The following is a 72,089-nucleotide window of genomic DNA, read 5'->3' as shown; positions in this document are numbered from 1 at the left end:
TGGGATTGCAGACTGGTACAACCACTATGGAAAACAGTATGGAATTTTCTCAGAAAACTAAAAATGGACGTGCCTTTTGACCCAGCAATTCCACTGCTAGGATTGTATCCTAAGAACCCTAAAACACCAATCCCAAAGAACACATGCACCCCAATGTTCATAGCAGCACAATTTACAATAGCCAAGAGTTGGAAGCAACCTAGGTGCCCGTCAGTAAATGAATGGATCAAAAAACTATGGTACGTATACACAATGGAATTTTATGCTGCAGAAAGAAAGAAGGAGCTCCTACCCTTTGCAACATCATGGATGGAACTGGAAAGCATTATGCTGAGTGAAATAAGTCAGGTGTTGAAGGACAAATACCATATGATCTCACCTTTAACAGGAAGCTAAACAACTAAACAAACAAGCAAGCAAAATACAACCAAAGACACTGAAATAGAGAACAAGCTGACAGTGCCCAGAGGGGAGAGGGGAGGGAATTTCAGGGGAAAGAGGGGAGGGATTTAGAGGAACATATATAAAGGATACATGGACAACAACTGAGAAGGGTGGAAATGGGAGGGAGGGAGGGAGCACGGGGGTGGTATGGGATGGGAGTAATAGAAAACTGTGCTTGAAAAATAATTAAATAAAAAAAAAGAATATGCTGTTGGATTTGATACTCTCAAAGGTGCCTTTTTGCTCCAGGATTTTGTGATCCTATGATCTCATGTCACCAGAAATCTACAAGCCTATTAAATTTGTTTCAAAAACTTACCCAATTTGTTTTGAAATATTTATTTCATGTTGAATAAAACATTAGTATGATGGTGATATTTTCTTTTACATTTCATCACCATCCAAATGTTGGCTTGATGAGTCTGGGAATACCATCTCTCTTGTTCATCATGGCACTCCAGAGGCTAGAACAGGATCTGTGACCTCTAATAAATGAATAAATTCATGGGTGGATAGATCACTGGAGAAGAGATATCTGAGTCTCTTCTTAATAAGTTCTCAGACAACTTCTTGATGTACTCTACAGACTTAGAATATATGTTCTTTTTAAACATTAGGGAATTCAGTCAATGGTCAGGCAGACCACACAAAGAGGGTGAGAGTAAGTTGAAGAGGAAGGATTTGAATCTGGGGGCTAAAATTGAGGTATAGCATATTTCTATCATATGTAAAATATTAAAAAATATTAACCAATGTCATTCCAGTAAATTTAATAAAAAAATAATATTACACGAGGGTGAGCAAATGTAGGTTTACAGTTGTGAGTATGCAAAATAGTTTATTCTTGTATTAGTAATTATTATTAATATACTTTTGCCACTGTATAATATTATATATAATATTAATACATATTAAATTATAATATATATAAATATGTAAAATATATGTTATATATTGGAAATATGCTATAACCCAAATATTGTTTACAGAGAGGTAGTTTCCTTCTATTTATAGTTTGATGAGTGTTTGTATTATGAAAGTGTGTTCCACTTTGCCAAATACTCTTTCTGCATCAAATGTGATGCAGAGGATCACATTTGATCCTGTGATCAAAATATGATCATGTGATGATCATATTTTTTCTCTCATTCTGTTAATTCTTCATGTATTCTATCCAGTTTTCTTATTGTTTATAGTGGGAAGGGGGCAAGTCTTATAGCAATCACTCTGTCATGGCCAGAAGCCTCTGGATATAGGATTTTTGCAAATATCTTTTCTCTTTTCTTAAAAAAAGATTTTATTTATTTATTTTTAGAGAGAGGGCAAGGGAGAGAAAGAGGGAGAGAAACATCAATATGTGGTTGTTTCTTGCATACTGGGGACCTGGCCCATATCCCAGGCATGTGCCCTGACTGGGAATCAAACTGGGTCTTTGGTTTGAAGGCTAGTACTCAGTCCACTGAGCCACACCAGTCAGGGCTCTTTTCTCATATCTATTAATTATTAATTAGTAACATCCTTGTTTCAGTTTTTTGGTAATCATTTTTATCTTTGGACATATTTACCTCATGCCCTCTCCATTTTCTATTTGTCTCTTGTTATTTTCTTGCTTCTTTTTCCTTCTTACCTTAATTTTTCTGGTTGATTGGTATTGATTTTTAAAGGTAAATAATATCTTAATCTACTCTACAACAAGTCAAGTTCTCAGAACTTTTATCTTAACCCTCGAGAATCATGTACAGTTGCTGTTTAATAGTTCAGTTCTACCTTTTTATTTTAAAGCACAAATTAATAACATCATTAATATTTTATAGAGACAATATTTGCTTGATTTAAATCCATGGTCATATTTTATTTGCTTACCAATTATTTCTGTACTTCAAACTTTATTTTGTAAATTATTTTCCTTCTTTTCAAACATTTAGCAGTTCTTAGACACAGGCCTCTTTTATTTTTTTAAATTTATTTCCTAAAATATTTTATTTATTTTTATTTTATTTTTTATTTAATTCTTGTTCAAGTACAGTTTTCTGTCTTGTATTCCCAGCCCTGCACCCCCAGTGCTTCCCACCTCCCTCCCATTTCCGCCCCCCACCTTAGTTATTGTCCATGTGTCCTTTATACTTGTTCATGTGAGTCCTTCCCCTTTTCCCCTGTGATTCTCTCCCCTCTCCCCTCTCCCCTCTGGACCCTGTCAGCACGTTCTGTATTTCAGTGTCTTTGGTTACATTTTGCTTGCTTGTTTGTTTTGTTGTTTAGAATCCTGTTAACGGTGATATCATATGGTATTTGTCTTTCACCACCTGGCTTATTTCGCTCAGCATAATGCTTTCCAGTTCCATCCATGATGTTGCAAAGCGTAGGAGCTCCTTCTTCCTTTCTGCAGCATAGAATTCCACTGTGTAAATGTACCATAGTTTTTTGATCCAGTCATTGACCGATGGGCATCTAGGGTGCTTCCAACTCTTGGCTATTGTGAATTGTGCTGCTATGAACATCGGGGTGCATAGGTTCTTTTGGATTGGTGTTTCAGGGTTCTTAGGATATACTCCCAAGAGTGGAATTGCTGGGTCAAAAGGTACGTTCATTTTTAGTTTTCTTAGAAAATTCCATACTGTTTTCCATAGTGGTTGTACCAGTCTGCAATCCCACCAACAGTGAACTAGAGTCCCCTTTTCCCCACAACCTCTCCAGCACTTGTTGTTTGTTTCTTTGTTTATGATAGCCAATCTGACTGGTGTTAAGTGGTATCTCATTGTGGTTTTAATTTGCATCTCTCTGATAGCTAGTGATATCGAGCATCTTTTCATGTGTCTCTGGATTCTCTGTATGTCCTCCTTGGAGAAATGTCTGTTCAAGTCCTCTGCCCATTTTTTGATTGGGTTGCTTGTCTTCTTTGAGTGGAGCCGAATGAGTTCTTTGTATATTTTGGAGATTAAACCCTTATCTGAGGTATCATTGGCAAATATGTTTTCCCAAGCTGTTGCTTCTCTTTGTATCTTGATACTGTTTTCCTTAGCCATGCAGAAGCTTTTAATTTTGATGAGATCCCATTTGTTTATTCTTTCCTTTATGTTCCTTGCTCTAGGGGACGTATCAGTATAAATCTTGCAGTGTGGAATATCTGAGATTTTCCTGCCAATGTTTTCCTCTAGGGATTTAATGGTTTCCCGGCTTATATTTAAGTCTTTTATCCACCTTGAATTTATTTTGGTGTATGGTGTAAGTTGGTGCTCGAGTTTCATTTTTTTGCATGTAGCTGTCCAGTTCTCCCAACACCATTTGTTGAAGAGGCTATCTTTACTCCATTTTATGTTACTGCCCCCTTTGTCGAATATTAATTGACTGTAGAGAGTTGGGTTTATTTCTGGGCTCTCTGTTCTATTCCATTGGTCTATGTGCCTGTTTTTATGCCAGTACCAGGCTGTTTTGATTACAGTGGCCCTGTAATACCGTTTGATATCAGGTATTTTGATCCCTCCTACTTTGTTCTTCTTTCTCAAAATTGTGGCTGCTGCTATTTGGGGTCTTTTATGGTTCCATATAAATTTTTGAAGTGTTTGTTCTATGTCTGTGAAATATGCCACTGGCACTTTAATAGGTATTGCATTGAATCTGTAAATTGCTTTGGGTAGTATGGGCATTTTGATGATGTTAATTCTTCCAATCCATGAACACGGTATATGTTCCCATTTGTTTGTGTCTTCCTTGATTTCTTTCTTCAGTGTTGTGTAGTTTTCTTTATACAGGTCTTTTACCTCCTTGGTTAGGTTTATTCTCAGATATTTTATTTTTGTTCTTGCTGTATCAAATGGGATTTTTTTCTTGATTTCTGCTTCTGCTGTTTCATTGTTGGTACACAAAAATGACTTTGATTTCTGGATATTGACTTTGTATCCCGCTGTTTTGCCAAATTCATTTATTAGTTCGAGCAGTTTTTTGGTAGAGGCTATAGGATTTTCCATATACACTATCATGTCATCTGCAAACAATGACAGTTTTGTTTCCTCCTTTCCAATGTGGGTGCCTTTTATTTCCTTTTCTTGTCTGATCGCTGTGGCTAGAACTTCCAATACTATTTTGAATAGAAGTGGTGAAAGTGGACAACCTTGTCTTGTTCCTGATCTTAGTGGAAAAACTTTTAACTTTTGCCCATTGAGTATGATGTTGGCTGTAGGTCTTTCATATATAGCCTTAATTATATTGAGGAATGCTCCCTCTATTCCCATTTTTCTGAGTACCTTTATCATAAATGGGTGTTGTACCTTATCAAAAGCTTTTTCTGCATCTATTGATATGATCATGTGGTTTTTGAGCTTGCTTTTGTTTATGCGGTGTATTGCATTTACTGATTTACGAATGTTGAACCATCCTTGCATCCCTGGGAGGAATCCCACTTGGTCGTGGTGTATGATCTTTTTGATGTATTGTTGGATGCGATTTGCCAATATTTTATTGAAGAGTTTAGCGTCTATGTTCATCAGCGATATTGGCCTGAAGTTTTCTTTCTTTGTTGTGTCTCTACCTGACTTTGGAATTAGGATGATGCTGGCTTCATAAAAAGAGTTGGGGAATTTTCCCTCCTTTTTGATTTTTTGGAATAGTCTGTGAAGAACAGGGGTTAGTTCTTCCTCAAAATTCGTATTCTTTGTAGAATTCTCCTGTGAAACCATCTGGTCCAGGGCTTTTGTGTGATGGGAGTTTTTTGATTACTTCTTCAATTTCATCTGCTGTTATTGGCCAGACACAGGCCTCTTTATAGTAAGATTCTTAGTTTCTATAGACTCACAACTATTTACTTAACTACCGTTCTTGAAATGTAATTTTGTTGACTGAACAATTCAGGATTGAAAATTATTTTCTCATCACTTTGAAGAATTATTCTGCTACCTTCTTGTATCTACCATGAGTATTGGAGTATCTGTCATTTTTTTAAATCCTTTCTCACTGATTTTTCTTAATCTATTCTTTTGGTCTTTGGTATTCTATAGTTTCACTACCTTGTGTCCAGGCAGGGGTTTCTATCTATCCCATTTGGGATATGTTATACTTCTTGAACTATTGGAATGATGCTTTTTTTATCACCACTGGAAAATTGACAACCTTTACCTTTGAAAAAATTTTTTTCTTCCATTTTCTTTACTTTTACTCACTAATATTCTACTTAGATATATTTTAGACCCAATTATTTTCTCCTCTAACCTCTTAATAGCTCTTTTATATTCTATTTGGGTTTGACCTTAAATTCCTAATAATTTCTTCATATGCATTTTCCATTTCATGAATTCCTTCTACAGCCATAATGATTCTATTTAACCTATCCATTAAGTATTTTATTTAAACAACACATTTTAATGCCAAGAGTTCTATTTATTTTTCTTTCAAAATTATCTGCTAATTCTTGATGCCCTCTCATTTCTTTCTTATCCTTGTAACTGTACTCTTATTTTTTTAAACATTTTTGTCCATAGGTGGTCTTTATTCTATATCTGAAAGTCCCAATGTTTATATCTTTTGAGGGTCTAACCCTCACATTTGTTATTTCTGTGGCTCTCTTTAATAGTGTCTTGCCTTTGAAAGTGCTTATTAATTTTTTTCTTGTGAGCCCTATTGCTTGATCTTAATTAGTGGAATTCCTTCAGACCTAGTTTGTGGACATACTTCTTTAGAAAAGATGTTTTTCTTTCTGTAGCCAAGAGATGCCCCTAATCTGACACCAGTCTCGGATGTCTTGTTTTGGCACGGAAGACTCAGGTTCAACTTACTCTTCCCAGTCCTAATTGCAGTATCATCATGGAGTGCTTTAACTGGAATTGCTTTTGGGGTGAACTTGTACCTCCTCACTCTCTGTCCTTTTGACCTCAACTAAAGGTTTTTGGTGGAGAGTGTGAATTCCTGCCCTTTGAGTCACTTGCGAGACCAGTGAAGTCTTAATTATGTGCCCTATTCAAAATATAGTTGTTCTTAATTTTGAGGCTCCCTCAGGATTTTTAGATAGCCATAATGGCAGAATAAGAAGTCATATGGTTGCTTTTCAAATAATAGTTTTTGTTGTTTGTGTAAAGAAATGTATAAAGTTTATCTTTAACTTAATTGTTGTATCTCTAAATTCTTTTGGAGTTTCTATATATTTCTTGCATCAATCATATTTCTTGCATATAATGACAATATTGTTTCTTTCCAGTTTTTATAGTTTTTATTTATTTTGTTTTCATACTCTACTGACTAGAATCTTCAGTACATGATGAATAGATGAGGTGATAGTGGGTATTCTTATCTTGTTTCTGATCCTCAAAGGGATGCTTTCACTGTTTCACCAGTAAGTATGATCTTTACTGTAATTAATGTACATATGTGTATGAAAATTAATTCTTATCGGAGATTTTGGAAAGAACTTTATAAGATTTAAATTTGATCCTAAAAATGAGTAGGTTGAGCTTTGTTATAGCTATATGGCACATATAACTAGATTTTACCTACCAATGAAAGAAAAGGTTGGAAAGGGTAACTTTTGATCTAGTATTTGCATATTTTTATTCATTTATATATCCAAGCATAGCAAAGCTAATCCCATATATGTATGTTGTTCCCTAGCTTCTTTTATAATTGATATATGCATGGCTTTTCTGAGGGTATAATTTTAATGTCAGGAAAAATTAGTGATATAGTAGAACTAAAACATTCCTGATGTTAAGGTCTTTCAGAGAAGAGTAGTGATGGGATAGTGTTGTTTATTTATTTTTTTTGCAAAGTTTCTTCTTCTTTTTTTTTTTTTACTGATCCTGACAGGAATAGGTACATGACAACCTTTAGCAATAAGGATCTCATTAGCTCTTAAATTCTGTGAGCCTGAGAGATGTTCTGTAGGAAATATGCGTTATTTGCTTATCTTTCAATGACCCACATTCTATGATGTATAATATTTCCCTCCTCCATGAACACCATGTAGTTAGTTCTTCATGCTACCAACATCCTTCCCCTCACCGTTCACAGGATGAGGGTGGCCACTGGCCTAAACATATGTTCTTTTCTGAAAACTAGGAGTTAGAACCCAGAGAAAGCCATAATTTCTCTTTTTAAGTAGGTAAACCTGAAACATATAAATTCAGTACTGTGACACAACTACCCATACCCACTATGGGAGCAATGGATAAGAGAAGATGACTTTGCAGAGAAGGGAGAAGGATTCAGAGAGAAGTTGAGGTGAGTGGTATGAAGAAAGGACTGCCAGGTTTCTGACTGCATTTCTCTTTCTCATTCTAGTTCCTTTCCAGACCTAGCTGTGTTACAGCCCTTGGGTTCATGAGACACCCCTCTATCCTTATAATCTTTTTCTTTTTGTGAAAGCCTTTTGGGGTTACAGACTTAGGCAACTAATACCCTTTGATTTAAATTGTAATTCCAGTGACTCTGAATTACAGAGTCTGAATTAAGCAACTTTTAACTTCCAGTTAAAGCAAGTTGCTTAACCTCCAGGAACCTCAGTTTCTACATCTGTAAAATGGGGATAGTAAGTTCTACTTTGCAAAATTCTTGTAAGAATTTGAGCTAATGGATATAGCAGAATAACTGGCCCAAGCAGGTGCCAGTTATTTTTATTTCTAATAAATAATAGTTATTACTTTTGAAATTATTTTCCTGTACAATATGATATCTGATAGTGTAATATTTGCATATTTATTATTACACATCCTATTCTGCCTGTGTTATTGCTTCCTGGATGTTCTCCCTGTCTTCCCATTAGATTTCAATCTTTCTGACAAAATGAATTCTAACATGTGCTTCTCTGTAACCTATCAGAAACCACTCCAAAGTTTGTGCTCAATAAATAATTATTAGATGGAATAAATACTTTGGGGATTTCTTGTCAGGGAAAAGCAGAAGAGTGAAGACTAGACCACTTGATCTATTATTTATGATTGCTCTCTTTATAAACCTAGCCAAGCACAAACGTGATGTCTTCTATTCCAGAAAGAACTGCCCTTAAGTGAATAGTCTTCTCCTTGGATAAGCTGTTGAAAACCATGTTTTTTTTCTATAAGGAACTCCAACATATAAAGCAGATTTTAGCAGAGGCTTTGTGACTAAGCAGGGGAGAGAAGCCTTGAGTCCTGTATCCCATCCTTAGAGTATACCCCAAGGCACCTTAGGGCACTTTAGATTATTTAGGATAGCCTATGTAACCAATAGTTGCCATGGTTTTTACTGAATTAAAAAAAATATGAAACCAAAGGAGATGCCATAACCCTTCCCAGAGTCATTATGAAAGATTTTATAAAGCTTTGAGGTGGTGAACATACAGTACAATGTACAGATGATGTATTATAGAAATGTACCCCTGAAATCTATATAATTTTTTTAACTAATGTCACCTCAATAAATTCAATAAAAATTAAAAAAGAGAGTTTAGGGGATTGTTGTCAAGCTTTTTTCAATTGATGATGTGGGAACTTTTGGCCACTGTTATAAGCAAGAGTGATTTTAATGAGATAAGATGGAGAATGTTCTGTGCTGGATCTCAAAAGACATGGGCTTGAGCTCTGGTTCCTTTTCTTATTGGCTAATGACTTTAGGCAGCTTTGCAGACTTACCAAGTCTCACCTACAAATTGTGAATTATCATCCCTGTGTACTTCACAGATCTGTGAGCTTAAATGAGAGGTAAAATAACTTTGTAATCTGAAAAGATAGTACTATATAAATGAGGCATTTTTTAGTAATACAATTCATTAACCAGATAGAAAATATAGTTTATATAATTAATAACTTCCTCTGAACTCAACTATTTTCATCTTGTGACATGGTGTACATATATTCTTTTTAATTTTTTCTAAGATAAAAATTTAAATAAATATAGTATCCATAAAGGCCCTCTTATTGGTCTGGAGGTTTCTCCTTTCTCCAAACATTTACATTTTTGAAATATCTTTTATATTAACCAGACATTGAAAACACATTGTGAACTTCTGCTTCTGAAAAGATGAAGTAAACGTATTTTATGCATTTCCCCCATGAATTAAGTACTGCTAAAAACCCTGGACATTACATGTGAAACAAACATGAGGCCCTGAAAAGTAGAGTGAAGAAGGCAGACTGGCAAGGGACCTTGGATCCAAGGAAGGGTATGGTGGTGAGTTTCCTGTTTTTTTTTTTTTCTTTTCTTTTTTTTTGCCTCATTTATTCCAGACTGGGTACTGGAAAAGCTGGCAGCCTGGAAATGCAAATGTGCACAGGAAAAGAGAAAGACCCAAGAAGACTGCTTTCTCTAGCCAAAGGAACAGGAAAGAGATAGCCTTTCAAGATAGAAAACTTTCAGAGAGTATGTCAATTTGCTAGGGCTGGGCTGGATAGTTTAAAAAGCAGAAGTGTATTGTCTCACAGTTCTGAAGGCTAGAAGTCTAAAATTAAGGTGTTGGCAGGATTGGTTTCATCTGACAGTTGTGAGGGAGGAATCCATTCCAGTCCTCTATGCTTGGCTTGTAGGTGGCCATCTTCTCTCTGTCTTGCCACATTGTCTTCCCTTTATGCATGCTTCAGTGTCCAAACTTCCCCTTCTGATAAGGAAACCAGTCGTATTGGTTTAGGGTCCACCTTAATGACCTCATTTTAACTTGATCACTTCTATGAAGATCTTTATCTCTAAATAAGATGACATTCTGAGGTAGTGGGGGTTAGGACTTCAACATATAAATTGTTGGATGGCACAATTTATCTCATAACAGCAAGTGTTGTACTCTATCCACACATCACAGAAAACTGTCTGGCCTTATCCATCTCCCACCAACAAAGGCCAAGTGGAGAGCTTATACATCCACCCTTGCCAGGCTGTAACAAGGTACCCTATTCACTCCCAACTTCCATCAGTAAAGATCACGCAAGGAGCCTGGATTTATGCAGTGGTATTAGGACACCCCTCTATCCTCCCCACTGTGGTGGTGTCAGACACTTGGTGAGAAGTCTTAACCCCTACTCAAAGCCAACAACAACAAGAAACTCTCTTGGTGTCAATGGAGGCTGAGTGGAGAACTTGGACTTCTGTTCCTACTTGACACCAATGGGATGATGTTTTCCCTTCTCTGTCAGAGTGGTATCAAGGGAGCCCTACTAAAACAGAAGAGTTAAATAATACCCAGGGTCTTATTATATCCAGCATGTCCAGTTATCAATAAAAAAAAATCCCTCCTCCTACCTAGGACCAGGTGTGTCTCAGTTTAAATGAGAAAAGTCAGTCAATAGACACTGCCCCTGAGATAACAGGTATTAGCTTTACCTGATGGAGGTTTTAAAGCAGCCATCCTAAAACACTTTTGTGAACAATTAGAAATGTGTTTCAAACAAATGAAAGTATTGAAAGTCTCAGCAAAGAAATAGTCTCAGTACAGAAATAAAAAATATAAAGAAGAACCAAATAAAATTTTAGAACTAAAAAAATACAATAATGAAAATAAAAAACTTAATGGATGGGCTCAAAAGCAGAATGGAGAGGAGAAAGGAAAAAAAATCAGCAACTTTGAAACCAGACCTATAGAAATTACCCAATCCAAACAATGCAGAGGAAAGAGACTGAACAAAATGAAGCTTCAGCGATATATGGGACTAGAAAACAAATCTAACGTTTATGTCATTGAGGTCTCAGAAGGAGAGGGGATTGAGGGCAGGGCTTATAAAGTATGATTCAAAGAAATGATGTTTGAAAATCCTCCAAATTTGGCAAAAGACATGGACCTACACATCCAAGAAGCTGAGTAACTGTGAACTGTGAACAGGATAAACCCAAGTTAATCCACATTAAAACGTTATAGTTGAACTTTTAAAAACTAAAGACAAAGAAAGTAACTTGAAAGCAGCCAGAGAGGAATGATGCACTAGCTATAGAAAAGATAATTTCAATGACAGACTATTTCTCTTAGGAAACAATGGGGTCTAGAGTGAAGTGGCATGAGATTTTTCAAGTTTTGAAAGGAAAGAACAGTGGACTCAAACTTTTCAGGAATGAAGAGGAAATCAAACAATTCTCAGATAAATAAAAACTAAGGGGTGTTGTTGCCAGAAGACATATCTTAAAAGGATGGTTGAAGGATGTATTCTGAACAGGAAATTTTGAAAAAGGAGAGATCTTGGAACAGCAGGAAGAAAAAAAGAACACTAGATATAGCGGAAACATGAGTATAAATACAATAGGCTTTGGAGTTTTCTAAATTATATTTCATGTTTGAAGAAAAACGATAAAACAATGTCCAATTTGTTTCTCAATGTCTGTAAAGATAATATTTAAGACAACTATTTTAGGGGGGGCAGGGCAGGGAATATAAAACAGAAAACTGTACTTGAATAAGAATTAAATAAAAAAAGAAAAAAGACAACTATTTTTAAAATAGGGATGCTAAAGGAATGTGCAGGAACACAAGGTTTTTAAACCACTTGGCTGGTAAAATGTCAGTAGACTGTGATAAATTGTGTATGTAGAATTTAATACCTAGAGCATACACTAAAAAAGCTACACAGAGAGATACACTCCACAACAAAAACCAAAAACTAAAGGTAAGTCAAAGTAGATGAAAAAAACCTGTTTAAGTAACTCAAAGGAAGGCATGTGGAGGGAAACTGAGAAACACAGAAAAGTAATTTAGAGGGATCAAACAGAAAATAAAAAAAGAAAATGGTAGACAAATTCTAGTATGTCAATAATTATATTAAATGTAAATAATCTATGTACATCAATTAAAAAAGAGATTGGAAGAGTTTATTTTAAAATTACCCAACTATATGCTATCTGAAAGAAACATTCAAATATGATAAAAGTAGTTTAAACTAAGAGGATAGAAAAAAGATATACTATGTAAACATTAATGAAAAGGAAACCAGAAGTGGCTAAATTAATATCAGGTAAAGTAAACTTTAGGGCAAATACAATTGTTGGAGTTAGAGAGCCACTTTACATAATGAACAGATCAATCCACCAAGAAGAAATAGCAATCCTAAATGTGTAGGTACAAAGTAATACAGCTGTAAAATGTGTGAAGCAAAAACTGATTGAGTCAAAAGGAGGAAAAGACAAATCTCTAATTGTAATTGAAGACTTCCATACCCTTTTTACAGTACAGGTCAAGAACAACCCAACTGAACAGAAAATCAGCAAGAGTATGAAAGAATGCTACATCATCAACCAACAGGATACAGTTGACATTTATAGAGCACTCCACCCAACATAGCAGAATACACATTTTTTTCCTGAGACAGAACATGTTCTGCACCATCAAGCAAACCTCAACAAATTTACAAGAATTTAAATTATATATTTTGTTCTCTACGGTGGAATCAAAACAGAAGTCGATAGCAGGAAGATAAGAAAATCTCCAAATATGTAGAAACTAAACAAAACATTTCTACCTAATCCATGCATCAAAGAGGAATATCAAGGACAGTAAAAAAAATAGCAAGGAACTGAATGAAAATATAAGTACAACATGTCAGTCTTATGGGACATAGCTAAGGCAATGCTGAGAGGAAAAGGTATAGCACTGAAGGCTTATATTAAACAAGAGGAAAAAAGATCAAAATCAATGATCTAGGCCCTCACCTCAATGAAAAGGAAAATCAAAATAAATCCAAAGCAAGCAAAAGGAAGGAAATAATAAATACCCAAGCAGAAATCAATGCAATAAAAAGCAGTAAAACAGTAGAGAAAATCAATAAAACAAAAAGCCAGTTCTTTGAAGTGATCAATAAAATTGACAAACCTTACCAAGACTGACAAGGGAAAAAAGAGAGAAGACACAAATTACTAATATCAGGAATAAAACAGAGATGTCACTAGACCCCACAGACATCAAACGGATAATAGGAAAATAGTATGGACAACTCAGAAATTTGATAATAAATTAATAACACACATACTATGAAATAGATAATTTTAATAGTTCTTTACTCTTACAGAAATTGAGTTTGTGATCTAAAATGTCCTGAAAAAGAAATATCCAGGCCCTGATGGTTTCACTAGTCAATTTTACCAAATGTTTAAAGAAGAATTAATTCTAATTCTATATAGTCTCTTAAAGAAAATAGAAGGAAATATTTTCCAACTCATTCTGTGTTGCCCTGATATCAGACTTAGAAAAAGAGAATACCAAAAAAAAAAAAAAAAGACCCTGGCTGGTGTAGCTCAGTGGACTGAGCGCAGGCTTGTGAACCAAAGCATTGCTGGTTTGATTCCCAGTCAGTGCATATACCTGAGTTGCAGGCCAGGTCCCCATTGTGGGGCACACAAGAGGCAACCACACATTGATGTGTCTCTCCCTCTCTTTCTCCTTCCTCTCTCTCTAAAAATAAATCTTAAAAAAGAGGAAAGAATAAAAGAATTATAGACCAACAGCCCTCATGAATATAGATATAAAAATTTCTTACAAAAATACTAGGAAATAGAATTCAGGAATGTACTAAAATAATTATGTACCACAACAAAGTAGAGTTTGTTTCAAGGATGCAAGACTGATGTAATATTTTAAAATCAATGAATCCAATTCACCATATTGATGGGGTAAAGAATGCATAGATTAATTAATGCAGGAAAAGCATTTGACCAAATTTAACACCCATTCATGGTGAAAAAAAATCTCATGAAACTGAAAATAGATAACTCCTTTAATTTGATAAAGAATATCTACTAGAAAACTATAGCTAACATCATACTTAATGGTGAATGACTGAATACTTATCAGGAACAGAGCAACAATGCTCACTCTTACTATTGCTACTCAAGAATAGTACTGAAAGTTATAGTCAGGGCAGTAAGCCAAGAAAAAAAAGGGGGGTGGTTTAACAAGAACAGAATAAATAAAATTCTATTTCCAGGTGACAAGATTGTCTATGTGGAATATTTCAAGAATCAGTTTAAAAAGAAATCTCAGAGTACTAGTAAATTAATTCAGATCTCTTGATATAATATCAAAATGAAAAATAAATTATATTTTTATAGTTTAGCAATGAACATGTGGAAACTGAAATTTAAAATATCATTGAGAGAATGAAAAGGCAAGCCACAGATTGGGAAAAATATTGGCAAAACACATTCTAATAATGATCTGATATGCAAAATATACAAAGAACTCTTAAAATTGAACAACAAGGAAATAAACCACCTGAGTAAATAATGGGCAAACGATCTGAACAGACACCTCACCAAAAAAAGATGTATACAAGGCAAAAAAAGAAAGAAACGATGCTCATCATAATTAGAAAAAGTCATTAGGGAACTGCAAATTAAAACAACAAGGAGATGCCACTATACACCTAGTAGAATGACTAAAATCCAAAACACTAATAACATCAAGTGCTGGTGAGGATGTGAAGTAACATCAACTCTTATTTGTTTCTGGTAGGAATGCAAAATGGTACAGCCACTTTGAAAGACAATTTGGCAATTTCTTATAAAACTAAACATATTTTATCATGTGATCCAGCGGTCATGCTCCTTTGTATTTACCCAAATGAGTTGAAAACTTATATCCACTTAAAAACCTGCACACAAATATTTATAGCAGCTTTATTCAGAAATTGTCAACACTTGGAAGCAACCAAGATGTCCAAGTAAATGAATACATAAATTGTGGAATATTCATATGATGGAATATTATTCAGTGATAAAGAGCTATGAAGCCAAGAAAGGTCATGGAAAAACTTAAATTCATATTGCTAAGTGGAAGCAGTCAATCTTACAAGTTTACTATTGTATGATTTCAACTATACAACATAAAAGAGAAGGCAAAACTATGGAAACAGTAAAAAGATCAGCAATTGCCAAGGGTTGGAGGGAAGGTAGGAAGGATGACAAATGAAGCACATGGGATTTTTTTAGGGGAATGAAAGTATTCTGTATGATACTGTAATGGTGGATACATGTCATTACACATTTGTCAAAAGTCATAAGATATACAATACAAACAGTGAACTCTAATGTAAACTATAGCCTTTTGTTTATAATATGTTAATGTTGGCTTATCAACCATAACAACTCTAGTACTATGATAATGCAAGATATCTATATAGGGGAACTGTCAGGGCAGCCTGAGGGGGTATATGGGAACTCCCTGTATTTTCTGTTCAGTTGTTATATAAACCTAAAGCTGCTCAAAAATAGTCTTAACTTAAATACCACCACAGTTTACAAAATATGGAATATTTAGATTTATACCAACAAAACATGTACAGAACTTGTATGCTAAGAACTTTAAAAAATAAATCAAAGATCTAAATATGTGCAGATAAATAGTGTGTTCATAGCATTGAAGACTCAACATAGTAAAGATGTCAGTTCTTCCCAGTTTGGTGTATAGGATTAATACAGTTCCTATCAAAGTCCCAACAAGATTTTTGTTGATAATGATGAATATTCTAACATGTACATGAAAAGGCATAGGAACTAGATGGCTAAACCACATTTGAAATAAAAAATAAGTGGAAAGAACCAGTCTACCCAATTTGCAGACACATGGTAAAAAAATAACATAGAAATATACTATGTACATATTGCACTGATGCCTAATTCCTGCCTTTGATATTCAACGTGCATATCAGGGTGATTTGCTATGCGTAGACTTTGTGAGAGGATTAACCCCGTCAAGTTAACTAATACATCTATCACCTCACATATGTATCTGTATGTGTCTTGTGAACATTTAAGTTCTACTGTCTTAGGAAATTTCAAGTATTAAAAGTTAAAAGAAAAACCAGCAGACACATTGCAGTTGTCAGTGATTTGCTGGTTAACTCTCCCCACTTTTCTCACCCTTCTGCGTTCTGATGTTGCGTGTAACAGGGATGTCAGGGCTTTGCAAGTGACTTCTTCCAAGTGCCCCTGTCAATTGGCTTCTGTTAGGTCTTACCAACTAGTAGTCATGGCAGGGACTGGGAGACAATCTAGGGAGAAGCTAGTTACTTTTCACTTTCAGCTTCGATTGACATTTCTTCAGCAACTGTGGGCAGCTATAGAATATTGAATTTTTTGGCAGATCATGCACATGCCATCTGGGATTTTTTCCTTAGTCCCATCACCAACATTCAGCAACCCCTCAGCAGTTCCAGATTTAGTGATGAGATGTTCCTTCTTAGTCCTGGCATTGAGTTCAGTCCTCTTCACTACTTCTAGGCTTTGGAAATACAACCACCTCCATTGACCAGACTTAGAAGTAATAGTTGCCTTCTCTAGTTAGTCACTGGTCTTTGGATTACCACCTTTTTAATTCCCTCTGTCCTTTTAATACCTTTCCAGAAAAAACCTCCCTGTATTAAATTTCTGTGTTAGAGATTGTACAGTGAGTGATTCCATTTTCTGATTTGAGTTTGATTACTGATGCGTCAGCATTGGGTAAAACAGAGCTAGTCTCTTTGTTAAGGAATTGTTCCCCAGAGAGAAGGCAATATTCTTTCCATCTCTTTATCTCAGGGATGAGCTACCATTCTTAGAAGCTTTTGTGTAGAACTTTCTGAAGATGAGAAAAAACATAGGGTATCTTAAACCTGAACTATGGCTAAAACTTAGTCCTAACATCCCTGAAATCTTTGTGGAAATGGTGGAGACTGAAAAAAAAAGCCACTTCAAATTGGAACATAGTTTTCTAATTTTCAAGAGAAGGATACTTGGATGCTGTTCCCTTTTTTTTCTAGGAAATATGCCTGAATAAGCCAAATAAAAACAGAGAGATATTTGTCCAGAGGTTCCAACAAATTAAATTAAATCACTGTGCATTGATGTTTCCTAGACTTTTGATTTTATGTTCCTGGAAAAATATGAGGATCCAACTTTTTAGTTTTACCAAGGGAGCATGTTAAAAATGGAAAAAAAATAGTTATCACAATAATTTTATTAAACAAAGAGCAGCTTAGTAAGAACAAATAGACATGAGATCAGAAAAATGGATAGTGTTTTAAATTTAACAAAGTGTTCCTTACATAATTTTACCATTTGTTCTTATTTGTTTATTTAAAAAACTATACCCATGGTCCATTAAAATTTTCCACTTGTCTGCTGTTTAGAAAGTCCTGCCGGAAAATTTAATGTTGATTTTATGGAATAGGTAGAGTGCCTCTTAGAGACAGTATTTCTATTGTGGAAATTTTTTTATAAGTGGACTGAGATAGCACTATCCTAAAAAATGGTTGTTGGTTCATTTGAAGATGTGTGCCTCTTGTTTTACAGTTGCTAACAAAAGTTGAAAGTGATGTTTCCAGGAGAGCTTGAGATTCTGTGTGTTCGGTAACCTATGCTTATTAGTGCTTAGGAGAAAAAAGTAGAGCACAGAGTTTGGGAGAGGGAAATTTTCCCTACTTTTTTCTGGAACCCATTGCTGTGCTTTGAATACTAAGAAACTGTCAACTCTGGGAGCACCTGGAGGAAGTCTCCTTGATTCAGGTATTAGCTTTCTCATGATAGACTCCAAAGACACTGAGAACAGTGATACTCACCCAAGTGGCTTTACAAGCATGCAAGCCAGAACACAATATGTCAGATGCTATATAGTGTCTGTAGAAAAAATAATTTGCAAGCACACACAAAACTCTCCCTTTGGATATTCTTAGATGTTCCTGGGAGTGATCGATTTTCAAAGGAAAGCATAAGATGCTTTGTTAGTATCTTATGGCTGTGGAGTAAGAATAGAATCTTGATTCCTTTGTATCCACTAAATGGAGAATTGTGGCAGCACTTGGTTGTATATGGTTTGTATTAGTTAGCTTTTGGTGTGTAACCAACCACTCCATGACTTAGTCACTTAAAAATACCAAATATTTATAATTTTAAAAATTAAAAAAATTGTGCATTACCTGGGCAATTCATGTGGCTTGTTCTGGCTTGATTGGGCCTGCATGGTCCAGGATGACTTTACATATTGGTGGCCTCTGGTGAAATAGCTAGAATTGCTGAGACTAATGAGGCCTCTTTCCACGTGGTCTTTCATTTACCAGTAGGCTAATCCATGTTTTTGGTGGTAATGGTGCTCAGCAGCAAGAGGGGAAATGCACTTTTTGAGCCTCTGAACGCATCATGTTTGCTAATATTCCATTGACTAAACCACCTATTGACATAGCTGATGTTCAAGGCCAGATTAAGAAAAGGAGAAGTAGACTTTACCCTGGATAAGAGAACCTGCAAAGGCATTTTTTATAAAGGAGCTTGGATATGGGAAAGGGTGTATTTTGTGGCCAATTTGCAATCTACCACATGGAGTAATGATTAGAATTTTAGCTTTGAGTTACATGACACATAGGATTTCTCATCTTACCCCAGATGCTCAGCATGGCTTTAAGCTTCTAAGTAATGGAGGTGGCCTCTATCATTGGTAAGAAAATTTTTGTCTTCTCTGGCATGCATCACCTGCTGTCATGTGCCATTTTAATAATGTTCCAAACCCAACTTTATATTGCTTTGTGATTCTGGGGGCAGGAACCCTGCAAATTCTATTTTTGCCTTGCCGATGGGTTCTCTGTTAAGCTCTGACAATAGTGACCACTAGCATTGTACTGAAAGGCTGAAGAGGAAGAAATGGCATGCTCTTTTTGTCTGGCTCTTTTGGACTTTCTGCCAGCTTTTCCCTGTATCACTCCAGCATCATTTTTTCACTCTGTCCACAGGAGTTTCTTACTATAGGAACTTCCATGCAACTTTCCTAACATCTTCATAACTGTTTTTTTTAAAATATTTTATTTATTTATCTTTAGAGGGGAAGGGAAGGAGAGAGGAAGGAAACATCAATGTATGGTTGCCTCTCGTGCATCCCCTGCAGGGAACTGGCCCCTGCCGGAAACTGGCCTGCAACCCAAGCATGTGCCCTGACTGGGAATCGAACCGTGATAGTCTGGTTCGCAGGCTCGCGCTCAATCCACTGAGCTACACCTGCCAGGGCTCATAACTGGTTTTATCATGCCTCACTCAGATACACCACCACAAGCCACCCAGCATCCCTGCCTCAGAGACCTGCGTTTGGCCCTTTCTTCAAACCCCTTAGTTTTAATAATTCCAACCCTTTCTCTTTATCCTCCCAGTCTTAGGGCTGGTTGGTATTTATTTGATACTGTGGGGTTCTTTTTGTCTTTTCAGTTAACTGGTTAAAAGCTCTTTATAACCAGTTAAAATTCTTTACATTACATTTTCTCTGTTACATTAATCTGTGTAGTTTCTGTGTTCTGTCTGAACCTTGACTGATCAGGTAGGAAGAGGAAGACAAGAAAGAGAACATGGCTTAACATGTTCAAGGCACCACTAGTTTTCTGCCATTAGTTGTATGACTATAATTACGAAATCTAAATTATGAGGCTAGCATAAACTTGGTGGCAAAACTGAACAAGAATAGTAAGAGAATAAAAAATCAGAGCTTATCTATTTAAGAAACAGTGATGTAAAGTCAAGGAAAAAATATTAGCAAACCAAATCCTGCGCCTTGTATAAAGAATACTATTTTATGTATGGGGCTTGTTTCTGAAATGTGGTGTTGGGTTAACATTAGAAAATTAGTTACTATATGAGTATTATATGTTATGTGATATATACATAATTACTTAACAGAGAAAAACAATAAAATCATCTTAGTAGGTATAGAAAAATAATTTAAAAAATTTGTTATATCTTATGTGAGAATTTTTAGGAAACTAGGAATAGAAACACTCCTTATTTGATAACTAATATCTAAAAAGTTTGCGACAAGCATTGTTCTTAATGATAAGCAATAAAAAACTTTCCTTTTGAGGTCTGGAAAAAGATAAATCTATCTATTATTACTTCCATTCAACCTGGCATTAGACACTGTAGCCACTGCAGTAAGGTAGGAAAAAGAAATTAAAGGAATTTAAAAAGAAATTTAATTTAATTTTAAATTAAATTAAAATCTAATTAAATTACAAATAGAATTGTAAAGAGAAAATAAAACTATATTTCTTCATAGAAGATGTGGCTATGAATGTAAAAAATACAAAAGAGTCCATTGAAAAATATTAAAATTAATAATAACAAGGTTTTTGGATACAAAATCAAAATGGAAAAATGAATCACATTTTTATATAAAAACAACAAATAGAAAATAAACTTTAAAAACATAGCATTTTTAAGGGTATCAAGAATATGGATAAATATAACTAAAGGATAAATATAGGATAAATATAACTAAAGATTTATAATATTTCTAATCTTAAAATTAAAAACCTATTGAACAACATTGCAAAAGACCTAAATAAATGGAGAAATGTAGCAAGTTCATAAAAGATAGCAATTCCTCACAAGTGATCTAAAAATTTAGTGAAATGCAGTCTCAATTAAAATATCAACTTACATGAAAGAAATGTATATAGAAAGGCAAGGGCTGAAGAATTTCCAAGAGCCTTTTAAAGGGAAACATAGATGGTACTTCCTTATTGATGTCAAGTTTTGTTATTAGGCCACATGGAGACAATGTAGTAACAGTAAAGGTATAAATAGGCCAATGGAACAGAATAGAAAGCCAAGAAGTGAAACAATCCATATGTATATATTAGATAGATAACATAAATAGTTTTATAAATCAGTGGGAAAAGAAGAGACTTTTCAGTAAATGGTGTTGCGACAATTGATTATTTATATTAAAAAAGGAATGAAATTGGAACTCTAACTCACAGTATACAAAATATTCAATTCCACAGGAAATAAAGACCTAAACATGTAATAGGCAAAGGAATAAAGCTTTTAGAAAATAAGAGAATACTTTCATGACCTCAGGATAGGGAAAATTTCTTTGAAAAGAAAGATATTTGAAGCATATATAACTGCCAAAAGAGTACTATCAAGAACATATAAAAAATTCTGGCAAATGAATTAGAAAAAGACTAATCCAGTAAAAATAATAGATGCGAAATCTGGATCCTTCATAAAAGAGCAAAACCAATTGTCCAGTAAATACATAAAAAAAAAGCTTCACCCCACTGGTAACCAGATCACTACAAATTAAAATCAGAAAAAGATATTAATACATACCCAACACCTTAGTTAGCAGCATTTTTAAAAGTTGGTGAAAAGGAAGACCATTGGGAACTTTGCTGGCAGGAATCTTAATTGAGATGACCATATTGAAAAACAGTTTGGTTTACTTGATAAAGTTGAGCTCACTCATATACTAAGATTCTGCATCCTCACTCCTGGCTTGCTCAGGAACCAGGAAATGTGAACAAGAATGTTCACATTAGTGTTGTTTATCTTAGCCCCAAATTAGAAATAATCAAAATGTCTGTCAGCAGAATCGGATCGGTAAAGACTGATATATTCGTAAAATGGGATGCTGCACATGAATGAGAAGGAGTGGGCCATGGCTGCACATGACAAAATCAGTAAATCTTATGTTCAGCAAATGAGATAATCTGAAGAATGATGATTGTATTAGTGTATAACTGTCAAAACTAAAATCTTGTTGGGATTAACATACAGGTAGAAAAGATTGTACGGTAAAAACACAGGGAATGACTATCTTAAAAGTTAGGAGAGTGGAGACATTTTGTGGGGTCGAGCTCAAGATAGGGAGAAAGGGGGGAGGAGGGTTGGTTTCTAAGATATTGGCAAAGTTTTGCTTTTTAACCTGGTTTGAGGTTATGTGGGTGTTTCTTTTATGATTTTTCTTTCAACTATATGTATATATTTATACACTTCTGTAATAGTTTCACGGTTGAAAGTCCTTTTTTATTTTTCTTATAGTACCTAATGTAGAAACTGCTGAAAAGAGAATGTAAACCTCTTTTACACAAGGTTACTTCTATTAAAAGTTGCTCCTTTTAAAAAAAAAGTAGTTTTTTCTTCCTTTACACATATACAAATGTTGATATTAATTATCATTATTGATGAAAGTTAAGTCAGTTCATTATACATTTGACACTGTGTTATATTGACAATTAATGAGGTATCAGTCCTAAAACAGCTATTTTTGTGTTCTAGAAAGTTTAGTGTCATTGGCTGACATGGAAAACACTGACTGTAAGTCTTGGAAATGACTTGTACACTGGTGGGTTTGGAATGCCCCATAACACATTGCTAGGAGCACCCCTACATTTATAACCCTGAGTGAAACTCCATTTTGCCATTTAAACATTAATGCCTTCCTTTGGGGAGCAAAATTTCTACACAAGAAAAGCGCAACAAAACAGCAATTATGTAAATTGAATGGAAGAAAACCAGTAGTGTCCTGTTTGAGGCAATTTTCCCCATAATGAGTGTTGGGGGAAGGAGGAGAATGGGAAGGACTGGAGGTTAAAAATGGGAAATTGTGTATGTGTATGTAATAAACTTGCACACAAAGCAGATGCACGGTGTAGAAGTCATGTATAGAGGCAATAATCTGTGACAGAAAGATTTACATAATATTCTTTGAGGGCAAGTTCCCCATTTTAAAAAGATGGTGAAATGCAGGCAGCATGCCTGACTGTAATGAATCTAAATCAGGTAAATAATTTGCACTCTCAGATTATGCCCCACCCCCAGTCCACTTGCTTAATGGATCTATTATGGCTTAGAGGGTAAAGAGAACTGAAGTCACCCTGATGTGTGGCTGTGACATAAGTGAAAATACTATATTTTGGAAGGTACTGATAGACCTTCACAATTTTGATCTTGCAGATCATAGTGAATAATTAGTACATTTACAAGTAGAAGAAAAACTGCCCTAAATCATGAAAGGAAGGTTGTTTTAAACATACAGCTAAAAACTGGCTTAGAGGATTCTAGGTTACACGGAATGTTGGTTTTCCCTGCAGTGGATCAGTGCCATAAGATGAACATTATGGAAACCATATAACTGTGCCCCTTCCTCTCCCTTCTCTTTAGCAATACATTTCCATTAGGTGCTGTGATGCCTTTTGGCAGAAGAAGGAAAACCAAGAGCACAAGATTCTGTTCAACTCATGTGATGTCACTCAAAATGGGGTAGGGATGAGGTCTGTCTTCCTTTACATGTGATGACGACTATTACATTTTAAGCATTCTCTGCTTTTATTTCTAAGGATGTCTCTTGTTTGTTATGCTCTCCATTAGATTCATATAATTTTGAGTGACTTTAACTTCTGCTTGTAAATTGAACCTGGAGGTTTTTTTGTGGGGGTGTATCCAGTGCCGAGAGGCTTAATAGGCTTGATTTCAGCTGCCCCGGAGACCAGATTTATAGTTTTAACTTTTTACCATGTAGTAGCCATAAGCTGTTGCAGAGTCCTGGCTTGGATACTTAATACCCTGTTTCTAATGGACTGGTTTCAATTAACCTGCAAACCTCTTGGTTAGTGTAATGCTTAACTAGAGCTAAAGTAATTAACTGCCTATAATTATTACACAAAGCAATACAAAGCATTGTTTCATGTGTGTGGAAATTAAAAAGAGAACCTTTAAGAATTGGTTTCTTCCTTTGAATGTTGTACATGAATTATACTGCCCACTGTATTTGCATGGTATTTCTTTTTCAAGGTAAACACAAAATACTGAAAGGGAAGTAAATCAGAGAATGTACCCCAAACACCAGAGTTGTTGTTTTCAATCTTGTCAGGTTATCAGTATGGGCACTAAAATGAGATGGGCAAAGGGGAGAATTTTAATTAGGTTTAAAAAGGGGGGGAATATAGTTTATTTGGCAAGTGTGTCTAATTTGCTATGGCATATCTTTGTTTAGATGCTGATAACCGTCAATTATTACTACTCATTTATCATCATAAAATGCTTATTTTGACTTATTTTTAAAAAGGAAAAATATATACATGTGCGCACATACACAAAGGGCAAAGCAAGGAGCTATCTCTCAAGGGTAGGCTATTACTTGCCTGAGCTTGGAAGAAAAGGCTTCTCAATGGGATTATGTCCTCTCTCATAACCTATCAGTTGTCTGATCAGAAATTCATAACGCAGCCCATCTATCGCTCAGCTCATCCAGGGCTGCAGGACTGAATTTAAATAGGCAAATGCCAGACTTGGGCATTGACATTCTCTCTGTCTCTCTCAATCTTTCTTTTTCTCCCATTCTCCTTCCAATCATATTGTTCCTCTTTTCTTTTATCTATCTTTAAAAAAAAATTCTTCCACACACCACCATTTTATATTCTGTATGTACTAACGTGATGAGAAGTTATCAGGAAATGGAGGAAGGATGGTGAGTGAAGAAGCAGATACAGTGAGAGGCAGAGGGAGGGAGGATGACAGAATGAGATGAAAGGAAATTGTAAATTATTGCCGTCATACCCTTGCTGGGACAGCAAAACCTGGTTTCTTTTCTTTTTTGCATCTAAGTGGAAATAATTCAGGATAAATTACTTAGTGCATATCCCTACTCAACCAGCCATATGTCTGTGTATATATAGTGTATATGTGTCCATTATTATACCCTGTCTTTTTGTGTGGCTGATATGTAGAAAATGCATTTTAATCTGTACATTGTTGATCTTAGCTTCCTGTGGTTGTGTGGCTACAGGGTGTCAATTCTACAGAGTTGTAACCTGATGACATTTACCTTTTGCTTTGATAGAGTGGTAATTTAGATTCTCTCTTCCCATTCTACCTCCCCCTCTTCTCCAACCCCGATAAAAATAAATCAGACTTATCTCTAAGTCCAAAATCACAGTGGAAGGAAAAAATGTTTAATTGATAACACATTAAAACTCTCTGTAGAACTTAAATGTTGAAAGTTGAGAGCTTTTGTGTTCAGACAGATGGGTGAATGTTAATCACACCAGTTGGGCTTTGCTGTAAATGATTAAAAAATGAAAATTGCTATGAGAAAACTGCCTATTGTCCTGCCTCTTTTCCCTAAAGAAAGTGGTACAGTTCATTCAACTTTATGTCAGATCACTAGCTTTTAAAAGTCATGCTCTTTTCTCTCTCCCTCCCCAATATGTTAACATTGGACTAGAAAGTGAATCCTAAATTAGGAGTTTCATTGTGTTTGTACTAAAATTTCTCTCCTGGTGGCTATAAGCTGGAGAATTATATTTCTTGATTTTAATGTTTTCATCAGTAATGCTTAATTTAAAAAACATTTATAAGTATTTAGTTTTAAAAAATCACCATCAATTTGTTGGTATTTAAATTTATTTCATAGGACAAACTACAAATAAATTTTGTCCACATGGGAAAACATATGGTATAGGGGTATTGCACAACTTGTAACAAATACCCCACCCAGCCTCAATACAAATAATATTCTGTACTATTATGTATACATTTCTGCCTAAGGAAGGATAATATTTTATACCAGAAAATGTTGCTAAATATTTTCATTTTTCAAATTATCTTTATCTGAACACTACAACCTCCTTTCTATCTTAGAATATTGAAAACTCATGGACTTTAACTGATGAGAGATTTGATAACCAGAAGCAAAAGAATCAGAGGAGCTGGTGCCAGTGGTGCAGTTAACCACGCACTGACCCACTGGGGCTTGCAGAATTTCCCTTGTTACCATGTTCATTTTCAGATGTCGCCACTCACTTGTTGGCACATGACCCATGGAGAATTCAATTAATGTAGTATTTGGTCCAGTTGCTGCAGAGGAAAATAAATTAAAACCAAAGTCATCAAAGATCCAAATAAGTCTCTTTCTTCTGAGGTTAGTACTGATAATAAGGGAACTCTTATATTTACTGTCCTTGGCATTTTCTCCATTGTTTTAGTATGATGAGCTCCCTCCAGGTGTTGTTATTATTCAGGAAGGGCTACATTGTACATTTCTGGTGGGTAAGGGTTTTATAACTGTCCTTTTAAAGCAGCTTTATTGAGATGTAATTCACATCCATTTAAAGTACATAATTCAAAGGCATATTCACATAATTCTGGTATATTCACAGAGTTTTTCAACCATGACTTTAATCAATTTTAGAACAGTTTCATTATCCCAAAAAGAAATCTCATACTCATTAGCTCCCAACTCTCCATTTCCTCCCAACTGCCTTCCCTACTCACCTCCTTTCTATCTCTATGGATTTGCCCGTTCAGGACATTTTCTATCAAGGGAATCATAGGTGGTGCTTTGTGACTGGCAGGTATAGTTCTCAATGGCTGCTGGGAACACAGACCTCTTTGGGAGTTCAGAAAGATGCACATGCACACAAGTATTGAGAATAGTGTTGGGGACAATTGTCCCTCCCAAAGTTCATGGACTCCATTTAAAGAGCACCATTCACTTGGGAGAGTCATTGTCTATATAAACAGGCAGATTCAAGGGCCACTGTGTCTTCACTGTCCTGGCAACTTTCCAATGGCATTTATTTTTTCCCCCAATGCAATTTGGTAAGGGAGAAGCCTAGTCGAATCTACCTATTGCTTTTCAAAAACAACAGTCATTCAGTAATTGCTGGGATTCACATTTAAATCACATATTTGTTACTGTAAAATACACAGCCTAAAATAAACTAGGATGGGTCTAAAAGAAGTAAACATTGTGAATATGGTTTTATATTTCAACTCTTTTGCCATTTAATTCACTCTGCATCAAGGTAAAGGGGGAGAAGACTGAGTTTTGGCAGTCCCTTAGGGTGCTTTTTAAGTGGGTAGGTAGGTAGGTAGATAAGTAAATAAATAAGTAAAAGGCATAGGCAGAGCTCCAAAGATGCTGTTTTAGGAACCTAGGGCTTGCCTTTTTGCCAAACAGCCACTAGTCACCTTTTCTCTCTGCCTATTTACACACAATTTTTTTCTGTTAGCTTCCTGTAAGCTGGCTATATAAGTACAAGCCATTTGTCTTACTCTGTTCAAGCTTGCTGTGTATCCAAGCCTGTCCCTGAAACCCTAAATGTTCCACTTTTAGAACAGAATCTTCTAGCAGCCACCAAACAGTCTGGTGTGTTTTGCAGACCTTCTGTGCCATGCAGGACCTGTGCAGTTGCAGCCAGCCCATTGGGTCATTCGCNTGGGTAGGTAGGTAGGTAGATAAGTAAATAAATAAGTAAAAGGCATAGGCAGAGCTCCAAAGATGCTGTTTTAGGAACCTAGGGCTTGCCTTTTTGCCAAACAGCCACTAGTCACCTTTTCTCTCTGCCTATTTACACACAATTTTTTTCTGTTAGCTTCCTGTAAGCTGGCTATATAAGTACAAGACATTTGTCTTACTCTGTTCAAGCTTGCTGTGTATCCAAGCCTGTCCCTGAAACCCTAAATGTTCCACTTTTAGAACAGAATCTTCTAGCAGCCACCAGTCTGGTGTGTTTTGCAGACCTTCTGTGCCATGCAGGACCTGTGCAGTTGCAGCCAGCCCATTGGGTCATTCGCAAGATTGCGTCTCACACATACCTTCCCATTTCCTACTTCAGACTGTCTGCTATTCTAAGCTTCCAAGAAAGCTGCCTGGAGAGAAGCCCAAGTGGACCAATGTCTTTCCTCTGTGGTTTGTTCCAGAGAGGAGTCACAGTACAGTTCAAACCCACCAAATCTCAGTTTGTGGAGAAAGATATCTTGCTAGATTACACATGTTGTTTTTCAATGGATCTTTACTGTTTGTTTTCTTTTCTCTATTACTTCCTCCTGGCTTTGGTTGTTTTCTTTTGCACATTCATTTTTTTTTTACCCTAGGAATCTTATTTTTATTTTAAGAGCAACAGGATTTGTTGGAAAACCAATTTTACACACACAATGAATCTTTATCTCCATATTATTATAAGCAAGAAATACTAGGGGATACATGGGACAGAAAGCACAATACATTTATTTCTTATTTTCAGCTGTAAGCCGAAAATAAGTCTAATTCTGTCTTGAGATTGATTAAAATGAAATATTTGGTTTTGCAGCACTCACGTGTGGTGAGCACAAAGCTGTCCCTTAGACATCACTGTTGCTCCCATCACTGCCTCAGTTTTGTAACTTGGGGGCTGCCAGAAAAATGGGCAGGACTTGGGGGTCAACCTGAGCTTCCTTTGGTAGGTTAAAAGCCAACATTGTGGTAACTGGGATTTCTCAGTTCAAGGACAAAAAATAAAAACTGTAAAAATCTGAAAAAAAGAAGAATTCATATATGTAGCAGAAGACAAGTACATACTTCAAAACTGACCTCTTGAAATAAGGTCAAGTGGAGTTCCTTTGCTTTAGTGAAGAAGTTGTTGATTCACAGGAGCTTTGAGAGGAGTTTAATCACACAAGAACTGTAAGGATTACCCAGATGTCAGCTGACATTACTTTGTCTTTTGAGATTTAAATTGGTGGTTTTACAACAAGTTCTGTTGGAGACTCAAAGCTTTCACTAAAAATGCAGTTAATATCTGGGGCTTGGGTTTGTTTTTCATTTGTTTGTTTTGGGTATTTTTTTTTGTTTTGTTTTTTTGCCTGTCCTAGCTCTGGGGGCTTTCTTCCAGTGACTTCTCAGTCTCCACATTATCCATACTCTATCAGGCTATTAGGCTTCCTTTTTTTTCTGGAAATCTCTGCATGCCACAGCAACGTAGATATGGAAGTAAGCTCTTGCCTGCCCTCTCTGCCCTGTCCCCTCCCTCTACTCCTGCCCCTATTACTTGCATAAGACATGTTTGAGGAACTTTGTTGAAGGCTTGGAAGCAAAGGAAGTTTACTTTGCAGTGACCCAAGCAACTTAATAATGAATATTGTGTGAATATATTTGAGGAAGTTTTCTGATCTCTTAACACCAGAAATTTATGACTACAATACTTTTCTCTGAAGTTACTTCTTATTCTATTCTACACCCGCTCTCATTTCTTCTCTTGTTCTCCCTAACTGTATGTTCGTTTATGAAGAGCAGTTTAGCAGTTTTTTGGGCTGTTTTTATCTTCCAGTTGGACTCATCTTCCACATGCTAGGTGGTATATGAAAGGGTTTTCTGGTAGATTTTTTAGTCCTTAGCATGAATGCTACAGCCTGCTATAAAAAAAATCACTCTGCTGCATAGCTCCCTAAGGACTGAGGATGATGAAGGCAGAGAAAAACCAAGCCACTCCCTTAATCCCATAACTTTGGAGGAATCCTGCTGTATTTTCTTGGATAGTTCCACTTGTGATACTAGAGATGACATTTAGAGTTTAATTGAATCAGTGAGCTGATTTTAAATCACTGAAATAGTTCTATTTGAATTCTTAAAGTTAAGATTTTTTCCCTTCAAGAGTAGGAAGCAATTGAAGCTGCAGAGAAAAGAAAAAGGAAAGAGCTGTTTGAAGTTTTCAGAAGTAAATACAAAAAGGTGTTTTGGGATCATGCTAATAAAAATGGTGTCTGCTGAAGTCAATATTTAGATTTTCTCAGGCTGGCTATGATGCTTTATAAATAAATACACAAACAAATTTTGTGGATGCCAAAAATAAAAAATCTAAATCCATTAGAAATATAATTTGTAACCATATTTTCAAAAAAGTTTTTCAGCCAATAGTTACTATATAAGGTAGAGAAATGCAGTGTTTGAAAATCCACAAACTTTTTACTTTTTAAAAGAATTTATTCATTTTTAGAGAGAGGGAGGAAAGGAGGGAGAAAGAGAAGGGGAGAAACATAAATGTGTGGCTGTCTCTTGCATGCCCTCTACCAGGGACCTGGCCTGCAACTCAGGCTTGTGCCCGGACTTGGAATCAAACCAGCAACCCTTGGTTTGCAGGCTGGCATTCAATGCACTGAGCCACACCAGTCTGGGCCTCAAACTTTTGAGAAAGGTACTATCTGTTAGCTGTTACTAGATTATCTCCACAGAGTTATAACATGACAAGAAATAATAAGTAAAAGTATAAAGATAAAAATAACATTTTATTATTAGAATTAAATGAAAGCAGATCCCAGGCAAAATGTTTGCTCTGATGAAAATGAATTGTGAGACTCAGCTCTGCCTTTGTGATTTGGTTCTAGTCAACCTATATCTAAAATTTATCTTAGTGGAATTTCTGGTTAGGTTAAAACAAATGTGAAAAATCAAAATGGAATGTTTTTTTGAAAGCTTAAAGAATGATATTTGCATATGTGATTCAGATTAATTTTTCTCGCCAGAAGCCTACTGGTTTTCATCTGTGTTTCTACATTGGTGAAGCTTCAATCATCTTGGTTTGTGAATCTTGGCAAGAATTAAGTTAGGGATAGCGAGAGTTTTTATGTTATCAGATATTTTCTGATGATAACTCCTGGACCTCCCAGACCCACCCTATCTCCACGTGAATATTTCAGATTGGTGAGAGTGTGAAATACAAGGCTTGATCTCTTGTTCAAACATTTTGAAAGGCCTAGACATTAAATATGTGCACCTTCTTTGGAGAGGGCTCCAGTGGTGTTGAAAACTAGTTTAGTGTGGCATGCAGAACAGCTGATGGATCTGTACCTTTGACATACACATTTCCTACTGTGCAGTGAGGTTTCTTTGGGAAGGTATGCTGTAAGATAATATAAAGTGAGAGCCTGAACAGAGCTTCAGTGCTTTTAATAGAATAAATCAAGAAAATGGGATCACTCGAGGGTTAACTATTAAACTGAAAACTATAGCAAAGTTGATTTGGAAGAAATGTACCATTTCTACATCTGGTTTTCCAAACCTTTGAATATGTTTCCTTTCTCCAGGTGTGTAGATATTTGTGCACATGTACATGAGTATGTGTATCTAAGTGTTAATTGTTGGTGACAAATATTTGTTTAACTGACAGATTCAGTGCACACAGTTTTAATTATGGTCAGGGAAGATACAGAAACAATAGCAGCTACCATACAAATTAACCAGTATTGTATCTGCCATGACTGGTGTAATATAAATACTTCCAGAGAGAGGTGATGGAGTGTGAGTCACAAGAAATTTCCAACCTTAGTATGAGTGGTATATATACTCATGCTCATTCCCCTGTCTTTAGTTAGCTGATAGTAATGGAAGCATTTGAATTATTCTGCAGCATTCTAAAAGAACTCATGTCCAAAGTTTTCAGTTCTTATTATGTTCATTAAGTATAGTATTCATTCTTTTTTCTGGGCTAACACCCTTCCTTTGTATTGGAAGTGTCAGGTAGCTTTTCCTTGACTGAAAGACGCCCTGCCTTAACTTTGTAGAGTACATCATTCATCAATGCCCCTGAATGTATGCTTGTATGTTGTGTTCAGTGTAGGGAATTGAGGGAAAGTATTCATCTTAGTGAACATGACCATAAGTGCTCCTCTCCCCGTTGGTAAACTAATTCAAATAACTCCTTTGACACATAAGAAAAGCTGCAAGAGGAATGACTTGTGGAAGTCACTGTGATATTCTTTCATGAATGCTAGAGAAAAATGGATGTACAGTGCATTTAGCTTCTAGGACAGTGGTTCTTAACTTATTTGGGGTTATGGATTCCTTTGAGAACCCCCCCCCCACACACACACACATACTTACACACCCCTACCTCAACTTTTGCAAAGTATTTTTGAAGGATACTTGCCCTTCCTGAGACTCATCAATGATTGTATTAAGGCTTAAGCATCCAGGTTAAGACCCCATTATTTAGAGAACCCATATACTGAACATTCTGAAAACTAAGATAAAAATCCATTTTTGATTATTATAAAATTGAATGGCCATGATAACTTATACCACTGTACCTTGTTACTCTTGGGATTTTACCTCTCAACCTCTCTTCTGATCCTGCTTCTGTGTCTTTTTCCATTCTTTCTCTGATTTTTTATCCTTCTCTTACTCAAAGTTCTGTTCCAATCAGGTTGCTTGATTCTGATTTCTACCCAGGTTTCCTTCTTATTCCAGTTCTTTTCATTTGAAATTTCTTTTCCATTCCTACTCAGCTATGCTTTTCTCCATCTGTTTCCCACATGCCTTAGTTCCTTTAGGGGACTTGACGAATTAGGTCATGGTGCTTAGAGGAACGGGTTTTAGAGTGGTTACATAATTTTGGTAGCAGTCACTCTGCAGTGTGCCAAAAATGTAACGATCACAGTTTTATTTTGTCAATATCAAAATGCAAAGAAAGAGAGCAGGGGAAGATGTGATGGTGACATTTTACAGGCACATAAGTTTTGATGTAAAACAAAGAATATTGATGTTTTATCCAAAATGTTTAATATTTAATACACCACTGTGCTACATGAATGATGATCTAGGAAAATCAAGCACTGACTTTATTTTCCAGGGTGTTTAATGGAAGCTTTTAGTTTTAGAAGTGAAAGTCTGAGTACCCATAGTTAGTCTTTAAGCTATTTAATTCTGTGCCACATTTTAAGTAGACTCTGTTGCAGCCGATTAAAATGAAAACCAATGAAGTGCCCATTTCAAGATACACCTTAGAATCAAGCAAGTTAAATCAATGGAAATCAATAGAATGTTAGGAGAACCAAGAAAACTACCTGGCAGGAGAGCAGTGAAGTAGTGAATTAACTTTTCATGCCAGAATCAGTATATTTCCACTGTAGTCCTGGGGCTTCAGGTGCTCACTCGGGTGAGTAATCTACATGTGATTTCTTTACTTTAACAGTTTAAGCCAAAGCTCTTATAAAACTTTTGTGTGATACTGTCTACTACAAGGCTGGAATAGGGACAGAAGTTGCGTTTTTGAATATAGGCTCTATCAGGCCTGACATCCAGGTATGTGTGAAACTTCCCCAACTATAAAGACTCTAGCTCTTTCTTGCCCATTCCTGAGAAATGCTTGGTAGAGTTTCTCTGTTGAGGTTTTAGTTAATGATTACAATAGGTGATTCTGATTCAATATATGAAATTTTGGACATTGTTTTGATAGTATTTGTACTATCCATTATCTAAACAGTTATTCAGATATTAGGTTAATGAAATGCTACATGCACCAAACAGCTTTTCATCAGGTATATCTCTTTAGAAGACTAAGGGTCTTGCCCACTCTCCATTTAATTCTAGTTCATGTCCACTAAAAAAAAAATAAATGACAGGAAAATAACATTAAGAATTTAGGCTACATATAAAGGGTAATTTGATAATTGTTAAAATCATACCAACATATTAATGGTTAATATGAACTCCTTTTTTCCAGAAGTCTTGAAACTATAACCATATTTTTTCACTTGTCTTGGAAGGTTTAATGTGGCCTTGAAGGTTTAATGTGGCCTTGCCACAATTCTGGAGGATTTTCTAGTAAACTGTTTTGAGAATAATCTGTTAAGTTGAAAATTGATCAGAGCACTGAAATGTTCTGAGGTTTAGATGTTTATTTTTAGCTTGCCTATGTATGTTTTTAGAAGTATATTTTATATTATTTATTTTATGCTTATATGAGTTCTTTGTGAGAAATTTTGTGTTGACAAAAGATACCTTATATTAGACACAGAGATAAGAGAAGGGAAAGTACATGAAAGTACAGTGTTATTTATGCCTTTTACTGTCTTTGTAAATTATTTTATTGTATTTTTCCACCATTAAAAAATTTCACATGTACAGAGTTGGTGCAGAGTACAAAACCAAAGACTTAATCAGACCAAAGGAGGAGCTATGGCATAAAAAACAAGAAAACTTCCTTGACTGTATTAAGAAAAATAAAGATATTCAGATTATTGCAGACTTCCTAATTAATTAAGCTATAAAGTATCTTCATCCTCTATGTCAGAACTCTGTGTAGAAGAAGATGACTCTCTATTAAGTATCCACCAATAATAGTCAATAGATGAACTAGTTACCTGGAAATGGGCTAATTGAGGCCTGGTTGATATATGCAGTAAGATAATATTTAGACTATACTTCCATATTAAAATTTTTCACTGTGTATTAACTACTACACTTATTAATAATTGTTGATATGCAGTTATTTTTTACCTAAAATGTGGCAGCTTTGTCTTTCCACCTAATGGTACAATCTTAGATGTGTTTTGCAAGCTATAAATGCTAATCCATTTCTTACTGTAGGTCCTCCATTTTAAAATGGAGATAACAATTATACTTGTCTCATAAAGTTGTTGTGAGAATTAAATGGGATAATAGATGCAACTTGCTTAGGACCATATCTAGTACAGTAAGTACTCGTGAACTTTTGCTATTTGTCCCTATTGCTGCTAAGATTTAAAAAAAAATCACAAATAGTCTATTGTATTTATATGGACAATATTACTACCAGATTAAAAAAATAACCTTTCCCCACTTTGCTGGCCTGAAATAGAATAATATCCACTGGGTAGTGAATGAAATGTGCCCTTAGTAAAACTGCCTCTGCTTTTTGGTGTCAAGACCCCTATCCAATTCAGCTCTCGATATCTATTTTTTGTAAATGTCTTTTACCTGGTAAATGCTGGTGTGTACTGAATTGTGTTGAACTGAGTTTCTCTTAAAATTCAGAGCAATTTCTAATTTCACCTTATATTTTTTAGAAACCTCATTATAGCATATATAAATAAATTAGGAGACATAGTGTGTTTCAAGATACTTTCAAAAGATGGTCATGGTAAGAAAAGCTCATAAAATAGTAACTATGTTGTCATTAGGTATGCTGAAATGCATTAAATAGGCAAATGGAATCCTTGCGGGCAGAGGGACACAAGTGGAAGAGTTTGGTGACTGGTCAGACCTACTCCAGGACTCCTCAAGAATCATGCTGATGATGGCTTTTGATTAATCAGCTTCCATGAGCTCTGACAGGTTCAGCCCTCATTGGAGAGGAAAAGCCTGCCTGATAGGAAGGGGCTGTGCATGCCAAACTTTTCTCTTAAAGAACTAAATTTGGTTGTTGGACTCCTGTTATTGATGGAAATAATTTTCAGCCATTTTACATAGTATACTATTTAAATTTGGACAAACATTAAATTAGGAAATAATTTGCTATGTGTATAGCTTTTATATAGCTATAAAACTAACCTAAACTTACAGATTACTATATAAATTTACTATAAAAACGATTAAAGCTTAACTTAACATTAATTTAATGTGCTATGTGATGTTTTGCTGAAACTAAAGTGTTGATGGTGAATTTAATCATTGGAAAAATGTATTTTCGTATTTGGAATTTTACTTATTATGTTGCTTCTTTGGATTGTAGTCTGATAGGATTATCATTTTAATAATTTTTATTGTCATGGTTATTCTTCTCTTTATACACTGAATTCATTTTGAACCAGTGATCCATCATTTTCATGAGGCAATCAATTTGATAGTGCTACTTGAAGTACAATATTGAAAAAAAATTTTAATGCACTTTAATGAAAAAATTTTCACTACTTTTTATATTTCTTGACATGAATTGTTACAAGTTCTTATGTTAAATATGAGAGTCTCATATTAATTTTAGGTGGAAATATTACAGTCAAATGTTATGGTAAAGCTGTGGGATTTGGCTTCTCTTTGTTAGTGTGTGCTGTGTGATGATTCAGTTTTCCCACTGTTTTCCTCCATTACTCTGTCCATGAAACTCTGGTTTCTTCGGTGTCTTATAAAGTTACTGGGCAAGGATATCCTTTGAGGACTTCCGCCAAGATGGAGGCATAGGTGGAAACACTGTGCCGTCTCGCACAACCAAGTTTGAATACAACAAAGGTTTGGAGAAATAGGACACACCCAAAGACCAGAAAACGGAATTATACGGAAGTCTGACAACTATGAACCGTTCAACGGGGACGGTAAGAGAGGCGGAGCCAGCAGCGGAGCTGGGTCGGGCAGGACAGATCCTCCGACCTAGGCACGCAGGAAGCCCGGAACCAGTCGGGGTGTGGGGCAGACTGACCGTGGTCGCACATTTGCGCACAGTGAGACGGACCATGCAGGCCCCAGGGGGCGAACCCAGTGGTGGAGGGCTGATGGCGGTGCCACACTCGCGCGCAGTGGAACAAAATGCGTGGGCCTGGTGACAGTGGTGGCTGCGGTGCTGGTGGGGGCCACGGTGGCTGGCGGCAGAGGGAAGCCATTGTCCCTCTTTGACCCCACCCCCACATACAACGTCACAACCCAGCGACTGAGTTGCCCTGCTCTAGTGAACACTTTAGGGCTCTGATCCTGCTACGGAACAGGCACGAACAGCCCAAAAGATGGCGCAAGAAGAACTCAAAGTCCCAGAGCCAACAACTCTAAGCAACCGAGAAATTGCCAGCCTCTCAGAAGCACAATTCAAGACACTATTTATCAGGATGCTCACAGAATTGGTAGAGTACAGTCACAAATTAGAGGAACATATGAAGGCTAAACTAATTGGAATGAAGGGAGATGTCCAGGAAACCAATAGCAATGGAAAGGAAACTGGGACTCAAATCAATGGAATGGACCAGAAGGAAGAACAAAACATCCCACCAGAAAGGAATGAAGAAATGAGAATTCAAAAAAAATGAGAGGCTTAGGAACCTCCAGGACATCTTTAAACGTTCCAACATCCGGATTATAGGGGTACCAGAAGGGGGAAAGAAACAGCCACAAGTGGAAAACTTATTTGAACAAATAATAAAGGAGAACTTCCCCAGTCTGGCAAAGGAAATAGACTTCCAGGAAATCCAGGAAGCTCAGAGAGTCCCAAAGAAGTTGGACCCGAGAAGGAACACACCAAGGCACATCATAATTACATTAGCCAAGACTAAAATGAAGGAGAGAATCCTAGAAGTAGCAAGGGATAAGGGGACAGTCACCTACAAAGGAGTGCTCATCAGACTGTCAGTGGATTTCTCAAAAGAGACCTTCCAGGCAAGAAGGGGCTGGAAAGAAGTATTCCAAGTCATGAAATCCAAAGACTTACAGCCAAGATTGCTTTATCCAGCAAAACTTTCATTTAGAATGGAAGGACAGATAAAGTGCTTCTCAGATAAGGTCAAGTTCAAGGAGTTCATCATCACCAAGCCCTTATTATATGAAATGCTAAAGGGACTTATATAAGAAAAAGAAGATGAAAAATATTAATAGTGAAAGGATAGCAAACTCACAGTTATTAACAACCACACCTAAAACAAAAGCAAACCTAGAGGACAGCTAGATCAGGAGTGGAACCATAGAAATGAAGAACACATGGAGGGTAAGAAACAGGGGAGTGGGAGGAGGAGAAGGGGGGAGAAGGCACAGAAAATAGCATAGATGGTAGGCAGAAAATGGATAGGGGAGAGGGCAAGAATAGTGGGGGAAATATAGAATCTAAAGAACTTGAGACACGTGGTTATAAACTAATGGGGGGGAGAATGGTGGGGGAGGGAGTGTGCGGGTGGAGGGGAATGAAGGGGGGGAATAGAACAACTGTAATGGTATAATCAATAAAATATATTTAAAAAATAAATTAAAAAAAATAAAGTTACTGGGCAAGAACCTTTCATTATATATTAAGTTGGAGGGGTTTACAAATTTTTTTTAAAGATTTTATTTATTTATCTTTAGAGGGGAAGGAAGGAGAGAAATATCAATGTATGGTTGCCTCTCATGAGTCCCCTGCTGGGAACTGTCCTGCAACCCAGGCATGTGCCCTGACTGGGAATCGAACTGCGATTGTGTGGTTCGCAGGCCCACGCTCAATCCACTGAGCTACACCAGTCAGGGCAAGTTGGAATTTTTTTTTTTAATTATTAGATGCTGATGGTTAAAGGAACACATTAATCTACCACGCTGTCATTTTCATGAAAACAAAACAAAAGCTCAATTTATTAAATAACTGAAGAATCTATGTTATGTGAAAATGGGTGATTATCACTGCAAAAGAGAAATTTTGTCTTTATAGTTTGTAGAATTCCACATAAACATCATGATAGCTATAGCATGATAATTTTGTGTTTGGATTTTTCAATTTTGTCAAACTTCTGTGCAGCACATGAGTATGCTGTTTGAATGAATGCTTTGAGGGACAGGGTATAAAGGAATTGAAAATGAAGAAAATTTCACTGTAAATTGGTGTATCTGCTACCCTGACTACATGTAGAGTTGATTTTTCAAAAGAAAATCATGAAAGTATTTGTTTTAAAAGACAGTGGTTTCCAAAGTATTTTATTATAATTGAGGTAACATTGCAAATTATTTAGTTTAGCACAAGAAACTTCAATGACTGAACTCTACTAAATTTGTCACTTGATACTTTTTTGCTATTTTTATATTTTAGTTGTTTCCTAAGGTTCTCATAAATACCCTAATTCTTGTAGTAAACTTTTTACTCTGTGACATTGATTTGTCTTGAAAACAAACTCTCTGTGTGTGTATGTGTTTTAAACAGTAATTTCATTTGAAAGAACAGTCTGGAGTATCAGAAAACCCAAAGACCAGTACTAGCTCTACCACTTACTAGCTCATAAATCTTTGAAAAGCCAGGATCTCTCAGCCTCAATTTCCTTACCTATAAAGTGGGACTAATACTACTTGAACTGCCTAACCAAGGGTTTAGTTGTGAGGAAACAGTGTAAGTTGATAGCACTTGAAAAGGGTAAACCATATGTGTATACATACATACATATTGTTACACTAAATAGAGATTTTAAATGCTAATCAAGTGGGTTTAAAATCTTATGTATTTGTAGCCTTTAGGATTCTCCAATTCTTTAACTTTTGTTAGATACCTCCACCCACATTCCATCCTTCAGTTGTGTCATTTAAGAAGTTATTATGCATCAGATCTTGGTAAACTACAGGCTGAGTGTTGCCTGCCACCTGTTTTTGTCAATAAAATTTTATTGAAACACAGCCATGCTGTGCCTATGGCTGCCTTTTCACTATGGTGGCAGTTGAATAATTCTGACAGAGACTGTATGGTGTGTAAAACCTAAAATGTTTCCTCTCTGGTTCTTTATGGAAAAACGATGGTACCCCTGTTACATATTACTAAAGTCCAGGACCAATTATAACCCAGTCCTCTCTGGGACCTAAATCCTTGGTAGAGAGTGTAAGTTTCTTTAAGATCCATACTCTCCTCTGAGGAGCCGAGTGGCCCTGAGTGTCCTCCTCGCTAGGTAGCATCCTCACTCATCTTCTGATCTATGAGTTGAATGATGTGGGCGTCTTGAGACCCTGTTTTGTTTTTTCCTGAGAATTTCATTTGGAAATCTAGGCACATTTTTAATCCAGTGTATTACAAGGGTATAACAGGGTATGCAGGCTAATGTTTCACAAATTTTAAACCTCAGTGGGCACATTGAATAAAGTAAATTACTAACACAGCAAATAGATAATGAAGAAAGATAAAAAATACAAAGAATATGTTCATTTTAAATGTACTTACTTGTTTTTCTCATTTCCAGATTTTCCTATGTTTAAGATTTTAGACTTCATATACTATAGTCATGTAAATTTGGAAGTATCTGATGGGAGAGATGAGGGTTTTGGTAGTCTCTGCAAGTTTACTTCTCACTAATTTAGAAAAGTCAGAGGTGTCTCATTTAAAACATAGAATTTTAAAGCTGAAATAGACTGCAGAGATCAGCATTTCCCAACCTCTTCTGACCCATAGACCTCTTTCATAGTAATTTATAGTCTTGTCAACTCTCTTAGGAATTTTCAAAATCAGGTCATTGTTTTTTTGTGACATATTATGAAAAGGTAATTTTTAAGTGCAACTATTTTATCTTAGAGTAGTACATTATTAAGGACTATAGTAGAAATTTTAACTCACTCATTAATAGTGGTATATGTAAACAATTTTTGCCTTTTTTCATTTAATGAGTGGTAAATACTTGAAAGTCACAAAAGGAAACAATGATTTATCAAAAAAATGACACTTTCATATGTAGACTGCACTTGAAATGTACATTAACAAGAAGAGAGGCAAAACTGCTTTCATGATCTCATATTTGAAATTCTTAGATTTTATGCTATAAAATTAATTTAATTTATTTTTATAATTTTTGTGCCTTAATGATATTAGGGAGGTTGCAATTTCCCTTTTCCAAAGAAATATTGACTGAAAAGATCCAGTGAAAAGCCAAGTTGGATATAACTGTGTGCATATATTTCATTTTAATATTTTTCAATTGCTAGACATATATTGATATGCTATACAAGAATTTTGATCAGATAAACATTCAATGAACCCATTGAGATAATTTTTGCAATTACTAGCTTTAATTTCCTCCGGAAGCTTCATTCAGTTTCTTTCCCACTTTTTTTGTTTTTGGTATTACCCAAAGATGTGTGATAATTATACATTAATCTTCACATGACCATGAACAAGATAGTTTAAGATTGTGGTCTTAACTGATGGTCAAGGACCCATAGCAGCTGCCTGTGGGCCTGGGTCCAGAGCATATTCATCACCACTGACTTTATGCTCATTCCACATATACTTGGAGGCTCTCAAACCATCCAATTTAAAAAGAAAGGGAATTGCAATTATTTAATTTAGTTATTTTACAAAGGAATGGAAATAGATGTTATCAACAAGAGCCCCATGGTTTGCTCATTTTACATATGAGGAAACTTGAACTAAGAAAAGTAAAATGGCATTTCCAAGTTCATACAGTAGCCCAGGGGGTGAGCCAGGGCTAGAACACAGGGTTCCCAGCTCTCAGTGTACCATTCATATGTTTTTGTTTTTTTTATTTAACTTTTGTTCAAGTACAGTTTTCTTTCTTGTATTCCCAGCCCTGCACCCCCCCAGTACTCCCCACCCCCCTCCCATCTCCGCCCCCCATCTTAGTTATTGTCCATGTGTCCTTCATACTTATTCATGTGAGTCCATCCCCTTTTACTCTGTGCTTTTCCATTCATATGTTTTGACTGAAACATCTAGCATCTTGCCATCTGAATGCATATAATTAAATAATGGTACTATGCCCTGCACAAGCAAGTGCAGTTGACCTGGTTCTGGTTTTTGATTGGTGACTCACCAATTAATTCATCCCAAAATATGTACACATATTGTGTTCTAAGGCTATTATTTAGCCTAAGTAAGCCTATCCAGTTATTTCTCAGAAATCTCTTTGGAAGATGATTCTTAATGTTCCTTCTTTTATGATATACCAATATTTGTATAGTGATTATTTATGTGTAAGTTCAATTATAGTAAATATCTATTCCAGGGATATCATTTTGTAGCAGAAGGTATTGAACCTGAACTAACAAACTATGTATTGGAAATAAGCCATTGGCCAAACAAAATGACAAAATGACAAAAAATTCAGAGAGTACCCTAGTGCAGTAGATTTTCAGCATAAATAAAAATTTCCCCAAGCAGTATTGAATAATTCATTTTGGTTATTGGTACAAATTTAGGCGGAAGATTAAGTGGAGTATATTCTAACATAAGATCTTTACTGGTCATTCCAGTAGAATTCCATTCAAAGATATGTGTCCATTTGTAAAGTTGCTTTTGTCATGATTGTTTTTCCTATAGATTGTAATGAAAGGATCCTTGGCTATCTTCAATTGATTAATTGTCAGCTGTTCATTTATTCAGTATATATTTATTGATTTGTAGTCCTTCTCCTCTATTGTTAAATTTATCAGATTACATTATTACCCAAGGCTATGCTATCATCTTGTTGGAGATTATTTTAAATCAATCTATTACTACCAATAGGAGTGGAAGGTTTTATGTTTGCAGGGTAATACATTTACTGGCTAACTTATGGTGAAGAAGAAGAGATAGCATATGAAAGATTGTAAAAGATTAGAAAGCATTTTGGAATTTACTCTGGTCTAGATATGCATCTTCATGAAATGGGAATATAACTTGGATTTCCCATGAAATGGGAATATAACTTGGAAATGGGAATATAATTTAGATTTTTCAAGCAACATTTTAGGATTATAAGGAAAATAAAGTCTTAACTAACGTATCAGCTATTACTCTATTGTCCAGTTCTTTGTTCTCACTAGTGGTGGCTGCAATCACTCATCCTTGGTGGAACCATGTTGCACCTGGGCACATTCTCAAAGAGGTGCCTCTCAAGTAGATTTGGAGAAATATTCTGACCAATTTTAAACTTTTATCCAATGAAAACTGTATTTATCAGCACCACCACTCAAAACATCCTAGGCTGCAGTTAATAAAATAGCCCCTGTGTCCATTTGCCCATTGTTTAATTCTCTATAATCAATTGTTGTGATGATTGTTATTTGGAAAAATACGTTTTCTGATGTTGGCATAGTAATATCTTGGAAGAAAGCCATTTGTTTTCAGACTTTTGCTCAAAATTGTAACTTAAGTCTCTGCTCTGGAGTTTATGCCAGGAGCCAAGCACCTCTGTACTCCATGTGGGGGTAGCTGGACTAGATGGAGGCGGTATCTTTTGACTTCCACAACCCTTTAAGACTTGATAATGGCAAGCTCTTTAAGCAAACTAAATTATTATAGACCATTAAAGTATATTCTTAAATATATTGTGTAAAACCCCTAAAAGTTTATCACTTTTTCCATGATTAAGAGCCATGAAGAACCATGTGGGAAATTTTGGTTATAGAATCTTACTTATGAAAACTTCATAGGTGAGTCCCCACCATGAATCATGATGCTATGCTGAACTTACTATCCCCAATTAGTCATCTTCAAATAATATTCCCTGTTCTTTGGTCCCCAAATGGAGTGGGGGAGGGAAGGGAATACACAACATAAAATCAGGCTTCTCTCCTTGCCCCTTCACTATCTCAGTGGGTGTCCCCAGTGGCAGATGATTCACATGGCTATGGTGTAAAGTCGTAGATTTTTAATACTGGATTACTGAGTATAGATAGAACATTTAAATAAAAACGATGTGGTTATTTATCTTCACCAAATCTTCTCTGTCCTGTAGAGGACCTGAGCTGTCTCTTTAATAATGCAAAGGAGGAGTAAATTTCAAGCTGAGGATGGGCAATAACAAGGAGAGTGATCTCCGCACTGCCCTAATGTCAGTGGAGTGCTTTAGGAGAACACCTTATTAGTTCTAACAGGCTGGTTAGTGCGGGGTCACCTCTCCGCCTCCGTCTTCCCCAGCAGGGTCACTCATCTCTGCGCTATATTTGGGAGGAAAGATGCGAGGGGGAGGGGGAGGAATATATTTAGAGCTTCTCTCATCTCCCCAGCATTGAGAACTGTTTATTTTTATTTGTTGTCCAGTTGTGTTATTGCCCTCTTTCTTGCTCCTTGTCTGTTCCCATTCTCTCTCTCCCTAGCTGCCCAGTCTTCTCCTCTAGTAGTACGTCTGCATATATTGTCTGTTGAGTTAAAACAGAAACCTATCAGTGTTTTTTCCTCATTATTGCTTTATTTTTAGTAATCATTGGAAGTAAGTGTAGTTTATAAATCTGTGTTTAAATGAGTGTTTGCAGTGCTGAAAATATTAACTGGAAAAGGGACCCAGCATAAGTAAGTTTTTAATTAACATAACTAGCTGGAAAAAAATAAGAGAGAATATAGACATACCATTTAAGCATCTGTAATTATCTTTAAAAATGAGAGCAACATATTTTACAAATCAATCACATTTCAGAATTGCACCTGATACGTTTTCACAAAAGGAAAAGATGGACTACCCTCTTTTTAAAAATATATTTTTGTGCTGTCTTTTATTTTGTTTTCATCATAGCCACCAACATCAACCTTTTCTCTTCCCCAGCCCCCACTCCCCATCCTCCATCCAAAAATGAATGCAAAGAAATACTATTAGGCTGTCTGGTTATGTATTTTTTATGAGGCCATACAAGACGCTGCCTGACCCCTTGCAGCTCATGTTATAAGCACACTGAAGATGCTTTTCATTTGGGTTTTGCTTTTCAGCCTGGGTGACCTCTATTAAATAAAAAAAGGGGGCAGGGGTGGGGACAGGCCTAATATGTGACCCCAGGGACTAGTCGCTTCAAGGATTACATTTAATTCATATGATAATATTGAAATATAATGTTCCTGAGTCTAATGTTTTGGTTATTTTCTCTTTCTCTTTATTTCAGGGATTCATTGATGAGTCTTGTCATAGATGTTTTTCATCAATTTTGGGTAGAGAGCTGTAACTTGTATGTTGAGGTCAGATTCTTAAAATTACCTTTTCTTTCTCCTTTTTGAATTCAGGCAATGAATGTAAAACATATCATTTTTGTGAGAGAGACACAGAAAAATTAATTTTTCTGATGTGTGTCTGCCAAGAGTTCTGTTTCAAATAAAGAAACAATTTTATTTAGCATTTCCTTAACCATACTCAACAACTGATCCCTAAGTTAACTGTTAGTGTGAATGCTAACATCTTTTAAACTCCTTTCCTCCTTCCCTCCCCCCCTTCCTTCCTTCCTCTGAAGTCAGTTGTAGTCATTTAATTTTATTCTCTCATATATGATATGTGTCATGGTCTAGGTAATGACCCACATTTGGAACCTGGTGCGTGGTAGATATCTGTGCTGTAATACACATCTTTATATTGCTTTCATCATTACCCTGCTTTTAATAATGCCCCAATTAGTTATTGAATGCTTACTTTCATAAATTTTAGGTACTTTAAACTTCACCATATTTTTTTTGTTTTGCTGTGAAACATTGTTCATACTATTTAAATTTAGGATTAATATTCAAAACCAACTTGCAAAAACATCCCTCTGGCCAGCTTTTAGAATTATATTTTTATTAAAGTTTCTCACAACATTGGATGCCTTTTTGTCTTTGCTAGTTGAAATGAACAGGTTGAAAATGGAATTGAACTATACACTATTCGTTGTATTTTGAAGATGTTTTTATTCCTTTCACTTAACAGACTAGCACTTAATTTCTTTGAATCAGCTGCTGTTCATCAGTGCTTCAGTGGTTCACTTGTCTTTGGAAGGCAGGTTCCTTGGAGGGATAGTAACATTTCATGGGAGCTACTAAAGTCAATTAGGATAATATTATACAGTAGGCCACTAGGAAATCAGGTGCATTTTGCATGAATCATTCTATATTTTTAATTCATACCTACTTTATACTTCATAAGGTATATTTAAAGACAGCTATTATTGGTTACATCAGCTTGCATATATATTATTTAACTGCATTTTTCTTTTCCCCTCCTTTTTTTGTTGCAAGAAAAAGAAAGCAAGAAAATTTGTGGACATGTTCACATATATTCCTTACCACAAAAGTACTGATGAAAACTGACCAAAGCTGGGAAATTCATTGCAGAAGCTGAAACCCCATCTCAAGCGAGTCCCTTATTACCCAGGTATTGCCACAAATGTGATTCAGCAAATAGAGCTCCTAGCTGCCTGGCCCCCTCCGCAATCAGAGTGCAGCAAAGTGGATCCGCAGTGGGGTTTTCACAATGACTCATAATTTTTCTACATTTGTTTGCATCACAGTCTTAACATTTTTGACATCTGGGTTACTGGTGAAAATGTACATATGCCTCCGTGTATACATATAGTACATATGTTTTTGTCTTGGTTAGTCGTTGTATGTGCAAGGGATGTTTTAAAAACAGAGACTTCAGGTTCTCCTTTGTAAAGCATTAAGCTGTGACCCTCCCCTCCTCTCTTCCCTCCCCCTGTAGCCCTGGACTTCATGATGCCTTCTTGACTGCTAGCTGAACATGGAGATGTCTTTTTATTTTTTTTATAAACCCAGTCACAACACAGAAAGAGGAGGAGGAGGAAGAGAGAGAGAGAGAGAGAGAGAGAGAGAGAGAGAGAGAGAGAGAGAGAGAGAGAGAGAGAGAAAGGAGAGAGAGAAGTAAAAACCCTGAAGGATGGTTCTCAAAAATTCTAAAGGAACCACAGGGAATTCCTTTTAAGAGCAACAGAAAGCAAGCTAGCTGAGGTAAGGCAGATGTGGACAGCCTTTCTTCTCTTCTCTTTTCTTTCCTTCCCTCTTTCTGTGCATTGTCTCTTTCACCTCTCCTTCCCTCCTCATGTTCTCTCTCTTGTCCTTTACGTTCAGATGTTCTCTCTCTCTCCCTCTCCCTTTCTCCCTTTCCCTTTCTGCCTCCCTCCTTCCCTCCTCCCTCCTCCCTCTTTCTCTCTCTCCCTCTCCTCTTCCTCTTCTCTAAAGCTGTTTCTTTATGGTTCTGGGAGGGTAGGTGGGTGGGGGAGCTATCTAACTTCTTCCCTGCTTAAGCAATCTGAGAATGGAACTCATGTGAATATGCAAATAGGACTGCCTGGGCCGCGTTGCTGACACGTGTATGTGTTGTATCCTTCTCCCCACCTCCCTGTCTTAGCGTCTGATCTTCAACAGATTGCTGTTGTTTCTTGTGATCACCAGCACAGCGTGCTGGAAAGAGAGATGGGGGGAGTGATGGGGATTGGAGGGAGTGTGTGGGGCTGGAAGGCAGGAAATCAGACATGATTGCTGTGACTTTTTTATATTAATGTGAGGCTTTTTTTTCCTAGCTCATTTGCATGTCAAAGTGGCGGAGGTGTGAGGGCAGAGATTAGTATGGAGATGACATAATGATGCAATGAATTAAATGTGATCACTTCTCTAGCGGGGGTGAAAGTGGGTGGGTGGGTGGGGGGAAGGCAGTGAGGTGGGGAGGGGGGAACCAGCAAGACAGGGAGTGAGAGCAAGAGAGGAGCGCAGCTTCTGATCTTCACCACACAGTTGATTGATGTCACCAGCGAACAGAATGCATCTTTTTATTGTGATGATGGTGACGGTGGTGGTGATGCTGATTGCCATGATTACACTTATCGTTAGTGTGAAATTTGAATTTTAAGTGGTCAGTGCTGGAGCTCCAGTGCACGTGATTGTTTGGTCCATCAGTGCAAACACTTTACTGTGAAAATTTAACACCATTCCACGTTTGCTTTTATTTAAAAAGGAGGATGCAACACACAGTAAAGAGATGACTAATTTGTGATGTTACACAGTGGGCTGGGATACCAAGGTTTTCATGTAGCCTCGGTTGTATTTTGCGTATGCAAAAAAAAGAGGAGGTGAGATTAAAAACATTTCTACTATTACAAAAAGAAAAATCTTTCACCGAATCGGTGGTGTGGCAAGGGTTTCAACCCTCGACAATAAAGAAAACGCAATTTCATCTCTGGCATTCAGTGTTATCTCCCTTTAATAACAAAACCAAACCAGACTGATGACTGAACAAAGCAAATTCTCAGGCGGCTAGCAGGTCTGAATGCTGGAGTAAAAAACTGAACATTTCCCTCCCTTCCTCCTTTTGGTTGTTTTGTATGCAACACCTGCAAATGTGCTTGGAGTAGCTTTAAAAGATTTGTAGGGGAGGCAAGGGGAGGTTTTTTAAAAAAAACTCTCCCATAATTAAAAGAAGAAAAAGAATATAAACACACAAAGTACAAAGATTTAGACTTCATTGATTTATTTGTTTTAGAAACCAAATTCATTCTGTCTCCCAGTAAGTTTTCCTCTGATTAGTCTGGTCTACTGCTTCTTCAGGAGGACAGACTTCCTACAATATAGACAAATCAGTATAGAAATTTCGGACTAATTGTTATGTGTGCAATAACCCTGATGATATAAATGAGCACTTAAGAATCCACAGAACATCACTAACATTAATTTATTGAAAAAGAAAATCTAAAGCAACTCCATTAGTTTTTCCCTGTTATTGTTAAGGACTTTAAATGGATTTCCTAATTGGATAATTTTATTCACAAGAATAATACACAAATGGAAAGCAAGCCCTAACTCTGGGGGTGGAGAGCGTTGGTCTGCAGGAGAGCAAAGTGCAGTCAACTTCTGGAAAACCTGCTTAGTGCACTAAAGAGAAAGGCAGAAGGTTCGGATAATAACACCCATATGTGAGAACTAGCTGACCAACTGCAGCGGGGGCAGAAGGGTGCTTTCAGCATGTGGGAGCAATACAGTGTATTAATTCACTTGCCTCCTTTTTATGATATTTAAAACAATGTCCATTATTGTTGTCCCTCTTTGATCATAGTCACTCAAATTCGTTCTGTCCTAACTTCCTACGATGGAGCATCACATCTTCACCTTCTTTCACTTGCTCTCATCTACACCTTTGGCATTTTCTGTTCACCAGGTTCATCTTCTTGGAGTGGTACTTGGCCTTGCATCATTTCTCTTCTTTCCCAAATGAAGGTAGCCACCATGTTTACCATAAGCTAGGTCTCAGTGAATGTTGTGCATGACCACTATTAATAGAAAAGCGTCTTTTGTGCTGTTCTTACACCCTTTGCCTGCCAAATACACAGAATGAATCAAGACAGTCAGAGAAAAGTTCTTGAATGCTGGTCTGGAGTGGCTTCCCTTCCGCACATCAACACCTGTATTCTTATTCTCCATCTGTCCCCAGGTAGCACTGCGGCCTCCTCCACCTCCTGCTTTCTCCTTGCCTAGTCTTCTAGGCCAATAAAGAAGAAAGGCAGGGATGAGGATTGTTCCTATTGATCTGCCCAAGGGGATCATTAGGCATCCGTATCAATCTACAAATCAGTGGCCTGTGTTACTAGCTTGGGCAGTCATTGCCAATTTGTTCCTATTAGATGGCAGAGCCTGGAGGTGTTTGATGAACAGATTGGGCCTTTATCTCAGCACTAGAGAGTATGCAGGCTTTGTACCAGACACCAGAGGTTTGCAGGATTTTTTTTTTTTTTTGTAGGGGGACAGGGATCCTTATGGGTATTGTTTTTCTACCTGAAATCTGCCTGCACTGCAACGAGACCTCCAAGGAGGAACCCACCCACCCTTGCCGAATTGTCTCCAGTTACAATTAGCCCCCACTTGCCTCCTCCAGTCCTGGTATCTCCTCAGAAAACTGCCCACAGAAATATCTCGGAGTGTTCTTTTGTAATCCTTTTCAGGACAGCATCTGAACAATTGAAATGTAAACACCTTTTCTTTCCTTCCTCCAGCTTCTGTGCTAGGAGGAGGAGGAGGAACAGTGTATTTACTGTTGAGCAGGTGACATTTTTAGCTGGTATTTTCTCTCTAGTTCAATTAGATAAAATAAAAGTTAAAGCTCCAGGTAATTTTGCTTGAGGAATCCTATTTACCTTTTTTCTTTGAATTGAAACCGCAAAAGATATGTGTTCTCTTTGCCATCTTTTTATTTTTTTCAAAAAAATCTTCGAAATTCATCCTTGTCTCTAGTCTTAGGTTTGAAAGAGCAGCAACTGTGACAAAACCCGTGTTCTCTTCTATGTATGTAGATTTGAAAAATAAAAATTATGTTTCTATGGGGAAAGGGGAGGAGAAAAGGATAGTGAATGAATAAGCACAATTTATGCTGTTACCGCTGCTAGCATGACATTTCCTCTTCATTATTTTGGAAAAACCTCAATTTTAAACCTGGTTTTACTCATTCCTGACGTGAGCATTATTCAGTATAAATATCTGTCCATTGCAGACCATGGTAATGCTCTCAGTGACATTTTTGCTTTGTAGCTTTCAGTGGGGGGAGGAAGTGAGGTGAGGGAAGGTGGGCTGACAGCAGATGGGGAAGGAGGAGACGGGACAATGTCCACTGCCTTAGAGCTCTGTTTCTGTCCCTGCCCTTGAGTTTGTTACTTGTGAATAATACACTGTTATTCTGAGCTGGGGCTGGGGGAAGTGAGTCAAGTGGCCCAACCTGAACTGTGTTCTTAGCACTTGTGTCTTCTTTAGAAATTTGTTCATCATTCCAAAGGGACAATAAGTTTTTTTTTAATATAATGTTTTGTATTTGAGTGTTGAAAGTAAGATGGAACTCTGTTTACACTGTACACCAATTTCCAAGTGGTTTTGGTCTGTTGGTAGTTATTTAACCCAGTTCAGGCAACTATGAAGAAAAACCTTCATTTTGCTTTAGAAAACTTTAAATTTAGTATTATTAGTATTTCTTAGTTCATATCTACATTTTCTCACCTTCTTAAAATTCTTTCTCAGCCCTGTTTCACTCTAAGAAGCACCCACTTCATTTCATTTCATTTGACAAGAGCCTGCTTTATTTGGTTGTTGAGTAGATCACAGAACTTCACAGAAATACATCTGCATGGGGTATATGATTGCTAGGAGTTAGACCATCTTAATTTATCATAAACCAGACATCCAGGCAGCTTTCATCTTTACAGTGCATGTATAGAAATTGATTTGGAGTGGACTCAGAGGAATGTTTTAAGAGTTTGGTTTGCAAATATTTATAAACCTTTTTCTCTGGAGCAGAGTCTATTTTAGAGTGGTCATCGTACTATTAAGAACAGAGCTTATTTTGAGGAAGATGCTGCCAAACTCTGTTGTTTGTTTTGTCATGAGGGTTGGGAGTTCACATTTGTTTTGCCACTGACATACTGTCTAAGCTAGAGGTATCTGTGAATAAGCTGGTTATTTTATTCATCCTCAGGATCTCCTTCCTCCATTTATTGAACCCTTTGAGAAGTTAAAATGAGTGAAACAAACGACCCAGGTGCTCACTTTGATTTTCTGCCTGAAGGACAGAAAGTGGACCTTTTTGCATTTCTCTTTAGTAGAAAAAAGAAACCAATCATTTTCTTATCGCATACAGGCGGGCATATTACTTGAGGATATTGACAGAATGTTGCAACTTTATAGAAACTTTTAATCAGTGAGAGTCTGGCTCTCCAGCCAGGACACTTACAGTTTCCAACTCACCTATAACATGCATTAGGGACATTACTTTGATTTCTCTCTTAGTGATAGAAAACATTTTCATTCCTTAACACACTGTTTGTTTATCTATCCATATACTATTTCCCTGGTTTTTCTTGTTTTATTTAGTGTGGCTTCATATCTGCCATTTCTCTATGAAACAATTGATACATTCTCAGCACGCTGTTGTGAGCAGAAAAAACTCCTAGATTAATGGTCAGTGTCTCACACACGTACATTTGTGTTGTGATACTACGGAGGAGCTGCGAATTACTGACAAGATCTAGAATAATTCCTAATGCTGTCGGAGGCTTCAGTTTCTCCTCAGCATGATGGATGAGGCATAAGAAGTGCTTTCTGAGATCATTATGGGCATCGTTCTGTTAAGTGTTATTAAAGTCCGTCTGTCTTAGGCAGCAGAAACAGTATCTTCACCCAGATTTTGCCTGTGTTTTTAAAAACAGTGACTGTACATCCCTTTCTTCCTAATGTGAGCTTTTTTTTTTGAGACAACCTATTAATTTGTGCAATACAAATGATTAAGAATTGTGTTTTTCTTTCTACTTAAAATTTGATATTAATCTATAAGTGAATTCTGCTTTATTTCTAAATTATTAATTCACAATAAATATTTTAGATGTGCAGTTTATTAAAAATATAGATGTGGAAACCAGTACTTGGAGCATGGGTTTTAGTCTATAATTTCAGAGAGATTTAATATAAGAGTCTCTTATTTTCTGGGCTCAGATTACTTTAAATATCGTTGTTATTTGTGATTGCGTAAGAAAACAGGTTGAATTTGAATTTTGACAAACGTTGCACAGAATTCCTCCCTCACTGGCAGGTATATTTGTAGCTGACAGTGCAGAGATATGTAAGTGGGAATGAGACTTTCCTCTTCCACTTGGCCAGGGAGAGTTTGTTTTTGATAAACAGTGAATTTAGAGGGCAAATTTCTCTCAGTAAATGGGGGCACTTGCTGTGTTTGGATGGTGGTGGAGGATGAGGGTCTTGGAGTGAAACTAGCATACCCTTTTTAACAGGGCAGTCCAGGTAAATTATGGATGGCTCTTAATGTATCTCAAGCAATTTCACCCAAACCAAAGAATTTACTTTAAAGATTTGTAAACTTCCTTTAAGTCACGGTTTTTTCTGTAATAATAACATGCAATGTACTTTACACAGCATTTTCTTTATTACCCAGTAGCCTTCTCCATCACCTTTTTGTTGTTGTTATTGTTTTTGAACAGTCTGGTAGAATATCTTTAGACCCCTGGCAGGCTTATCAAAAGAAAATGAAATAAACAAGAAGAAGATCATCACACTTTCCTTTAAAACACTACTTCCCTTTTTAGAGATTCAGTGAGATCTAGAAAGGCTCACTTTTATAGTTTTAATAGAATTATGTAAGTTTGATGCACAGCTGGGATAAACTCAGCCATCCACAGCACAGTGAGTTTTTGAACATTTAATTTTATATTTGAATAATTCTCCAGATCAGGCTATAATCATGAATGTCATATAAAAAGAATTTTTTATAAATTACATTATTTCACAGATGTGCAAATACTTCTGAGAAAAAAATTACATTGATCAGTTTTTAATACCCCCCTGTCTCACCATTCAGTCAAAGGGAAAAATAGCTTTTTTCCCATCTTTGTCTTCAGAAAGGTGCTAGATTGTAAACATCTGAAGGAAATGAAAGGGGGTTGGCCAGTCCACCCCAAACTCTTTCCAGATTTTCAATCCTTTCAGCAGCAGCCTTCAGGTTTCAGAAAAGAGGGAGGGTCTAGGGGGAAAAAAGGAAAGGAGATGTCTCTGTTTATTATTAAAATTTAAAGTGAAAAGCATTGGTATAACTGGCTAATTTTGAATCTACTAATTTAGAGGGTTTGAGCAACAAGAAGCAAAATTTAGACAATGCGTGTACTGTGGGGATTGGGAAAAGATAAGGCATTTGCAGATAAGATCTAATTCTTTGAAAAGGACAATAAGCAACAGATGGCTATTTCTTTTATAATTTTAAAAACACTGGCATGTGGATATTTAATTCTACAACTTATTTAGACAAACAGTTATTTTTACTTAGGTAGAAAGATGATTATTCTTTGTATAGATTTCTGAAGCATAGTCTGTTTATTTCTGTTTAAATATAGGCATTTCAGAATTTCTGTGTTTTGCAGTTTGGGAATATTTCTGGAAGCAACAATTGAAGTTGTGAATCATGGTCATTTTGGGCACAGTCACCTGTGGTTGGGAATACACTGTTACTCAGAGCTAAACAAACAAGTGTTTTTGAATCTGAAACAAACAAAATAATTGAGAGTTCTGACTGTTGATTTTTTCATGTTTCTTTTGCTAACATCTCTGATGTAGTTGTATGACATAGCCTCCATACCCATATAATATTTGGATATTTGATACGTCATCATAAAGACATTCGGAAAGTGGAAAAAATTGCATTAGCATTTGGCCAATGGATAGATTTGGTTAGGCTGCAGTATTTTTTAGGATTTCTTTACTGACCCCATGTAAGTTTTTTTTTTTCCTTTTGATCCAAAACACAGAAAAATATACAAAAAGAAAACAAAGTGTTGTATTCAGATCAGTAGGTATGAAATCACAATGGCCTCTTTGTCTTTTAGAAACCATACATGCCAGATGCATTATGAGAAAAATAATCTAAAATCTTGGGTTTATTTTCAATATGCAAGTAGTATAAAAATATGCAAGCTCTAATCACAGTGTGCTGGAAACCACTCCACAAAAATGTGTAACGAAAGCTGTTACTATAAGTGTGGCTCATGTATTGGAACAGCTGTGACAGCCCGATACAGCTTAACACTTGTTCAATTATAAGAAAAAGAAATTCAGAAGGGAACTTGATTTCGATAAGAATTTTAAATAATCTTTGAAAATTTCAAAGGAACTTCTACTCCCAGTCAAAATCATGCCTCTTCCATAGTTCATCCTCTTGCCTTTACCTCTATTTAGGGTCCAACACCCTTATAGAGATCCTGGAAGTAACAGCTGCCCTTGACTTGACCACCTTCTCCTTCTAAGCTCTGCTCATATTTTATGTTTTTTAGGGTTTGGGTTACAGTGATTTGCAAATTATTTCTGGTGTCTGCTCTTTTATGACTTAGGAAATTGCAAAGAAATCACCTAGTAGCTGGACACACTTTTCATTACACCTATTCCTTTTTTCGTTTTCAAGTAATTTTACTGTGCTTTTATGACAGATATATTTTAGTGCATATAGGAAAGGCTGACACTGATATTGATACTAAACCTTTAGTTCTGGGAATGTGAATACATCACTACTTTTTTTGTTGTTTGTTAAGCAAATGCTTGATTGATGCGGGTGCAATGTGTGATTGATGTATATATCACACACATGTTTTATATATGCCAATATGTGTAATATTTACACATATATACAGATATAAAGGTCTAATGTATTATAGTCTTTTTGCTCCATCTAAACTCAATCCTGGAGTAAATGAATATGTAAAGAACATATGTTCCCATGCGTAACATTTTGTTTTGTTTGTTTAGCTTAACTTTTTAGTTTCTAAGCTGAGTTGTTCTTATGGTTTATGTGCATAAGGTTTAATGTGGTAATACTGCATAGTTTGAGAGCATACAGGGGGGCAAAAGTAGGTTTACAGTTGTTCATGTGAAAAATAATGCAGTGATTAATAAATAATAATATAAGAATAAATTCTGTGTTTTGCATCCTCACAACTGTAAACCTAGTTTTGCTCCACCTGTATTAATAGTGTTTGCTTGATGTCTTCAATAATCAACATCTTAATATTTTGCAATTACAGTCCAAAAAAGAAAAACCCACAAAACAAAACAGCCTTTAAGCTAACAGAAATTATTTAGTATTTTTAATCTGGAAGACTATTCCTATCTTTACTAAAAACAATAATCTCAGCCATTTTCACACAAAAAGCCCCGAATGCCCAGTGTTTATATCCAAGGCTGTCTGGTAGACAACAGCAAGAAGTATGTATTTGTACCAAGGGGACAAATGGCCCTCAAACCTCCACTTATGGAGATGCCTGTTTCAGTTTCATAATTCCCATCAGCTCTACATTATTCAAGTCTTTGGAAGTGGACAGGAGAAATAAAATGCTGAACTTTTTCAAGTGATTTTTTTGGATACTTAGCATCCAAAAAGCTTATAAAACAGTCTGTGCATTAATAGTGGGGCTGGAAAGGAGAGAAATGGTGAAAGCTATCTTTTTTTTTTATTCTGTAGTGGTTGGCATGGACAATTTAAAGAGGGATCTCGAAATTTCCAGACCCCGACTCTATCTTCTAAGTCATTTCTGTACCTGGAATAAAATGTTGCTGTAGAAATTATTGACATAATAGCCCCCATGAGGACTCATAGCCATCAAAGTGAAATCTCACAATAAATTGAGAGGCCACCTGGAGAACCACTGTTAAAGAGCTTTTTAGAGGAGGAAAAAAAAAACTTTAAAAGCTTAATTCTTCTTAAATATAAGTTCACTGATCATGTTTCTGTACCACTTTCCTAGAGTTTAGTTCTTTACTTTTAGCTTTGTTAAATAATCCTTTAAAGCCTTTTTGACAGCAAAAATGCTGTGTTTTGTATAGATGACATCACTAGCCCAACTCCAGCCACGTTGAAAGCCAAGGGGTTACTAAGCAATAAACCTCGGTCAGGATTTCTGCATGTCTCCAGGCATAAAAGCCTTAAAACGTGAGGTGGGTCTTAGTGATCTGTAGGACAAACATTCCTACTATAATACCAGAAGCATTATTGATCAGTTTGGGGGGAACATTTTTTTAAAAGCTAATTAGTCTTCGCAGAGTTGAATAACTAATGTTGTTTTACACTTAGCACTTAGGCAGTGCTTTTCATCTTCAAAGTGCTTTGAAAACATTAACTAATTAATCATTAGCTAATTTAGCAACTGACGATAAAAGTTAAGAGACTAAAAGAGGCTGGATTCCACTAGCGTTTTGTGCAGAGTAACCCCTCTACAAGAGTCCAAAGGAGTGTCTCTGTCTGGAGTGGAACAGCGGGCAGGCTGCCAGGTGGGAGTGCCCTTCAGGGGACACTACTCAGGTAATATTTATAGAGAACTTAAAGAAAATCCTTCAGATACACATTCCTGGACAGTCTTAACAGGTCATAGTCAGATTTTGATTTTATTTTTTTAAAAAACAAAAGGCCACTTTAGTAGCAGGAGCCCTAACAAATACTGAGAGTATATAGAGGTGCTGAAATTTACAAGTGTGGTAATCACAGGCAGAGTGGGGAACTGCATGCATGAATGATCTTGACCAATAAACCTTCCTGGGTCCAGTGCCATGTAATCCACGAATACTGCTCTGGAAATCTAGCTTAGTTTAGGAAACTAAATGCAGAAATGTAAGAGAGTTTTCTTGCATATTGTGACAAACAGAATGCTTTCCTGGGGGCTTGTATGCTCTGCATTGTAGCTCTATCCATTATGTGAATGAGATGTGAAAACAGTTCCTTGTTTCTGAGCTATCAGCAGACCGCACAAGCTGCGTTTCTTTAAAAACACAGAAGACAGTTCATCTATAGACTTACTCTGAATGAGTGTGTATGTGTGGTCCAGCCCATTTAAAGAAAGAAGCATTCCACAGAAGCCACTGGTAATATAGAGCGTGGTACCAATGACTGCAGTTTTGAGAGTGACTATGTTTGCTTTGCCTCCAGTTTCTTCTCAGTCCCACATTTTTCCTGCAATGAGGAAAAGCCAGATTTCAGAGTATTAAAAATGTCAAATGTTAAAAATGTGTTATTTTCTCTTTCTTATTATCACCAAAGTACTGGTAAAAAAACACACAAGGGGAGCAGAGATAGGAGTTGTTTACATTTTTTCAGTGTGAGGACTATGGAGAGATTACTACCTGATTGAAGCTTCCCACCAGCCAATCTTGGCTATCCCTGGTAAAAGGCAAGAGAAAGAGACAATGTACACCTAGTATAGTCCATTAGTTACTGCAGAATAACTCAGTATTCTGTTGAAGAAGTTTAAATGGAAACTTTGCACACATGTCCTCGGATACTACTTAAAAGATTCTACTCATAGTTATTACCGTTTCAAGTTCATAAGGATCTACACTGTTCTAATCCTAAACTTGGCTACAATTTTAACTTCACTAGTACTCTTGAATGTATTTCTATATCTCCCACATTCCAGTGTCTCCTCTGACCTTTATTTCTAGCTTATCTTTTCTCACCGAGGGGACAGTTTTTTAAAAAATTCCACAGTGAAGTTTCAAATTCTGTTCCCAATTTTAAAATTAAAAATTTACACCTCCTCTGTTAAAATTGTCTATTTAAGAGGGGGGCTAGGAAAGACTTCAGATATAAAGATGACCTATTTGTCAGTTTCCCTTTTGCCTTTGGATAGTAAAACCCTTTAATTTAATCAATTTGTGTAAACTCCCCATTCTTCTCCCCATCCTCCATCTAAACCACTTGACAGCTACCATCCATGAGACAACTCTCCCCTTTAGCTCCCTCTCTAGAATTTTCTAGGGAGCTTTTTGGAAAGGTCAGGAGCCCTGATTAGCTCTGAGGTTAAATAAATTGCTGAATAGAGATTACTCCTCTTCCCTTTGTACCTATTCCACCACATTCTTGTACCTTTTAAAAAATATTATGTCATGTATCAACATGAACCAGCCAGACAGAGAAACATGTGAGAACTAATTTATATAAAATTGAATTTTGTATCCCACAACAGTTGTTATCAATTGGGGGTAGAGGGAGGATGATTTTGTTCCCAGGGGACATCTGGCATTGATTATCACAGCTGTGTGTGGAGGTGTCAGTGACATCTATGGAGTAGAGACTGGGATGCTGGTCACCAGCCTGCAATGCACCGGACAGCCCCCTATGAGAAAGAATTATCTTCCCCCAAATGTGAGTATTGTGGAAGTTGAGAATGTCTGTGTTTACTCATGCCTATACCTATCTTGAAACATGTGGACAGCAGCTCTTAGGTAGGAACTCATTTTCTTTTTGATAGTGCTTGTAAAATAAATTCTTATTTAATTGAGGTGATAGTCCTTTCTTCTAAATATTGCTTTCCTCAACTTGAACAATTTTGTATAGAGAGTAGGAAATGGTAATCCTGAATCCATTCCATTTCTCACTTTTAAAAACCATACAAGCCAGCCAGAATTTTAAAAAAGTGTACAAATGAGCAAAGGATGCATTGGTAGAAAATGTGAGACTGGCTTGCAAAAACTTGACAGATTTTTTTTTTAAAGATGCCTTAGCTTCTGCATCCCATATAGCACAAGGAGACAGAAAAAGAGACTTTATTCTCATGATATCAGGCTCTCTCTGTGTCTTCACCCTTGTGTATCCCCTTTTGACCAGGACCCTTGTCTTTTCCATTGTGATTTTAGGGACTATAAAATCTTTTGCAGAGAGTATTCTAACACAAACTGCCTGTAAAAATCACAAGCTAGAGATTGCAGGAAAGGACCCCAAGGTCGCTCACTGCTGGTGATTATTTTTCTGGGTGTTGTTAACTTGTTACTCAAGAGTAGTTGGAAGGAGCTGAAAAAGAGAGGCTTTAGCTAGAAATTAAGAAGCAAAATGCTGGGAGGAGATGTCAGAGGAAGAACATAATGATCTGTAATACGAACTGATGTTTCAATGGCGATATCTATATTTTTCTTTTCTTTTTTGAACAGTGAAGGGTGTAGGACTGGATGTCTCTCCAGTTATATCTATCTGCCTTTTAAACTAGCCTTTGCTGCTTAAAGTGAAGTTGAACTTCATGTTCCCAGTAGATGGCATTGTAGTCTGTTTAGTGGGAAAGAGCTTCACCTAACCAACGGGACTTTAATTTTTTTCCTGAGCTTCTTCCTTGATAATGTACCCCCTCCCCCTTGCATTAAATACTAGCTTGAGGTTATAAGTAAGAATCTTGTTTTCACTAGTTACCTATAACTCTCAAAAGATTTGATTTAAAAAGAGATACACTAGATTATTTAATATCCCTATATCAAATGAAAAAAACACCAGACTAGATCTGGGGAGTGTGGCATATGGAAAAAATATGCAAGTATGGAATAATTTCAGACTACACTGTTTCAAAATGACAGCTGACTCAGGTTTGCCTAAGTATACTTTTTGGTATTTATCCCTTATACTTACAGCACTTTAGTGTTCATGTGAAAGAAAGCTTTCAAAAGTTGTTCTGTGTCAAAGATTTTCAGTCATGGTATATTCTCGATTGCACCCCTAGCTATCTTTGATTCCTCTTTATTAAGTATTTAGTTTAAAACTCTTCTTTTTTAAAACTGTCTTATCTGGGTTTCATGTGCACTACATGTGGGACAAACAGTTGTATTTTTGGTTAATTATAAATATTGTTTTCATGATATTCTGTTTCCTTCTTTTAAATCAATAGACCCCAAAGTAGCAGCAGTTAACTGATTGAGCCAGTGTGCATTGTCATCGCTTAGTGTTAGAGAAAGGTGCTTATATGTGTATTATTATTTTGTTTATTATGAAGATCCCTGAATCATAGGCAGTATATTAAACTAGATTTCAACCAAAGAGAGAAATGATGATATGAAGAATAGACATGTTATTTTCTTTAAAAATTCATAATGAGGATTTACCTATGTAAATACCTTATAAATTAGGGGTTTAATGTATTGACAGTTACCATCGAAATAGATTTTTCTTTTTATTTAAATTTGAATGTGAAACTACCATGTCTGTGTGTCTCTGTGTTTTAACAGAATCTGGGTTGTTTCTTAAGAGTAATTTTTTTCCTGTAAAGCTGCTATGTTTTCTTTTAAAAAAATATTTTGCTAGACTGTAAACTATCTTCCCCCCACCTCAATAAAATCCTCTTTCCACTGAATATAATCTATATTTCTCTGACAGTCATTTGGTAATAATATTTGACTTCCATTTATCAATACCATTTCTTTCCATTATTTTTAATCACAAGATTATGAGCTGTGTATTTAGTTATTATTTAAGCTAAATGGTGTCTTTGGCTGTTAGCTTGAAAAGATAATGTCCCAATATCAGGATTAAGTTTTCATCTGTATCAACTGGCTTAAAAATACCCAACTTGATTCCTTTTGAATTAACTGAGTCTTATTTTTTTTCAATATCACCTATCACCATAGTAACCACTAGCTGTCAGTTCAGCTTCTGACATTTTTCTCATTTGGTAAGATTTCAGAATTGCCATCCTCCCTGCCAACATGTCATGAACAAGAAAAAAAATTGCATGAAAAATCTAATGGGTGTCTGGTCTGATTGTCCTCATTCGTGGCAGGAAAGACAAAAACTGATGAATTGTGAAATGTATTCAGAGGGATTCAAGGAAGCAAGTGCCTGGGACCTCCCCCCCCCACCTCGTTTTCATTTTGTTATGCTTGACGCACTGTACATGCTTACCCTGACACTGGGTTTGTAGAAATTTAAGATGAACAATTTTTACATTCACCCTGCTGATCTCTCTCCCTATCTTGTTTTTTTTTCTCAAAAAGTCATCATTAAAAATAAAGTTACCAGGGCTCATATTTAGTATGATTTCTCACTCAGATCATAGATTTTTAGTAAGTCCAATTGGCTTCCAGTGTTTAAGATGTTGCGCTTGCAGACGTACAGCTTCGTTTTGGAGCCACACATGGACTATGGCTGCACACTGTGGGTTTCGTGTGTGTATGTGGGTGATTAGAAATGATATTAGGTCCATTTGAAAATAGGAAGAAAGCTGCTTCTGGACCTTTTCTAAGGGTTTGTTTTTCATGGCAAAGAAAAGTAAGAGAAACACTGTGTTTTGTAATTCTTTCCGGCATTCTGGTTTAACAAATGAATGGGGAAAAACATGCTAATGAATTTCTATCCCAAATACCAGTCTGAGCAGTTGATGAAAGGAATTATCTATACTCATTTTTTTCCTTTTGATTGCCAGACTTGTAGCAAGAAGCAAAAAAGGGAAGTGATAATGTACTTTAGCTGATGTAAGCATGCAAATTACTCAATAAATGTTACTGATATGATACAAACATATACCCTGGATGTGCATATCTCTGACACTGAGACAAGACATGTAATATGTATGTGGTCTAAATATAAGTAAACATATGAAATAGATTGGCATGTGTTTGTATGCACACAGATGTTCATATTGTTAGTATATCCTAAAGCTATCTAGGTGTACATGGGTTTGATAAAACTTACGTGTCTTTTCTAGAGGTTTTATTTTGAGCCGGATCAATCTTACAGGATATTTTTTTCATGCCTGTCTACAAATTCAGACTCAGCAGCAGGAACTCATTCCAGAAACATAAAGCTGATTTGATCAGCAGCTGCAGAATCCGGTGCCTTTTTGCTAACGGGTGGACAACCCTAGGATCATGCATGTAGATGGTGGGATGTTTCCATGTCACATTTCATAGGCTGTGGCTTCAGCTCCTTTTAAAAAAATCACACACTGGACAGTTTGGGGGGGTGCCGTAAAATTTATTGCAGATTTTTACTCACAACTGTATTTAAACCTTACCTATAGTTAAGAAAGAATGGAAAGGTTCAGTGAAAAATATCTCCATTAAGGATCAAAGTCTTTAATTTAAAAAACAAAATCGCATGTGTATTTTGATGCAATTTATATGAATATTAAAACATTTAATGTTCAGTGTAGGTGGATTGATAACATGATTTTGGCATTGATGATTAATGGTGTGCTGGAAATATACATGCATAAGTGCATGCATATGTATGTGGCTGTAATGTGTGTGTAAAATAAGCAATTTGGTTCATCATGCTTTTGTTATTTGATTCTTTTTAAATTTAAACAGTTTGGAGAAACCAAACGAATAATGCCTGAATGTTTGCTGCTATTATTATGAACAAATATAACCCTTGAGAAATAACTAGAAAATTGATATTGAATCTTGGGGTATATTTCAAACACATATTTGGAAATGGAAAAATAGGAAATATTTTTGAATCTTGGCAAATAAATTTATGTCATAAAAGAAAAAAGCCAGAAAAATATAAATCTTTTAATAAGAAATAATATTTTTATAAGCTGTATTTTAAAATGAATGGTGTAAATGGAATATATTTTAATGCCTTTATGCTTCATAGGATTTATAACAATAATCAGCAAAACCTTGTAACTGTGTTTGTACCTATGTGCCTTCAAGCCATTGGATCTTGCAGTTAATTGTATAAATTCCATACACTATGGGAAATAATGATATATCATTTATAGTCAGCATGTGTCATGTATATAAATATTAAAGTATATTAGCCAAAATGGCTGATTATTCCTCAAACATTTTGTGATAAATCTTATCTTTTATGGTTTGGGTGGGGGAAACTAAATATTTTATGTTATTTGGAAATATTCTTTAAGCAACCTAGATTTATTATTAACATTTTAAACATTTATAACTACATTAAAATATTCGGAGACTTAGCTCACTGAACAGTCATATACCCGGGTCACATTATTTTTGCATGCAGCATATACAAGCAGTTCTGACTTCACCGTTCTTCAGTGTGTTGCCTATATAAGTGTCCACTGGTGCTAACCTTATGTATATAAAACACTTATTTGTAGATATGTTCAGAGTTACATGGAATGATTGATATAGACCCAGATAGGAGTACTATGTTATCTGAATGTGCAGGCATGTTTTGAAACCTATGTAATTATAATTCTCATCTTTAAATTTTTTTAATGTTTCCTGGATAGTAAGGCAGCATATAGGTGAGTTTTTGTATGCGAACATTTAATTTTCAGTATGTATTTGAGGAGATATTTTCAAAATGTGGGTTGCATGTATTCAGACTTAAACACATGAGTCAGATATATGAAGGTCTGATGTAAAGCAAATGTGAAAAATTAGAGTGATACATATTTATTGAGACTGATAGAGATGCCTAATGAATAAACAAACACAGGGTTGAACTGTTTTACAAATGTATTTGGCAACTGCCCGTAGCAGTGAGTGTGTACATTTTGAGGGGAGGAAATGTCAGAACAGAGTCTTGTAAATACATGCAGCTGGAAAGAATAAAATAAAAAATGATGACTAGCGCTGACAGGCAGACTTGGGGTGTATGATATACTTTGTTCATTTGATTCTTAGAACTCAGTCGGGGGTTAAATTGGAATCCAGACATCAAAGAATTCTTCCACCAGACCAAAATTTTACCCGTATAATTTTTTTTCTTACAGTTGTCATAATTTAAGCTAATTTCACAGTGCAATAAATTTTTACCGTTTGAAGTCTTTTTTTTCTTCTTAAATATGCACACAGTATGTATATAATATATCTCATGTGAACTACCCCCACACTTGATACTGGGTACACACACACATAAAAATGATAGACATACACATATGTATACACACACGTGGCTGTACATGCACATTCGCAGATGGAGAAAGAAATGGCGAAGGCAGCCACTGCATTCATCTGACCCTAATCTTGAAATATTAAAGAGAAAAGCCTGTTTTCAGTAGCAATATGATATGTTTGTTTCTTTTTTCTTTTTTACCTTTTCTCCCCTTTCTGACTGTTGTGTCTAAAAATGTTGGAAGCATGTGGTGCTGCATATTTGGAGGTTTTGCAGATTTCTGTATGATTTTTATCTGAAGGTCAGGGCTGAGGAAATACATCAGGTTGGGATGTTTGCCGTTTGCTATTTAGCCTTGCTCCTCTTATCAGATCATTTTGTTGTGTGGGCCACAAACAGGGAACTCCTCTAAAGAGAAAGTGAAAATAAACACTATTGTATTCGTATGCACTTTTTTTCTTTTTAAAGGGTCTAAACACCATTTCTACATGTACTTCACTTCCAGAATTCCTTAGGTTTGTTGGTTTATGATTAAAATCCCATTTACTATTTGCATTTCTCAAATAAAGATGTTAAAGATAAATGGTTTTTCCCCCTAAAAAGTAAAAACAGTGACAAACCATATTTATAAGGTAATGTGTCATTTCTGAGGTATTGGTGTGAGTTCACTATACTTGATTTTACCTGAATATGCCACTTATGGGAAAGACACATATAAATTGAATGGTAGGATTTTCTTAACTTGTACATTCCATGGTTTTAAGGAACTTGTTTTATAGTTGATGAAGTTGTCTGTTTTCAAATAGGCTATGCTGATGGAGGCAGGCCTGGATAATTTAGTCACCAACCCACCGGAGTAGCTTACCAAACTGGGGCTCCCCTTCCATGATATTAATGTTGTTTATGGAAACTCTTGATGGAGAGCTTCATACCATGTATGCTGCGAATTAAATTTTTCCAAGGTAGTTTTCCAATCTTCATCACTTCATGCACTATTCAGAGGGCATGCAGAGCCTAGGAAAATGAACTTCCGGTCTTCTTCTATTAAGAAAAAAATCTCCTCCCACTTACAAGAGGAGTGATTAGACAGGAGGCATTAGAGAGTGAAAGCCATTACAAATAAATATTGGTCATAACTTTTGGGAACTAGGTGAAAAATGCCTATTGAATTTTAGGATTAGTGGGTAACTAATTACATTTCCAGTTCCAACCAGTCATTTATCTACCGTTAAAAATTGAGAATAGGGCTCTCAAGGTTGGCTATAAACTCTTGTAGTTGGACCTATGGAAAAATCCTAGATGACTATTATTATGGTGGACCTGCCATTTTTCATCAGTACAATTACTCTTTGAAATAATTTCCAGGGAGTAGATTTCACTGGGAATGCTTAGCGGAAGCCAAGTTTCATTTCCCTAAGCATCTAGACAGCTCAGGAGACCTCTGAGACTCCTTCTTACTTTACAAAGTGAGTGGTTATTTTGTTAGCCAGGTTAGCTGTGGTCTCACTACTAAATAGCTACCACCAGGGCTATCCAATAAGGACTTGATTTTTTTTAAAGAGAGACTACCATAAGCTTTGTTGTGCTGTCCTTTGCAAAAGATAAACATTTGCTTTCCATCTTGGTGTCATCTTTTCAGGTTATTATTTGGTCACTAATTTATCTCACCATTAGCAAATTATGGTAGATTATTGCTTGGATGCATTAAAAGCACCAAGGAGCTGTGGTCCTGTGGCTATTTCGGGCAAAGTCATAAGCACACACTTTTTTTTTATTGTCCTCCCAGGGAGCAGAATTTGAACTTAATATTCCATGAAATAAGCCATTGTAATCACGTTGGGTTAATAGAAGAAGTAAAATTGCCTCTCCTCTCACAAGACATTAGAGCAAGGCTGCGTTATTAAAGTTTTCTTGCGGATAGGCAGTTTAAAATATATCCTCAGTGGCTGATGCAAGTCCTTTCAGGGTGGATGACAGCTTTTCAGATCTTAATAGGCTGCTCATTCCTGGCCCGTGAGTTTCCAGCAATTCTTCCTTTTAAGCCAGGCTATGACATGATGGCTCAAATCTGACATAGCAGAGCACCATGGGCTGTGCAAACCTGTACTCATTAAGTGGCTTTGTGTAAATTTGTGTCAATAAGTAAATAATTAGGACCTGTAAACATTATTGATTTAGTGTAGGCCACTTATTCTCACCTATTTGACCTGCAAAAGTCTCTGTTGGATGGCCTCTTTCTATGGACCCATGGTACCCATAGAACAGTAATGGGAGTCCAGCAAGGATGAGATTCTCTGACTGGCCTAGGAATTGTTGAATCAATGGGGAACATTATTCAGTGCTTTTTTAAAAATCTTGCCAGTTAGTAGCACTTTAGGTTGAGCTAAATTTAAGTAAAGGTTATAAGAAGAAAGTAGTGAGGTATTTGGGTCTCTCCTCCTTTCACACCCAGTTGCTGCCTAGCACCTGCTTATGTTCATGTTCAGGTCCAGCTAATATGGGGAGGGCAGGGACTGTCCCCCAGTCCTTGTAGGAAACTCTAGCACTTTCACAGTTCTAAATTGACTTTGTACTTAATATGAATTGGGGACTATATCTCAGAATGTATTTTCCTCTTAGTGACATTATGAGCAAAGGAAAGGAAAAGGAGTTTGCTCTCAAATGCTTTGAAAGTACCATTTTCCAAGTCAAGTCTTGTCCAAGAAATACAGAGGATAATGGGTACTCATCTGGGTATTTTTCAGCTCCATAGGAAAAAGAATTTTTTTGAGGGTTGGGATGGATTAGTTTTGAGCTTGCTTTGGCTTTTTCCTCTTTCTGTCCTCGTTTCTCTTTCTTCACTTACCTCCACCCCATAGAACTGAACAGATGAATGACCTGCTACACTGGTAGAGATGCTTTTTGGCTCCGAGGATTGGCTGGAGGCAATTCTTTGTTATTGACATTGCCTTCAGCTTGCTAGTTGAGAGGGAATACCTAACTTGCATGGTGTGTCCAATGCCCAGTATTCTGAGGAGATTCTTTCAAGGCCCTGGCATTAACTGAAATGTGAGCAGCAAACCTCCATAGTATATAAAGTGATTATCAGGGAGCTATCCTTATCCCTAAATATGATGTACAAATAGATACGTAGTGAGGGAGATGAAAAAGATGTGATTTTGACCTTCCTACACATATTTGGTGTTTGGAAATAGCTCAATAAGGAGTCAAATTGTTTATTTTCCAGTAAATCTAGAAGCTTTATGGAACTACTTTATGCCCACTTGGAAGCTGGACACAGAGAGAAGATATAGGAGAAATTTGATTTAATTAAATCAAAATGTTTATTGAATGTCAGTTTTGTTTCAGGGACTGTGTTAGACCCCTTAGGTCCCAGATGTAAAGGACAAGCCCCTTGCTGCAAGAAACTTGCTAATTCACAAGAGCACTCTTTTCCTCTAAACAGACAGGAAGCAAGGTTAGAAATCCGGAGGTAGCCTAGCATCTTTTCAAGCCTCACACCGCAATGAATACAGCTGCCTCCACAGACCCTTGCTTCACATCAGGGTAGTGGGCTTCAATCAGGTATGAACCAACATTTATTGATGGAAACATGTTCACAGTTGTCTGCTTTGTCTTTTTTTGTCCCAGTGTATATGTATGTGCCTGTTTCTTTCCCGTGATAATCCTTAAGTACAGTTATGCAAATATACAAATAAGTTATGTATGTATATCTCACATGTAAAGCATTTCTCCAGTTATCTGTTGCATGGGCCAGGCCTTTGTAGTAGAGTGTATTTTATCTGTGGTGCATAAACAGTTAGCCCTTTGTCTGTATAACTTTCACTTGAAGATAGTTCTCTGCAGAGGCTTAGCTTTTTTTCAGTATTGACATAATTCATTCTCAGCTGATAAGTTTTAGCCCTTTTCCCTAGTCAAATGGCATCTAAAATTTAACTAAACATTCCCTTCGTGTTTACTCTTCAAGTTGATTTGGGTGGTTGGGAGCTGTTTGCTTATTCATGAGTTGTATGTAAAATGCTGTCTTTTCTAAAACACCCTATAGGTTGCTACACTATGAATTTGCAGCTTCACTACCAGCTGTGTTTCCAAAGTGGTATGGTTTCTGTGTGCCTTGACCATGATAAGGTTTTTAAAGAAGTGGTGTAAACATTACTAGCTAGTGGGGAGGTTAATGTGACATATTCTTAAGGAATACTAACTTGGATGAATCTGTCCTGGGCTTTCAGAGAGCACTGGGCACTTTCATCCAATTTAAATTTAATAGGACAACATTCACCATTTTCAAAGGGTAGAACCTTTGAAAGAAAGGGGAAGGGTATAGAGAAGATTATGAAATCATGAGAACACTTTTGTGTTCTTTAAAAAGCAGATCAATAGCTGGCTTAAAGCCCTTAGATTATAAACTGATAATGCAGAGTATTCAAATAAAAATATGGAGCCAGGGCATGCGATGGAACAAGAGGGAAAATCCAGCTCATTAAAAAAAAAGACGTATAAAGAAATCCTTCAGAGTGCACTAAGTATGGTTTGCACTGGGCTATCCTCTGCATTCAAATGAAGAAAAAAAGGCTTTAGTTAATGTGCTTAGGTTTGTTAGAGTATCCAAGGAGTTCCCTGTACTGCCAGGTAAAATTTGCATTTACATAATGGAATGAAGAACTGCATATGCTTTCAGAGGGGGAGAGGAAAGCTTCTACAGATGCAACTGAACAAGTGTTACATATGTATAAATTCCACCTTCAGTGGGTGACATGGACATTACAGCTTCCACTAGCAGATTGTCTACTGTCTGTATCAGTTATGATTCTTGGTTACAAACACTGAAACTTATTCTGGGCAATTAAGCAAAATTAAGGTGATTTATTAGGAGGAAAAGAAGAAGGGCAGTAATGAGCACCTGCCAGAGACCAGAGGACCAGGTTCAGGGAAGGGTGGAAACAAGGGAGCTCCGAGGGTGGGAAGTATGCAAAAAGGAGCATGGCACCTCACTCTAGTGAGAATGGTCTGGCTGGAGGGCCACTGTTGCTTCTTCCACGAAGGACTGAGGATATTCTCTGTTCTTGTACCACTTGCTCAAGATGCAAAGTGCTATGAGAGGGTATCTGTTTGGTCAAGCTTAGCGCACAGGTTCATCTCTGGAAAGCCTCTGGACTTTACCTTCTTAACAAGCCTACAGTACTGGAAGAGTGGCAGTTTGTTTATGGAAATCAGGGTGCACTTGGGAAGGGGAATGGCTACTGGGTGCCCAGAAAGTGATAGTTGTTCACTATACCTTTAAATTAAATAGTACTTATTAAATAGCACAATTGCAAGATGTTAAGTACCAGGTGAGATAGGTTAAGAAGAAAAGATACTGGTTTTCAGGCACATAAAGTTTTTAATGGCCAGACTAACCATGAAATGTAAAACTGTGGGAAGAACTCTACCTTGGCCTTGGATGAGGTTGTTAATGATTCTAAGGTGAAGGTCATGTCTACTATTCTTCTCATGATTTTCATAATGCTAGGGGGTGTTTGCTTTGCCTATGGTTTGCAATCTGTCTTACTAAGTTGCCTGGTGTTCAAGCTTGGGGTCTGGCCCTGTCCCCACATACTCGGGCCAGAGGCTGTAGTTCCCCCACCTGTAAAGTGGAGCTCACAGTAACCTCTCAGCAGTGATTTGAGTATTGCATGAGATGACTCTTGAAGCATTTGACGCCAGGGTTGGCTCATGGAGCAATCTCAGTAAGTGTTAGTATAGTGGATGCTGTCAGTGTCTCACCTCATATCCTCTTGGCCCACCTCTGTTTTCACCTGTAGTTGAGGTAGACAGTTCCAGGCTGCTGATAGCTCCCCTTCTCCAAGGTCTCTGTCTCTTAGCCTAGGAGATGAAGTACCAGGAATTTAGTGCACCTGGGCAACCCCAAACCAAGAGGGGAAATGAAGGGAGTTAGCGGATAAGCATTGTGCACTTTGGTCGTTGGTGGGACAGTTTCAAGGGTTTTCCACATGGTTTCATCAGTGATATCCCAGCAAGACTGATTATTTGGTGCCCATAGCAGCCATCAGCTCACTAACACACCATCACCGTCTTTTCTCCTTTCCCTGCTCCTTCACTTGTCCTTTCTGGATTTGCCCCCTTAATAAACTCCCTGCACCCAAGTCCTTGGAATGATTTTGAGAGAAACCAAACTCAAACAGCTACCAGAGTCAACTGAAACATTATTAAAGGAAGGATCAACCTCATTTTGGACAAATACATAGGTTTTTGCCTTATTATTAATATTTTTTTGTGCCTGGAGTAAATAAGGAGAGAATAAAGGATGACAAAACTTATTTGAGGCCAGAACTCTTTGAAAAGTGTCAAACTTTTGCAGGTTTTGAGGATAAGAGGGAATGATGAGTGCTTATTATCACTTGAAGAAAATTGAGTTCGGAAAGTAAGAAGAGAATGCTCAAAGTCATTCCTAGCTTAGTAGCATGTTCTTGACAAAACTATATGCTTTTCTGAGCCATAGCAGTTTAGATGTACCACAAATTAGGACTCAGCACACTGTGCTAATGGAGCTGGAAGGTGCCAATGGAGCTGGAGGTGAGTGGTAGGAAGGAAATTAACAGTGCAAACCAAGCATCTAGAATATTATATGGTTGGGCGTTTGTATTGGGGTGGGGTCTCAGTCCCAGGAAACAGGATATGAAGAACTTCTTAAATGAAGACAGGGTATGCAGGCTTCACAGAGGTGTCTTGTTCCCCCTCTCTGAACTCTAGCCTCACCTGTCTTTCAGTTTCTCAGGTTTCACTGCCTCAGGAGCCTTCCTCATGAGATTTCCTCAGTCTGGACTGTTCTTATGCACTATAGACCTTTGTATGAGGTCTAGATTCTTATCGTATGAAGCATCTCATACAATCAGGATCTGAAAATAAGGAGTTAAAAATGAAATAAAATGTATGTTGCTTGCTGTATAACAAACCACGCCAAAACAATTGTATGGTTGCTCACATTGTGTGGGTCAGCAGTTTTAGCTGGGTTCACCTAGGATGGCTTGTTTTGTGTAAGCCATTTTGTAATTGTAGGCAAAGAGGTGTGTTTGGGGTGTATGCTATGCCACATGCTTTAGCCCAGTCCCTTTTGGGTCACCCTTCACCTGGGTGTACCCTCTGGGGTCATTGTTCATGATTTTCCACTTTCTGTCTACTGCTTACGTATGAAAACTTAACTTTCAACATACCACTCCTTTAAGAGTTGCTTCTTTTAATTATTAATCTATTCCAGTTGTACCAACCAGGGGTCTTCTAGAGGTAAGAACTTAGTCTAAGGTTGTGTGACTTTCAAGAATTATATCAGGCTGACAGGTAGAGGTTTTGGTGTAGATAGGTTTTTGTTTTTCTTCCATCTTTCTATTTCTCTCTCATCTTGCTCCTAAGGATGGGATTCCAAGACCTTAGAGGATAATACAATGGCAATTAATATGTACAGGTTTTCACTATATATCAAGTACAGAAACAAGAACTTTTACATCTCTTTGATGAAATTCTCAGCTGCAAACAACAGAATTCTCTCTAGGTAGTTAAAATCACAGGAGATTTTAAGTGATATAGATAGTTCTTAGACTCAATTTGAAGTCTTAAGATACAAACCCAACTCTGAGCTTCTAGGGATGACTCTGAGAAACACACCATGAAACTGAACAACTTTTACTGTGATCAGGAAGGTGGGACCAAAGCTACAGGTTCAGAACCACATGGTGTCTATCAATCTGTGCCCAGAGATTGTAAGGCCAGGACTTGGCCTCTTTCTCTGCATAACTAATGGGGGTGCTTCCCATTTAAAGGATCTAAATAATAAAAGGGAGGCAGGAAATATGCCTTTTAGATTCTTCTTTGGGAAGGTGAGATACTACACTATAGGGAACTATCAAAATGTGGAAAGAAGCTCCTGAAGATCTTGGGAAGTGATAACCGAAAATGTTCTCTCTACAAATATGAATCACACATTTTGAATAGTTCACTTCCATATGAGTGATTCCCATCTAAATTCTGTTGCTAGCTCTTCTTTTAAGGTTTGGGAAGAAGGCACAGAGAACCAAATAATGCGTGCACAGGAATAGAATTGGGATTAAAACCTAGAGCAGTCTGACTCCAAAACCCTCTGATTTTCTTGGCATCATTTTTGGTTGCATTGAAGAGCATTTTTCTTCCATGGCCTCTGGAATTGTGTCAACAAGCAAGGGTCACATAGAAACTCAGTTGTAAAGCAGACGATTTTGAAACTAGGAGTAGAAGTACTTTGGAAATATTTTCAAAAATTTATCAGCAGCATTATTTTCACCGGAGAGTCTAGAAAAGGGAAACTGAGAAAATACTACCTCCCTTCCTCCATAAAGAACCTTTGGGAATGCAACGTGGAGAAAACATGGGATCAAGGGTGGGGAGGTGGTCTCTGACACTTGCTATTCAGGCTTTTATGGTGAATCTGTGCTAATAATGTCTTTAATCACTTCCAAAGAAATGACAAGCAGAGTTCTGCACCAAAAAAGCCTGAACTTTTATCAAGTGCTAGTGTCTTTAGGAGACAGCATGGGAGAAATATAAAACAGGCCTGAGGAAGGTGCAGAGTCTGCTTTGTTTCACGTTTTTTTCCCCACCAAGATATAAGTGAGATCTTTCTCTAAAAACCAAAATGGTTGCACAAGAATTGCCATATTAGACAAGAGGTCTTTTTACTTTGTGTGCAATGCATTTGTATTGAAAACACATGTTGGAGGCCAGAGCAATTTTCTTTACAGACAATGAATCTTACAACTGGTTTGAACAATTTTTTAAAACTCAAATGTTTTACCACTCCTTGTGATTGGTAGGACTAGAAAAAAATGTAAGGGAGAGAAAGAAGACAAGAAAAGCAAGAACAGATTAGAACTGTTTGAAAAGTTGCAAGTTATAAGAAATTAAGGCATACAGAGAACCTTCAAAAGGCAGTGAGTGTATTGCTTGGGAAATTTTTGGTTACAGTTTTTCAC

Source organism: Sturnira hondurensis, unplaced genomic scaffold (assembly GCF_014824575.4).
Source record: "Sturnira hondurensis isolate 20B ecotype Veracruz unplaced genomic scaffold, ASM1482457v3 Scaffold0014745, whole genome shotgun sequence".
Lineage (NCBI taxonomy): Eukaryota > Metazoa > Chordata > Mammalia > Chiroptera > Phyllostomidae > Sturnira > Sturnira hondurensis.
Note: the sequence above shows the minus strand (reverse complement) of the source record.